The 72,089-nt window shown below is 34.8% G+C and overlaps 1 protein-coding gene and 1 long non-coding RNA gene across 4 annotated transcripts; one reads left to right on the forward strand and one right to left on the reverse strand.

The window, feature by feature from the left end:
• Positions 1–29,273: 29,273 nt before the first annotated feature.
• Positions 29,274–47,439, reverse strand: PCDH20 (protocadherin 20). Of its 2 annotated transcripts, XM_024925330.4 has the most exons (4): positions 45,381–47,416; positions 35,242–35,358; positions 34,501–34,968; positions 29,274–33,440 (listed from the first exon to the last, which is right to left on the reverse strand). In XM_024925330.4, exons 3-4 carry the CDS (start codon positions 34,630–34,632, stop codon positions 30,717–30,719), a joined length of 2,856 nt encoding a protein of 951 aa, XP_024781098.3. In that variant the 5' UTR covers positions 34,633–34,968; positions 35,242–35,358; positions 45,381–47,416; the 3' UTR covers positions 29,274–30,716. The 2 variants fall into 2 exon arrangements, with proteins under 2 accessions (XP_024781098.3, XP_054952807.2); XM_055096832.2 differs by lacking the exon at positions 35,242–35,358 and having other exon boundaries at positions 45,381–47,439.
• LOC117975611 (uncharacterized) lies at positions 33,448–46,921 on the forward strand. 2 transcript variants are annotated; one of them, XR_004665939.2, is made up of 3 exons: positions 33,448–33,808; positions 44,234–44,440; positions 46,788–46,921. It is a non-coding gene; the product is annotated as an uncharacterized LOC117975611 (long non-coding RNA). The 2 variants fall into 2 exon arrangements; XR_004665940.2 differs by having other exon boundaries at positions 44,307–44,440.
• Positions 47,440–72,089: the final 24,650 nt, after the last annotated feature.

A 72,089-nucleotide genomic window follows, 5' to 3' on the forward strand; every position in this document is an offset into this window, starting at 1 on the left:
AGATTCAGTATCACTATTGAAATAGTTTACTGTTTCTATTTATGCAACACGTTGTTGAGAATTTAGGATATGGACTTATTGCCGTATAAAAATCTTATAATTTACACTTATTCTTCCAGTATAGAATTCTTTAATCATTGTTCATGGATTTTGAGGTGATCTATAAATGTATGGGTCTCAGGAACCATAAACACAATTTTCTAGAGTTCATGGCTTTTTGAATCCTCAAACAGATCTTTGACCCCCAAAAGCTGACTAATACTTCTTTGGGAGTGTAGTCCACATATTACTATGTAGCATTTTTTTTTAAAGAAAGAATGTCAAGAGCCATATCTAGGACCACTTATTTTTAACTTATCCATAAAAGGCCTTGTACTATTATTGGAACATTTAAATGAATGTTTTTAAAGTACAGCAAACAGGAAGGAAAGCTTCTAGGTAAATAAAATGCATTGATTTTCTGCTACATGTCAGACATTCTATCATGTCCACCATGCAGATCTGATTTTTGTAGAATGAGTTATATATATGAGTATAACTAAACACAATGACTATCAGGTAAAAAATAGTTTTTAATACCAACACTAAACACAGTATTTTAATGAAAATCAACAGATTTGGCAGAAGCTAACTTCTGCCAAACTTCGCTGCATATTATAATCTTCCTAAAAGATTTTAAAGCACTGCAGAGCATAGATCCCACTCCAAATCAATTGAATAAAAAACTCTTGGGGGGGTGGTTCTGAGCATTGATGTGTTTAAAAATCTCCTCAGGTGATTCTATTGTGCAGAGAGTATTGAGAACTACTCCTCAACTATTTAAACGAACAATACCTAATTATATCATTCAAGCAGTAACTGCATTTGAGTACAATTTTATTTAATTTATTCTGACAAACTCAGAATTCATTCATTCATTATTCATAAAATATGGCTGTATAGAATGCCTGCTGACAGGTGAGTACTTTGTAAGATGTTGACAATTAGTGATAAATGTTTGGCTTATCCTTGAATACATTACAGACAAAACAGTAAAATGATTATTCTATTTGGGCTTGAATTGTCATTCATAGAAAGTTGCTCAAGTAGTTATAAGAGAAAAGCAATTTCTTTGTAATTCTTTGTGGTTTTAATATATTCAGTTTTTTCAAATGGTCTTAAGACTTTTTCATAATTTTATTTTTTATTTCATCCAACTGTCAAACATTTAGCACACTTTTATAAGTTGCTTCCTACAGAGGCAACTGAACTCAAATGGAATAAAACACTTTACCTTGTTCACTGTTTTCTCTCTAAATGCATGACTCTACAATATTATTTGAGCACACAGTAATGTTCAGCAATCCTATTATATTTTCCTGATAAATTAGCTTTTAACATTATCTCACAGATTAGAACTAATAAATGAGTTCAGACATGTTGCAAGGTCCAACATCATATAGAAAAATTAATTTTATTTCTATACACTGGCAATGAAGCATATAAATGCAATTAACAAAATAGTTCCATTTGAAGTTGCGTAAAAAATAAAGCACTGAAGCCTAAATTTAACAAGGAAGTACAAAACTTAAATCTTAAAAACTACAAAGAGTTTATGAAATTAAAGAAGTTTCAAATAAATGAAAAACATTTCTCATTCATGGGTCAGAAGACTTAGTACTGATACATATATTCAATGCTACTCTAATCAACTTCCCAGTGGATTCTTTGCAGAAATTGGCAAACAGATCCTAAAATTAGTATGGAAATTTAAAGTAATCCAGAATAGCCAAATGATCTTGAAAAAAAGAACAAAGTTGGAGGACTCACACTTCCCAATTTAAAACATACTGTAAAGTTACAGTACCCAAGACAATGTGGATCTTGCATAGACTTCTACATATAGATCAATGAAATAAAATTGAGAGCCCAGAAAGAAATTCTCATATTTAAGGTCAATTGATTTTGACAATAGTGCCAAGACAATTCCACAGGGAAAGAACAGTTTTTTCAATAAATGGTGTCAGGGCAACTGGAAAGGCAAATGTAAAAGAATAAAATTAAACTCTTTCTCACACTATATATGAAAATTCACTCAAAATAAATAATACACCAGATATCAGAGCTAAAATTATATAACTCTTGCAATAAAATATAGGAATAAATCTCTGTGACCTTGGGTTATGCAAAGCCTTTTTAGATATGACACCAAAATCACCAATGACAAAAGAAAAATAAATTTGCACTTTTCCAAAGTAAAAACTTGTGTGCTTTAAAGAACTCTATTAAAAAGTAAAAGGATAGCCAACAGAATAGAAAAAAAAATTACATAGCATATATCTGATAAAGGACTTATATGCAGAATATATAAAGGACTCAAAAACAAAAAGACAAGCAACCTATTTTTTTTAATGGAGAAAGGACTTGCATTGACATTTCTCCAAAAATATACAGTTGGTCAATGAGCGCATAAAAAGATGTTCAACATTATTAGTTATTAGGGAAATGAGAATCAAGAAGACAATGAGATTTTTAAAAATCACACCAGAGAATAACAAGTGTTAATGAGGACAGTAGATGAATTGCAACCCTCATGCATTGCTAGTGGGAATGTGCAGCCATTGTGCAAAACAATCTGGCAGTTCCTAAATAGGTTAAACACAGAGTTCCCATGTGATTCAGTCTTCCTCTCCAAGGTATATTTCCAAGGGTACTAAAAACATACACCCATGTAAAAACTTGTATATGAATGTTCATAGCAGCATTATTCACAATGGCCACAAGTGAAAACAAACCAAATGCCCATCAATTGAGAATGAACAAATAAAATGTATACTCAGGCAATGGAATGTAATTTAGCAATTTAAAAAGTGAAATACTAATACATACTACAACATGGATGAAACTTGAAAACCTATGCTAAGTCAAAGAACCCAGTGTTAGGCCACATACTGTGTAATTCCATTATGTGAAGCATCCCAAATAGATAATAGAGACAGAAAGTAGATTAGTGTTTGCCCAAAGCTGGAGGTGAAAGAAGGTGAGACGGGCATGATTTTCCTTGTGAGGTGATGAAAATGTTCCATAATAATTGTGTTGATGGTTGCACAAATCTGTTACTATACTAAAAACTATTGGACACGTAAGAGGGTGGAAGTGAATGGTGTGTGAATTATATTTTAATAATGCTATTAAAAATTCTCTTATAGGACTATTTGCTTATCATCTTTCCTCACAACACCACCTTTCCAGTCATCATTTTCAGCCTGGCCTCTTCTTTCATTGAGGAAAAAAAAACACTCAAAGCAGAGGGGGAGATGCAGCTCTTATTTTCTATCCTCAGTCCCATCTACTATTGCCTCCTCAGTGTCCTTTGTTGCTTTCCTCTTCCTGACTTCTATACAATGGAGTGTCCCAGGTTCAACCCATAGAGCTCTAGCTATGCCAAACTCCTAGGTAATCACAACTTGTTTCATGGATTTTAATAGATCTGTATACTAATGAATTTCATGTACATTTCTAGCTTAGTGCTCCTCTTAAACTCCAGACCTATATGTACACGTGCCAACTCAGGAGCTAAAAGTTCATGTTTAATGCTTGACTCCTTATTTCACATGCTTCAAAAGTCTTTTTCTTCCTATGTGATCTTCCCTATCTTGGCAAATGGCAACTTTATTCTTCTATTTGTTTAGACTAAAAGCCATGAAATCCTTTCTGACTTCTTTCTTTTACTAGATCTAACTGAGCACTTATCATTTCCTCTATTGTTATTTCCTCATGGAAACCATCACTCTCACTTTCATTACTGCAATAGCTGCAGTTCACAGCCTCATTCTGGTGCTCTAGGTGTCAAGTGGGGGAAGGAAGCTTGGGAATTTAGCATTTAGGATGTATCTTTCACTTTATTTGCCCTGTTTCAGTACACCACTTTCATTCTTAGTGTATCATATTCCCCATTTCATAATCCCTCTCGTTCGCTCTTACTGGAAGATGAATCTTAGTTTTCTGTTGTGGAGTAGCAGTCTTCTAGCTGGGTAGGATGGGGGAGGAAATTTGTGGGTCTACTTGCTTTTTATATATCCTTCCAACCAATATTTATGTAGTCAATCCAACCTGTTCCACTTCTTTCAGAAATACCTAGTACTACTTCACACATGCAATGTTCAGAGTTTTCCCAATGGACAGCTGGCTTTTCAGTTTTCACAGATCTGCTTATTTAACTTTATTCTGTATCTAAAATTTGCATCTGTTATTTTCTCTCTTTGTCCTTTGTTTTTTTTTTCCCTTTAAAAAAGATATCCCTTTCTTGTCACTGGAGTGGGGTCTCTCAAGACCCAGCAATAAACAATTTTTCAATCTTAAGTTTACTTACAGTCACAATTATCATTTTAACCTGTTCCAATTTAGCTTTCATCTTTACCATGCTACTTAAATTGCTCTTCTCATAGCTAAAAATATTTCAGTATTGCCAATCCAGTGGCCGATATACTAGCAAAATTGTTTATCCATCTAGTATTATAACAGTTTGAACACTTAATTTTTAGGCTACCACTTACTCCACTTAATTCTGGTTTCTATTCTGGTTTTACTTTACTAGACATTCCATTCACATCAGTCTCCTTTGCTGGCTGTTACTTTTCTTCCAGGCCTTGACAGACTAGTGACACCAAGGGTTCCAGTCTTAGACTTCTCATTTTTTTAAACTCTATTTTCTTTTAATAAGTTTATTTACTCCATAGATTTTAAAATGTGCTAAATGAAATTAGCTGGGCATGGTGACACATGCCTGTAGTCTAGATACTGAAGAGCTGAGTCAGGAGGATCACTTGAGTACAGCAGTTTAAGGTTGCAGTGAGCTATGATTGCACCATTACACTCCAGCCTGGGAGACCGAGTGAGACCCTGTCTCTAAAAAACAATTTTTTAAAAGTTAATAAATAAATAAACCTTAGTTAAATTGTTAACTCCAAGATTTATAAACAGTTCTGAACTTTCCCTTCGAATTCAGACCTGATCATATACTTACTTCTGACAGCTCAGCTTGGTTGTCTGAAAGGCATTCTCATTTCAATATATTTGAAACATAAGCCTTCCTTCAATTCCCCAAACATCCACAGGTTCTCTCTTCCTAGCACAGTTAATGGCATCATATTCTTTAATCCTCTGCTTAAACTCTCCTGTTGCTTGTCACTATACTCTTAATAAAATCTAAACTATTACCATGGCCTGTATGGTCCTTGGTCATCCAGCCACTGCATGCCTTTTTCATTTCATGCCATTCTATTCTCCTTCACCTCACCTTCATTATTTCCTTGGAGACACTGAGTTCAGCATTCAAAGGGTCCCGAGGCCTTAGTGCCTTTCCAGTTTTTTCCTTAAACATAGAACTCAAATAATCTGCTCATTGCCAGCTTGATATTTTAACTCATTTTGAGCACAATAATCACATACTTGGTATCTGTCTTTATTTCCAGTCATCCTTTTTAAGCCCATATCTATTTTCATTCTGCTATGTCTCATTTCCATCCCATTTCATATCTATTCTCTATCCCAATTTAATTTTCTTCATTATCATGTTTATTTGTTTTCTTTTAAAAATCTATCTTTTTTTCTACAAGGTATGACTGAATAAAGGAAATAAATTAATGAATATATCATAGCATGAAGGAGGAGAAACAATGATTAAGAGGATGGGTTTTGACATTGAGTTATTGGGACAAACTGGCATTCACATTCACCTAGTTACTTAACCTATGTATCATTTTTTATCATTTAAAACAGAGCCTATCAAAAAGGAAACATTGGTAAATGTTAGCTAATAAAGAGTGATCAAGGAGTTAGTAGGAAATCTGAAAATGTGGTGTGATAGAAATCAGGAGTAGAGTTTTTCAAAAACAAAGGACATATTTTAAAAGGGTGATGCTAAAATATCAAGTCAGATAAAAAATTAGAAGTGTCCCCTGGAAAATGTTAAGAGAAGAACTGACTTTATTTTATTGGGGCTTTTATTTTTGAAAAAAAATTTTAGAAAAATGGTTATATGTTGGGTGGGAAGCAGTAGTACTCTGGCCAATTTATTTGATACTGGAAGTGCAGTCATCATTTGGCATAGAGAAATAGCTGCCCAGTTTCTTCAACGGGATAAACTTTGGTCTTTGGGTTCAAAGGAAAACATTAAGGAACCACACAATGTCTTCTTACTCAACTTCCACGTAAGCTCCAGGTCCAAGACTGATTTTTCCATAATGCAAATATTTTGTTTTTAAATCCATTTATATCTGCTTTCTATTTTTTGTATTAGATTGTATATTTTATATTTAGTTTTTGATATTATGTATTTTGATCATTCTTCTATACATGTATAGGCACCTGGTAGGAGGGCTGTATAGATGATTATATTCAGAAACCACATTAATGCAGAAGTCTATATAAGGACTCTTTTTTTCAAGTGTCTTGTGTTCTCCATTCCTAAGTTCTTTCTATTTAAGTCAGATTATAACAAAAGTATGTATGTACTTTATTGTCTTTTCTTCTTTCAGAGATGACATTTTATTTTCCATATTTGTAGAGGATTAATGATCTTCATTAAATAAAATTTTCGGTGGTTTCTGCAAAGTATTTAATAAATTCATTGGCAAATATGAGGTAATCTATTGTATAGCAAAGTTTAAGAAATAGATGAGCACCACCTAAGGAAGGCATTGCAGCAGGAGAAAGAGGATATTAAATAGGCCTTCGGGAGTGATCCTTTTCAACTTTGATTTTAAGAAGTTATTTATCCAGTTACTGTGTATTGCCATGCAGAAGAATTCTGATCTATGTAGACATGGTGTAAATTGAAGAAAGACATCATGGCGCTATTTATCTTAGTCATGTTGTGTGACCTATCTCACTTCCTTTCAGGGATAGAAGCGCACATCAGAAACTGCTAAAATATATTTAGCAACATATGTTTCTTAGATAATGCAAATAATCCCCATTCAGCATTCTAGGTTTAATAATTTCTTATTAATACTAATTAGTAGAAATTAATTTCTTATTAATTTCTAATTAACACTATTTTAATATCCCTTTCAGATACTTTTATATTTCTATTAATGGAGTAGGTGAGGAAAATTGTTAATATAATCGGTACCTAGCAGGGACAAAACATGAAAACAGCCCACCTAACAGAATGAAGTCTTTAAACACTTTTTAAATTATTAAAGCTTTATCCAATATTTGTTTAATGACTAATTTATATAAATATCTTCATGAAAATTAATGCACATAATTTATCTCTATTGTCAGAAAAGCTGTGCTTCCTTTTATAAGATGTTTTTAAAAATTTGACATGTGCCATTTTTGTTTTCATTACCAGGAAACTTGGATAAGCCCAGAGCTTAATTGTATTTACCAAATGCCAGATGCCTAGTAACAACAATTTCTCTGTTATTTAATTGTTTTTTTATTACTTGCAATTTCAATTTTCATATTCATATTTACTTAATTTATATGCAACTTCGTACTCTAAAAATTGTCTAGACATATATTTTAAATATACAAAAACATATTTTCATAGAAAAATCATAAACTTTGCTTTTAAGCAGAGAAAAGCAGAATTAATAATTTAAAAAACATTTTGTATGTATTCTCAGTAAATGAGAAAATAAGACTTCAAAGTTGTCATATTAAATACTGTGTGATCTTTTCTGAAATTGACTCAAATTTTTTTATAGCAATCACAAAGATGAGGAAATAAGCTGCAAGTCTATTTAATCACAGTATTAAAGGAAGAAATAAAGCAATAACCAGCTACAAAAATTATTACAAAAATGATACAGCTCAAAGAGTAAAATATAGGAAACTGATTTAGAGGTTTAGGAGACAGATTATTGTAAATAATCTAGGTTATTAACGGGATCCTGACTAAATGCAGCTCCATGATACAAGTACCTGCTAAAAGACCATAAAATGTAAATCCTCAGAGGTAATACAATCAACCCTCCTTATCTACAGATTCCACATCAATAAATTCTACAAACCACACATAGAAAATACTCCCCAAACAAGAAACAATACAATATAAGAAAATAACATTAAAAACAGTATAAATTTAAAAATACAGTATAAAAACTATTTATATAGCATTTACATTGCAGTAGGTATTATGAGTAATCTAGAAATGATTTAAAGTATACTGGAGGATGTGCATAGGTTACTTGCAAATACTATGCCATTTATTATAAGGAAGTTGAGTATTCATAGATTTTAATACCTGAAGGGGTCCTGGAACCTATCCCCCATGGATATCAACGGACAACTGTATTTCAAATATATTTACTCTCACTATCTCCTATTAAGGATCAGCACAAATATGAATAAATAAAAAAGGTTCAGAAAATAAATACATTCTAAATCATCAAGATATTGGAAAATAGCCCATTATTTTATTGTGGGGGCATCTCATACTGAAGAGGCTTCTCAAAGGAGATGGATAATTCCTTAACTTCAACAGAAACTACTGGTTCTTTGAAAATGTTTTGTTTTTTTTTTAAGAAAATATGTTCACACTTTTACATGAAAAGATGTCAGATAGACAGTTATCTGAGACTTGTACTTATTATTTAAATCTTCAACCTCCTACCCCTCTTCCTAAGTACAATATCAAGTCCTGTTAGTAAAAGCTAAAGTAAATGTCCAGTTATCTTGAGTAGTGATGGTGACTGACATTACAATAATTAAAAGCAAGATTTCCAAAGTGTTATTAAGTATTAAGCTTAATTACAATAATAGTTTAATAAAAGGTACCAGTTCTCTTTGATGTAAAATTAGAACAATGATTTATTTTTGATAAAAGGGAAAGAAGGAATGATATTCTAATCTAGACCTCATGTCATTTAATTTATACCAATTTTAATATTATGGAAACATTCCTAGTGATCTTTTTGTAAAAGAAATATTAATGCCCATGAAAAGACAGAAACTCGAATGATCATAGAGTGTGTGCATGATAACGCTATTTAAAAGACAGGTAAGGAAATGACTAATGACCTTAGTCTGTTCTAAATGGAGTTGCAGAGAGTGGCAAGTCTTGCAGACTGTCATGGAGGTAGGGTCTAGCTCAGGGTCGGCCTAGACATCAGTCTCTGGGACCCATTAGTGTCAGAGAAGCATTGGGACTCTCCATAAATATGAGTCAGTCCTGCCTCTGTTCCTCGTTCAAATGGAATGCCAGCTCTCCTAATTGTTCACCTGCCACTGCTGGTACATCTTTTGTGTGTGAGGAAAGTGTGTATATGTGAATCTTCTATATAACAGTCTTTTTAAATCCAGACTGGAAGCCTACTGAGAAAAGTTTGCTAGCAAATCACATCAATCTTTCACAGGATACAGCCTACCTGCAACATTGCTGTAATACCGAACAAGCACAGATATCCTTCAGAAAATGAGCAACAGAAAGCATATTCCTACAAAAACATGCTGCTGTTAAAACACAGGTGGCAGCCAGCTCTCTGGAGAGTCAAGGCACTGCCTTCCTTTCAAAAAAGATTTCAAGTAACAAACAGAAAACACTGTGAATTCTGTTCTCCAAGTGAATGAAGGCATTGTACTTATAACTGGAATATCTAAGGAGTAGTCCTAGGAAGAGTTTGCACAGATTTATTTTATTTTATTTCATTTTAATATAACTTTTATAGCACTTATTTTGTGTCAAGCACCTTTTTTGCGGTCCTGGTAATTATGGTGGTTATGAGATGTGCTGGATGTTCTACTGCTGCCAAGAATGTAATTGAATAAGGGTTCCAGGTGTGCTGTGAAATCCATCACTACATTTGTACCGAGGCTGGACCTCACACAGGCTGGTCTAGGACCATGACTTAGTTGACAAGATGCTAATGTAGATCTGGGAGACACGTGACTCCTCGAATGATTCCCTTTTGCCAAGGACATCCCAACAGCTTTGCAAACTTTTCTTAGACTGTGTTATGAATGGGAGTATAAGATGCATCCACTCATCTTTCACTCAACCTTCCCTAAATTCAATCTTATCTTATTGTTCAAGGCATAAAATATATATATGATCTTTTATTTCATGATTTCAGCATGTCATTATTATGAATGTTTAAGAATACAATAAAGAAAAATGACAAAAAGAAGAAATTAATCTCTATTGTTTTTATTTTCACTTATGAATGTAAGGGGAAAATTCTAATTAATAAGCCTGAAAAATAATTGAACACCACACTGAAGAAAAATCAGAAATGCATATCAATAGATTTTTACAAATATGGTGTCAAACATAATTGTTAATATTCAGAATCTATTCTTTGAAACAGACATTAAATTGAAAATATGAGATTAATTTCCTAACACAACTAAAGAAAATCAGTCATATTTCAAAGATCTTTTAGAAATGACTGCTAAAATTGCCAGGCTTATAAATATAAAATTTGTAAAATTAACATAAAAACTGAAAGAAAAACTTTTTTTAAGTTTCTGATGTACTTGTATTAAACATTAATTCAGTTTTCTAATTTTAGAACAACCCTCTGGTTAATCTTTAGGGTAAAAAAAAATCAATTAAACTATTTCTGGGACAAGTAGTTCAATTGATCCACTATTTTACAGTTTGTATTAGAGCTGGTAATGTCAAATGTGCAAATAACACTTTTTATTATTTTATGCTAATTTTTAAAAGTCTCTAAAATTCTAGAATATTTCAATTGAAATATTGGGCTTATAATAAAAAAACAAGCTTGGGGCATATATTATTCTACTTATTATAAACAAGATTTTAAGTCAAGGTTTTGTACGTAAGTCAGTTAATTCCAACTTACAGTTGCATTCCAAGCCACAGATAGTTTTTGCAAATACATTCTGTACAACTGCACCTTACATACTAGATTATAGATGATTTGAACAAAAAAGCCAAGTCTTATTCACTTTTGTGTTAGAAAGGAAATCACGGCCTGGCACAGTGGCTCATGCCAGTAATCCCAGCACTTTGCGAGGCCGAGGCAGGTGGATCACCTGAGGTCAGGAGTTTGAGACCAGCCTGGCCAACATGGTGAAACCCTGTCTCTACTAAAAATACAAAAATCAGCCGCACATGGTGGCACGCACCTGTAATCCCAGCTACTTGGAAGGCTGAGGCAGGAGAATCGCTTGAACCTGGTAGGTGGAGGTTGTGATGAGCCGAGATTGTGCCACTGCACTCCAGCCTGGGCAACAAGAGCAAAACTCTGCCAAAAAAAAAAAAAAAAAAATCAGATGTAAAACTGTGTTTTTCAGATGAAAATCTGTGTACAGCATATTGTATTTTATTGAAACATAGATGTCATTGATAATGACACTTATCACTAAGACAGCAAAACCAATGCCAATTCCAAGGGATAATCCATCTTTTTTTCAGGGATGGTACATTTGCAGATTTTTTGCATCTTAGAATTGATGACATATGATTGATCCCAGTATCTTCCACGAAGCTTTTAAAAATTAAATGTATGGTCTTGAGCTTTTATCCTCATTCTTAAGTTCCTGAATTCAGCCAAACCATAATTAATACCTTTCAGAGGGACTTGAGCAACATTATTCATAGATTTTAATCCCTAGAGTAACAACCCGCAGATAAACTCTAAGTGTCCTGAGGGTCTCCTCCCCCATTCCCACCTCCTATCCTCTAGGGACCATCAGGAGTTACTCTGTCAAACTTTAATCCCATCATTCCGTGTTTTTCTTAAATATTTCCATATTTAAGATGTACACCTCTTCAGTTATCTCTTTTCCCCATATTGTCCTTTCTCTTGGGCCAGTTTTCCATTATCCATCTCTTTCCTGGTTATTTAACTTGTATGTGACAAAAACTATATTCTGTTTTTAGTAGGTATATATTTTACTGTTCACATACTCAAGTGCAAAAGTGCAGAAACGTACCTTTATTTTCCTACAACTCAATTTAACTTTTAATGTAAGCTTCCTTCCACTCTGTAATAGAATACTTAATCTTGCCAATTTAAAGTAAATTCAGTGAATTTTGTTATTCCTGTTTAATGTGGGTTTATAATTCAATTATGTTAAGATTTAAGTATACTTCTGGGGTTTTCTCTTTGCCCCTAAATAATGAAGCTAATTAAATTATAAGTTATTCTAAGCACACCTGTTGGTAGAGTGTCATTGTGGAGATAGAAATCTCTAGATCCTTCAGAATATAGAAACTTCCGAAGTCTTACGCATAAGCAAAAGAATGAGAGCTAAATGGTATTAAAATATATTATTCCCTTTCCACTGTACCTTCTAGTGCCAATGACCCACTAATACGTGAATTCCGTCTCCATAAGATTTCCAGTGAGGAAGGTCAAGACTGTATTAGGTCAACACTCTCCTGGCAGGCACAATAGCTTTCTCTCAGTTAGCTTCTGTATGTTGTCATTTGGAAACGGCAAGAACTTGCAGAGATCATTCCACTCCACAGACTCAGACATCCTGTAGATGAGTCCTAGGATCACAACCTTCAAATGCCACACATCTTCACAGTGATATTTCTATTCTTCGACATCAAGCTTTTTATTTTTGCCTTAGCTGAACTTAGGTATAGAAGTGCAGGTTATCCCTACTGCTAAACTTTAAACTTAAAGAGGGATTCCAGATGGGAAGGTGGAGGCAGTAAATTTACAACTTCACCCCAGTCCCCTAATACACACAAATTAGTTCTGACACAGAAGCTTTTCTTTCCAAAACTCTCTCTCTCTCCTTACTGATTCTAAGAGTTTTTGAGTTCAGAGGTTGCAGAGAAGAACTTCTTTGGCCAACTAGTACACGTGGACTTTCGATCTCACACCTGAAACCTAGTTTTTTGAGCCTAGAAACAACAGAGAACGTGACTTTTTTCTCTTCTACTCTAATCTGACCATTTTTCTCTCTAGTGAACGGTGGCCCTGGGTTCTGTACTCTGAATTTCGGTGGTCATGAGTAGCAGAAAAAAGATTCTATAATTCATGTTTCAGGTTATTATTCTGCCACACCCAGTTGACACCTTCACGTGCTTCTGTGAGTCTCTAATTTCGTAAACTAACCAGAAACACAGTCATTTCCAGAGAGCATTTCTGCCCTAAGCCAAACTTATAAATAACTTTAATAACTGCCTGTATTTGTGCATATCTCATGTGGCTCAGGATCACAAGATGCAAAAAGTATCCTCTTCTCTCTGTCATGCTGGAAACAGTTATTATTTCTCTACCTTCCTTTGGAAGTTGCTGCTACTTAAGATTCAGAACATTCATATAATACAATTTTAAAGTGACCTCTGGTTAATGAGACACAATTAATATCGCTTTTTAAACTGGGTAACAAAGGTGGACATTTTAAAATTACCTAAAACCAGTTGCATGACTTTAAATACCCACTCAATTTAAGGGTATAGAAAAGTTGAGACTGAAGATGATTAATAAAAAAAGATTTTGATTTGAAGCAGTGTTTTAATATAATATTTAGAGTTGACAATAGGTATTTTTTAAAAAATTAATTAAAAAATTAATTTAAAACTCATCAGAAAAGTTATGAGGCAGGTGTGGTTTTTCATCTGGGGGACCGTGGAATTAGCTTTGTGAGCAAATGTTAAGGAGCAGTGGGGGAATAAAACACAAAGTATTATGTTTTCAAACCCAAGTGATGTTTTGAAATAAAATATTTATATTTTGCTACACTCTTCTTTGTCACAAACTCAAATTTCCTCATTCTTTGACTCATTCACTGATGATCTGGCATAACCCTCAGAGACTTCCTTACCTCCTCAAGTTCTGCCGTCTTTACAGGCTACCTACCCTCCATGCACGTAATCCAGCCAATACTGTAGTACTTCCCTACTTCATCTACAGTGACCCTCTCATCCCCACCATTTAAATCCCTCCCTCGTGGTCACACCTTAGACCCCAGTGGTCACCTAGAACTGCTCCACTTCTAAAATTACCAATAGACTGTCTGATCACAACCTTCTGTCCTTCTCTTTTAATTAAAAAAAACAAATTCGTGCTTTTTATAATATATATATTTTTTAATCTACAGAATCCTCTAATTTTTTCATAGTAGCTCTCTCTGGACATATAACTTTTTTTACTTCCTCCCTAAGTTTTAATGTTTTATCCATTTCAAACACCCTCCTTTGAGTATCTTTCCCTCCTTTGCCTTGTTTTCTTTTCATCAATTTTGTCTAGCAGAATCTCAATCTTGGTTGGAGCTCAACTATCTATTTCTCTGTGCCTGCACCTGTGCATATGAGCAGTGATTTAGAATATCACAAACTAAGGCCTATTTGTTGTTAAAGCATTCATATGCCCTTTCCACAGTTGGCTTCTATCTCTTTACACTAAAGTATTTATTGTAATCATCTTCCACTGTCCACAAATTTCTAAACTCTCCTAACTCCTATTAATTCTCTACAGATGATTTCATCTCCTTATTTCATAGAGAAATTAGGTAATTATCCCCTTAACTTCCTTCATTTAGCTCTACAATTTCACTTCCACCCATCTTGGCCTTCTTCTTCTTTGTAAGACATCTTTCATCCTGTCAATGGTTATTACCTCTACCTTTTCTCTGGAAAACATGCTCTCCTGAAATATCTTGGACTTGAGCTACTGATTCTTCCCTATTTTCTTTCTTTAACTTTACCTCACTATTGATGTTACTGCATTCACATTTTTTTTCTAATGGGAGGAGGAGAAAAAATGTTTCCTCCAACTATACATTTCCCTTCTACTTTGCCCTGTATATTTTCACTTTCTCAAAGCCAAATTTTTGGAAGGGATTTGTTTGTCCTTATTCACTTTCTATTACCTCAAAATTCTACTGCATTCTATTGAAACTTCTCTTGTCTAAGCCACAATGACTTGTTTGCTGCTAGATCAATTGACATTTTAAAATATAGAAATTATATTTACTTACCTTATTTTAATTTAGTGTTTAGTATTTAGTATTATTTCTGCCTTGTAGTATTATTTCTGCCTTGTAGTATTATTCATGTTTTCTGAACATGAAACTGATATTCTGAAAAAAAATTGCTCTTGAATGAAAAACTTCTGTCTCAGGATCCTATACTATGTTAAAGTAAAATAAAATAATCAATTACATTCTCATATTAATTTTTTCATGAATATTTACACTTTATTTTCTACTTGGGATCATGCACTTTCATGGCCTACATTGATAGCAGAGGCCATTGTATCTTCAGTTATTAATAATTAAAAGTCATCTTGGGAACAGGGGAAGCTAATGAGAAAAGTTCGCCTTGTGAATACTCAAGTAGATGTAAGTACACTAAACATGTTAAAGACAGACCACTCCTCCTAAGTCATATAAAGTTACTCAAGCTGAAGTATAAAGGGAAACACTGAGAGAGTAAAATCTTACTTGTTAGGAACTAGCTTCATTGGCTTAAAAACCCAAATATTAAGTGACAGATCTCTGATGTATCTCTGATTTGATTTGGAAACATTTTCAAAGTTTTTCTCCTTTTAGTGACTCTTTTTTCCATTGAAAAACTTAACTTTTGTGATGAGAAAATTATGCAGAAGAATAGTTGTAATTTGTAAAAAATTTTAGTTTATTGCTATAGCCCAGGAATGTATAAAATGCACTGAAAGTAGGAGAAAATAGTTTCTCAAGGGCACGCTTTTCAGAAGAGATAGCACTTGAACTAAGGCTTGATGTATTGTATACAGTTTTCAGGTAGGTGATGGAGGAAAGGCATTTGGGCAGAGGGGCCAGTACCTGCAAAATGCAGAGACATGGATATCATGAGATGTTTGGAGAACTACCAAGACCAGTTGTTCCAACGAAGTACTAGCTGAGATTTTTTAAAGTGTAATTAACAGGGATACAATTCAAAATTATTTGGAGGAATAAAAAGAGCAGAGTGGATTTATTGTTCACACAGTGGAAAATCACTAGAGTGACTAGTTTCAAGCACAGATAGAACTGAGAATTTAAAAGATGCATGAGTTTTCTGTTTTGGTTCTTCTCTCTCTCTGTTTCTCCTTTTCTTTCTCCTCTTTTCTTCTTCTTCCTCATTTTCTTCCTTTCTCTTTTTCTTCTGTGTTAGCCTGATTCTTAGGTAGACTCTTACAACAGAAAAACCAAAACAGCCACCAGCAGCACTACACTAAAATCATCCTCATATTAATGTATCATGAAGTGTGTATGCATCTTATGAGTAATCTTTTTTGCATGGAATGCAAAGTTCTTGATAAGATGTCTCCCATTGTCCTGTATTACCTCATTTTCTGTTTTCTGTTCATGTTTCAGTTACATGCATGTTAGGTTAAGAAACTCTGCTTTAGATGGATGGGGAGCCTTTATTCGGAGTGTAATAAATTAATATGTGAGAAAAATGAGACAACTCTAGGGATGATTGTCGCTGTAAGATAATTATATGGATGATACAATGAGGTGGTAAATTGCTATGAGGTTTATGAGCATTCAGACAGGTTTTGACAAAGGCAGAGAAGGTGCTCTATAGTCTACACTATGTTTGTATGACAATTTATTTCACCAATTACATATTAATGAAGATGTTTTTATTGCTATCAAACTCTGCAGTAAGTATGCTTATACAGAGGAGCTTGAGATTATTTTCTTTGGTTTTAGATTAGAAGGAGAAGTGCAAAATAAAAGAATAATGCACATTTTTAAACATATGCCTATTGACAAATAGCCCTCCAGGAAAATTTTCCTGGTTTTCACTTGCATGAACAATCTACAGGTTTCAATTTTCCAGCATCATGGGCTCCCTTAAATCATGTGTCTTTTTAATTGTCAATGTGATGATAAAATTATACTGGAAGAGAATTTCATTGTGTATGTTTTCACAAAGCAGGATCTATGTATATTTGTCTCCTTTGTCCATTCATGGTTTGGTTAATGAAGGGTGGCAGAGATGGTTGCCTCAGCATGTTTACTATCTTGTGACTTAATTTCTAGTCTTAAAGTGCATCAGTGCATCTACCTGAAGCAGTATGACTGGTATGAAAGAGAATTGACAAATTCTCCATTTTTCCCAAACACAATGGTTTAGCAGTGCAGATAAGGAAGGAAGGAGCCAAATGAAGATGGCGTATATTACTGGCAACATGTCTCAGATGGAATGGCCAGAAAAACAAATGAGAGAACCATTTGGATGTAATTAGAGAGCAGGAGGCAGAGAAAAGAAGAAAAAGTCTGTAAAATAAGGAACAGATGATGCCTCTGTAGTCCAAACACCCCAAAATTTTCAGCTTGCTTTTCCTGCTTGTTCTGCTGTAACAATCTATGTGGACACTCACTGAAATATACTTAGCCCTGAGATTATTAACAATTTTGAAATTGAAACCAGCTGCATACGAAAATATTGTAAACTAAATGTTTGAATTGATTCTTGGCTTTATTCATCCCCTATTAAGACATATATACCATTAAATTGCAGTTTTATTTTCAGTGCCTTATCTAAACTCTGCTCCAAAGAATATTTCCAGTTGCAGTTTTAAAGTAGCTCTTTGTATGCCACATCCTAGGTGCTTAATTTGAATTTTAAATAAATTAGCTTATGACTCACTTTCCACATGTCTTTCATGAGTTTCCCTCCCATCTCCATTCAAAACAATTGAATCCCAAAATGATGGCTACCACTTTACTATTTGTTTATTCAAGAAACATTAAGTGCTAGCCCCTGAGGACACAAAAATTGTCCCTGGAAATTTCTATGCCTATGATACCCTTAAACATGATGTAAAATAGTGTGGGGTGCCCAAAGGGAAGAAGGGAGCTAACGTTTGAATGACTGCCTACTGTGTACAAGGCATTGTGTTGACCACTTCACACGCATTCTCTCCAACCCTGAGAATTGCCCCAGGGTTATTCTTCATGCACATTTTCGGTAAACATAGCACACGTATTAATGAAGTTTCTCCAAGGTTTTAAAGGAAGATCCAGGATGTGAACACCTGTTTTCTTTACCTTGTTGGATATTTCTAGTCCTTTCTTATTTCATTGAGCTAGGTAATATTTTTCCTGTTTTATTCAGTCATAGAAAATAGGAAGATAAGTAGTGAGATCCTCAATCAGCATGTCTTTCATTCCTAAAAAATTGCTAGGACTATCATTCTGTTTTTGTTTACTTCAGGTTTTTCTGCCTAGAATTATTTTTTATAGTTTTGTTCTATATTTTCCTCCTATATTTTATATTTTTTGTCTTTACTAGACAAATCTCAGATGGACAGTTACAACAGGGTTTACAACTCTTAGAAATGAATGTCTCCTGAATAGTTACATCTCTTGCCCCAGTAGCCATACATGAAAGTTCTGCCACCCTATTCCTTCACTTTTGCCTCACCAAGCATGTCGTACTCTCCACCAGAACACTAAGGATAAGCAAAGGGCATGGGGCAGAGCATGCCTGTTCAGGTCCTTCGCAAAGCAAGACTTTCAGACCCAACTCCAAGCCTCTGTTACAGGACCTTCGAAGGTCAAAATAGATAATCCTTTTCTTCTAAAGTAGTGATATGGTTCAGCTGTGTCCCCACCCAAATCTCATCTTGACTTGTAGCTCTCATAATTCCCATGTGTTGTGGGAGGGACCATGGGGAAGATAATTTAATCACGGGGGAGGTTTACCCCATACTGTTCTTGTGGTAGTGAATCAGTCTCATGGGATCTGATGGTTTTATAGGGGGCAATCCCTTTCACTTGGCTTTCATTCTCTATTTCCACTGCCATGTAAGAAGTGCCTTTTGCCTTCTGCCATGATTGTGAGGCCTCCCCAGCCACGTGGAACTGTGAGTCCATTAAATATCTTTTTCTTTATAAATTACCCAGTCTGAGGTATGTCTTTATCAGCAGTGTGATAATGGACTAATATAAGTACATAACTACTGTAATTTATGTTTAGAATTTCCTTCCACTTATACATTTATTAATACATTCTACAGATTTTTTGTTGCTTGTTTTTAACTTTCTTTTTTTGGTAGATACATATATTTATGGGGTACATGTGATGTTTTGATACAGACTGGCAATGTGCAATAATTATATCATGGAAAATAGGATATCCATCTCCTTACACATTTATTCTTTGTATTTCAAACAATCCAATTACATTCCTTTAGTTATTTTTAAATGTACAATTAAATTGCTACTGACAATAGTCACCCTGTTGTGTTATCAAATATTCAGAGTTTTTATTTATTCTTTCTATTTTTTTATGCCCATTAACCATCCCTACCTTCCCCCACACCACTACCTTTCCCAGCCACTGGTAACCATTTTTCTACTCTTTATCTCCATAAGTTCAATTGTTTTTATTGCTTTTAATTGTTTTTATTTTTTATTTTACTTTAATTTCTGGGCTACAAGTGCAAAACGTGTGGTCTGTAACATAGGCATACATGTGCCATGGTGGATTGCTGCACCTATCAACCCATCATCTAGGTTTTGAGCCCCAAATACATTAGCTATTTGTCCTAATGCTCTCCCTTCCCTTGTCCCCCCATCCCCCTGACTGGCCCAGGTGTGTGTTGTTCCCCTCCCTGCATTCCTGTGTTCTCATAGTTCAACTCTCACTTATGAGTGAGAACATGCAGTGTTTGGTTTTTTGTTCCTGTGTTAATTTGCTGAGGATGATGGTTTCCAGCATCATTCATGCCCCTGCAAAGGACATGATCTCATTCCTTTTTATGGTTGCATAGTATTCCATGGCATATAGGTACCACATTTTCTTTATTCAGTCTATTATTGATGGGCGTTTGCATTGATTTCATGTGTTTGCTATTGTAAATGGTGCTACAATAAACATATATGTGTATGTGTCTTTATAGTAGAATGATTTATATTCCTTTGGGTATGTATCCAGTAATGGGATTGCTGGGTCAAATGGTATTTCTAGTTCTAGATTCTTGAGGAATTAACACACTGTCCTTCATACTTTTGTTGGCTTCATAAATGTCTTCTTTTGAGAAGCGTCTGTTCATATCCTTTACCCATTTTTTGATGGGTTTGTTTGTTTTTTTCTTATAAGTTTGTTGAAGTTCCTTGTAGATTCTTGATATTAGACCTTTGTCATATGGGTAGTATGCAAAAATTTTCTCCCATTCTGTAGGTTGCCTACATACCACAGATGTTTTGTGGGTTCTCTCTTATGTACTAGCCATGATTCTAGGTTCTTGGATTACAACTGTAAAATAAGAGAAAGAAAAAAATAAATAAGAAGAGAAAGAGGAAGGGGAAGGAGGAGGAGGAAGAAGAAGACAAAGAAGATAGAGAAGAAGACAAAGAAGACAACAATATTGCTGTGCTCATCAGGTTTACAACTGAGTACTGTCGTAGACTAAAATTTCCAAAAGGTGGAAATAGACGTGTTAGCTACCATTCTAGTTACTTGATTTATCTACTTTTGATAATGATGATGACAACATTTATGTGATGATGATGGGAATGAAAAAAAGATCTGATTTCATGCTCACTTATGAGTTTTATCTTTAGATATTTTTTTAAATGATGTCCTAGTTTATAGAAGATTGTGAGTCGATGCAGATGAAGGAAGAAATCAAAAATAGACTGGATGCTAAAATACCAAGTAAAGATGGCAAATTACAGAAATAATGGGATCTCATACTGGTGATTCTCAAACTTTGCTGCACTTTCAAATCACCTGGGGAGCTTTGTTAGAATCCTGACTCTCATTTTATACCCCATACCAAATAAATAAGACAGTCTGAGGTGAAACATAGGTGTCAAGTGATTTTTGCTTTGTTTTATTTTGTTTGTAACTCCCTTGATTATTTCAACATGCAAACAAACTTGAAAGTCAATGCACCAAACATTTTGTTCTCAAAATTTAATGTATGTTCTAATCACCCAGGGATCTTATAAAATGCAGATTCTGGTTTAATAGATCCAGAGTGGGCCCCAGATTCTCTGCTGCTGCTGCTTTGTAGACCAAACATTAAATAGCAGGGCTCTAAACATTCTTCCCCATGTCAGGACTGTAAGAACTCTGTAGATAGCCACCAGCCCTTTTCTGAGCAGTGGGTACCTGAAACCCCATTCAGTATGAATGAAAGCATGTCAATGTGCTAGGACTAGGAAAAGCTTAGAAATATTTAGAGAAGAGGCTCTCCAACACAGGCTTCTGACATGTTTGAAAACAGCCCACAGTATGGTCTGAATGTTAGTGTCCTCTGCAAAATTATATCTTGAAATCCTATCCCTCAAGGTGATAATATTAGGATGTGGGGCCTTTGGGGAGATGATTGGTCATAAGGGCTGAACTCTCATAAATGCAATTGGTACATCAACAGAAAAGGTCCAAGGGAGCTTGTTTGCCTCTTGCATCACATGAAGACACAGCAAGAAGGTGTCATCTCTGATAAAGCAGGCCCTTCCCAGACACTGAATCTGCTGATGTCTTGATCTTAGAATTTCCAGCCTCCACAACTCTAAGAAATAAATTGCTGATGTCTATTAGATATGCAGTGTATGGTATTTTGGTATAGCAGTGCAAATGGACTAAATGGGATTCCCATCCCAATCTGAGCATGAGAAAGACTCCTGGGACATACACCTGGAGATGCTTATCTTCTTCGAGGCCTTCAGGGAGTATCATCATCACATACTCGGCTCATGTTTAATCAACAACCAAACTTCTGGGAAGAGAAGAAAAAGGTTTTACCATCTCTTTGTAGAACCCCAGTCTTGTAGCTTCATATCCTAAATGTATTTTGTAAGTGAATAACCTGAGTACAGGTTATTGTTCTACCTAGCGGGTGATTACACAAATGATGAATTCTTGGTTATCAAAATACTCATATGGCTTTGGGATTTTGAACTGGTAAATATTCATGATGTGTGAAAAATCAAGACACATATTGTATAATCTCAGTCCCATAAAATTGGATGTTGTTTTATATACAGACAGGACCTAGAAGAACACATAAAACTGTAAACTCTATGTGATTGTGGATTACTTTGTTCTTTGCTTCTTATGTTTTTCAGTTTCCTATAATGCACACATTAACTTTTTTTTAAAAAAAGGGTTATTTTAAAAATTTTTAAAAATGATGAGAAAGACATGATTTTTTTGTGTGAAAACGTAGGCAACATTTAGAAATGAGATATCTAGTCCCAGGAGTGAGCATTCCAATTTCTTCCTAAAACTGTATTCTTAATAATTGCTTAAGATATCTTTTTCCCCACTCCAAATATTTAGTAGCTCTGTGAAAAATTTATTCTTGAAATATGCTTTGCCCATTTGGGTTTTAAATTTATTTGAAACAGTGTCCCCACCTTTTTAAGATAAATGTTAGGACAAATACTCTAAAGTCATCAAAAATGACTGACATGAAATAAAAAAGAAATGTACCAGTTTAAGAATGATACTTGTTTTTTGCAAAATGAAGAAAGAAATGACTATTTTTTAGCCTTTCAGTCAGAAGAGTTCTGATATGAATCCAAAACATTTGAACTGCACTTGCAAAGTGCATTTTACTAGTACAAAACGCAATGTATAATATCATCCTATGTATTATGTATTGGATATGCCAATAGTAAATATCCAATAAAAAGTTGATGCATAGTAAGTCAATTATTCTAATGAACTTCATCTTCTACTGTAAATTTATTGTATAGAGTGAAGCAGCTTTTGAATTGGAAGTAGAATTGATAGAAAAGTAGAATAAGAATCTATTAAAAACATAAAAAACACAACCTCCTGAAAGTGCTTGTTTTCAGAGAAGTTGAGATTATAAACCACTTCAAATAATCCATGGATTCTCATTCATTAGAAAAGATACTTTGTCTGCAATAACATAAAAACCATACATTTTAACAAGTATCTTGTTTTCATGAGGGCAAAATGTTACCTATGCAAAAACACATCTACCCACAGTATCTCAATTACAAATATCATTCAGTTAATCCCATCCCAAATTGGGTTTGAGATGAATTCAACAGTTCAGAGCTATTCATCCTAGCTCTAATCAACTGAGAAAATATTTTATGGAAATAAAAACACCTCTGGTTTTTTCTTTCCTTTTTTTTCCCGTGACTGTTAGTAAAAGTGAAATGAACATAGAGTGGAACTGGCAGTGTTACAGTGCCTGGAACACAGTAGGATCACAATCTGTGATCTTAATTTCCATTTATATTTACATTGATTATTATAAGATTTTTAAACTTAGAAAATGATACATATTTAACACCTTTGAATCATAAAAATTAAAACATGTATTGTAAAATTACCTGAATAAAACAACATTTTGTTAAGCTGAGTCAGTTGAACTCGGCCTTAAATGGATGTGTTATGTGTTTTTCAAGATAGTGTAGTTGTTTTCTATTACTGCTGTAATAAATTGTCACAAATTTAGCAGTTTAAAATAACACTCATTTATTAACCCCCAATCCTGTAGTCAGAAGTTTGGTTACCGACTGGCTCAGCTGGTCCTTTGCTTAGTGCTTTGCAGTGCTGAAGTCAAGGTGTCAGTAGAGTGGTGTTTCTTTCTGGGAGATCTGTGGATGAATCCTCTTCCAAGCTCATTCAGATTGTCAGTGAATTCAGTTCCATGTGGTTACTGGACTGAGGTTTCCATTTCCTACCTGACTGTCATCTGGGAGCCTCTCTTATCTCCTTAAGGCTGGATAATCTCCCTATTTTAAGGTCCATATGTCAATTACATTTGCAAGGTAAATGCAACTTCCCTTTTGCCATGTAACAGTCACAGGTTCTATGAATTAAGGCATGGGTATCTCTGGGGGACTATTATGCCCACTGCAGTTAGATAGATAAATGGTGATTGTGAGAATATTGAGCTTACTTTATGAAAGAGCAGCAGCATAGTGACTGAATATGATCCAGGAAGCTGAAAGGGGAAGAAAACACTGGTTTCTTAGAATTCCTCCTGGCTCCATGAGACAGAGGTTTTGTATATTGTCAGAGATTTTTACCTATCTTTTCCAATACACATACTTTTAATGCTAAGGTATTTTATCTTCAATCGAGTAAAACAGCATTTCCCATCAAATGATTTGATTGCAAATATTGTTGTCACATGGCATCTAAACCAGGGTGTCATGAGTCAAACATGAAGTACAAAAAAAGGAACTAATTGGATTCCCTTAAGTTGTATTAGATGTTTTATTTGAAAGAATTATAGGCCAACATAAATTCAGTTATTCTTATATTCAGTTACTCAGAAATCTGTGCATTCATGGACTGAATACATTTACAAATAAGATTGGGGAAATGGTATGTTCCGTAGTGCTTTTTACAGAATACTAATATTTTGTCGGACTAGTTCAAGAAATTGGACATATGCAGGATAGTTGGCTTTGCTAAATTTAAATGCTTAGATGATTCAGTGGAAGTCTTTTAGGGATAAACTTAAATACATGTTACTGAAATTCTTCTGTTTGCAGTGTATTTTAACTGCTATTTACAAGGAATTCTGTAAATCAAATGGCACTTTTTACTGTTAAAAAATGATTGAAAGCATCATAAATAGGAAGCTGTCTCAACATAAACCAATAGTATTTTTTAGCACCTGGTTCATGGTTAGCATTGCTCACATTCATTTGACTTTGAATATGTTTAGATTTTATAATTGAATTAGAAAAATGTGAAGGAAACTAGTTTCTCAATTTAATAAGGCAGTGGGTAAGTGGGAGAGGAGCTAGGTGGATGATGCTTTTTTAGAGGGGGAAGAAAACTAAAATAATTTTATTTATTTTTAGAATTCAAAAAAATATTTAGTTTATTGTCTTCCTTTGCTCTTTTTATTCTACCTTTAAGGTGTTTTGTTTTGTTCTATGAATTGTTTAGAATTACCTTCTGTAGAGTATTTTTTCTTCATAGTGAATGTATCTGCAGTGATTTTATACATTAATATTAAAATATCCTTTCATCATACATTTCACCAGACATTATAACATTGAAAAATACAGTAATATAGTATTATTTGAAATATTTATGCAACAAATCACGAAGTCCATTTTACATTCCATTAAATCAAAACTTCACGTTGCCAAGAAATTACCTTAAAAAAAGTACACAAAACTATAAAATTGAGGTGACATAATTATATTTGCAAAACAAAAACTAGTGCTATTCTTTTGAAACATAGTGGCAGGGTTACTTGTAAATATGTAAAGTCAATTAATATCATAATTATTTTTAAATTATTGTGCAAGATAAGCATATGATCTTTTTAATGAGAATAATTGGTTCACACCTCAGTACAAACATTTCTTTGATCATTTAAGTGAAAGTTAAACTTTGGAGCTATAAGGAATTTTAATATTTCAAATGCATAAAAGAAATATATAAAAGCAAAAATAAAAAATTAGATTTGCCTGTTCTAGCCATAGAACACACCCAACCCTAATTTTGTAATTCATATGTACTGATATTCTCCTCTATTAGCTTCGAATATATAGGGTATATCTCCAAGTAGTGCTTTTATCTGTCATAATGTTTCTTGTCTCTCTCTGGTAGAGGTGCTTATGGAAGAGCTACAGGTGGGGGGTAGATTGCAGGAGGAACATATTCGTTCCTGTATGTGTGTGGTTCACGTTAGTTCTCCCAAGCTGGAGAATAATTTTGATGGAGAAAAATTTTATCCCTGTGTACAGCACAATGATTTGCTTGTAATACACACAGACTAATAGTAAACATATTTAGTAAACGAATCATTGATGATAATAGTGTTTATCTTTGTTGAAGCTTCAGAGTATTGGACTGGGTTTTAAAATGATGTTAAATGTTTAAAATAGTGATGTTAAACCTCAAGATCTGCATACTTCTTGGCTCTAACTAGCCATTTCACCTGGTCATATTTCCTGGATCTTGTTAAGAGTTGCCTACAACCATCATATCATTCTTTCTTGGTATTCACATAACACTTGAAGTTATATTTACACCTTAAATTATCCACTTGACATTTTATTATCTTGTTTTCAACAGGAAGGACTCCTCTACATGTGTCTATTTTTAGTACAACCACAAGTAAAATACCACAAATGGCTTAGATGAAATGTTCTTGATGATGTCAACCTCATATTGGAATATCTGTCACATGGGCATAGAGTAATGTTTGTTAAATTGAAGACGATTGACAGTCATAAAGATGGAATAAACTGGGTAAATTACTGCCTTTATAATTCCATCTGTGTTGTAAAACCCAACATTGGAGAAGCGGGTTATGGCTCCAATACTTTCATTGCTGACTTAATGTTTAGTAAATGAGTTCTGTATCTTTTTCAAATTTTTACAATAAGCTCAAAAGCAAATTATGAAAACTATTTACTTTCTGGTCATCCCATGCAGATTAACTCCTATGGCATCACAAGTTTCATCAGCTATATATTATTTATATCCTATATTACCTTCTATAATAGATCTCTTTTATATTCTCTGGTTCAAGTCCCCATTTTTCACTTAAATTGTCACTAAACCTTATAACTAGCATCCAGAATTTTCTTCAACACAAGCTGTACAGGTGGCCAAAGTGATCTTTTAAAAACATAAACTCTCTGGTCTAAAGTCTTAAAAGTCCCATTACCTTTCAGATAACATTGTAACCTCCAAGTATGGCATATAAGTTTCTTCATTATTTGCTGTACACTTATGTCTCCCAGCTCATTGTTAATAATCTTTTTTATTCTCTTCATCCCTTTAGCAAAGGAAAACTGCAATATCTGTGGCTCTTCAACCATGACATGCTCACTCCCACATGTGTGCTTTGCCTACTGTTCCCCACTCAAATGTCCTTCCCTCCTGGCTGCCATTTTCTCTCATTTTCTCAACTTTTCCTTTTTTCAAGCTCATAACTTCTTATGAGAAGGGTTCAAAATAGACATCACCTCCTTTAGGGAGTCTTCTCTGACTTTCCAAAATTGGGTTAGGTCCTGCTCACATAGCATCCAAAGAATAGGCATTTATCACATATGTTTTGAAACTGGTTTTCTTATTGGCTTTCCACAGGATGATGTAAGTTCATTAAAAGACTTGTAATATGGGTACTAAAATATGTATGGGATAAATGACTGTATGACTGGTTTTTTAGAAATCACCACGGTATTCTTACTTCTTGACATTAGTGGGTTAAGTTTTAAAGTTCACTCAATTTTGTTTTATATCCTTAAAGGAAGATGTTCCTAGTTTAGGAGTCTATTTTACAAATGCTACTAGATAAGGACAATATATACAAAAAGTGACATTTAAAAATGATTATAGGCTATGTATTTATGTACATATTATCTGAAAAATATATATGATTTGTTATTAGAAATAGAAATAACTAAAAAAAATACTGTGCTGGGACTTTTTAGCTCAGGAATCCAAATTGTTTTAATTGATTTTTTTTCTGTTTTGAGTCTTCTTGTGGACCCATCAATTCTCTTCAATAAATATTTATTGACTACTTGCACATAAAGGCACAGTGCTAGGCAGAGAATGCCTAGATCTGCAATATGGCATTTCGTGGCAATTTTGACTTTTTTCAGTGAGCAAATTTACCATAGAGCGATGAAAATGCTCAGGTATTTATGTCCCTGGCCTCCATGAATTGAGGCTGCCCAATGATTTGAAGAACACCAGCTGGTTGGTGCTGCAGTTTCATTACATTCTCCATTGCCTGCCAGGGATCAGGACCTCACAGAGTCCTCACCTCAGGAGGAGAGATCGGAACCTGAACATCCAGAGGACAGAGGCTTGCTTAATTTCCCCCTTTATAGTTGTCAATTTAGGCATTTTCTGGGAGCACAAATTAGAATCCTGTGAGAGATCTTACTGCAATCAAATCAACTTCATACACCACTCCTAAAAATTGTTTCTAGTGATGTTATTTCACAGTAAAATCATGCCTGGTGTTTTCCTAAAATATATGTAGAACATCTAAAACACTAAAAATTTACATTTTTTAATGCATCAATACTACGAAACTGTTTAAAAAGAATTTATTTTTCTCTTCTTTTCCAACTACCATTGATGAAAGCCTAACTGCCAGGAGAGCTTTTTTTTTTTTTTTTTTTTTTTAATAGGGTCAGGAAATCTACCCTAAGTAGTCAAATAACGTAAATTGTTTTTTTCCCTGTAGCTGAAATTGCTATGTTGGTTTTAAACTTCCCAATTCAAATTAATGAACAATTTTCTCTATAGTGTAACAGTGAATTTGGCAGTGCAAAGATCACAGCAATCTCTTCTTCATTAAATTGGGCAAAGAGAACTCATTGGTTCACAAACTGTTAAATGGATATTAGGGGTTTTAATGAATGGAACATTTATTTTTGTGCCAGCTCAACTAACAACATTGACATGATTAGCATACATTTTGGCAACTATTCTAGCACAAGGTGTCAGTAAAAAGGGGCTTTTATCTTTTAGTTTAATTTACTTTAGCTTTCCTTGTTATTAATGTTTTTAATGTGAATGAGACGTTTTTGTAAAGGAAATCCTGCCACAAGAAGTTATTCAGAAATACATCTTTTTATTAATGTTACAGGCATTTCTCATGCTGGAGATCAAGTCCATTCCCCAAAACACATGAACCTTCTTCAGATTTGGAAATGAATAGAAAATTGTGCTATTTATACTGATGGTAAAATTATTGCACTTATGGAGGATTCTTAAAAATAGTGTTACTTTTATCTCATGAAGTTCCTTTCTTTAAAAAAGAGAAATAAGAAATAAAATATGACTAGTAAGAGATGTTTCCTCCATTGCTACATATCAGTTATAAATGAAAAGTTTTGGGGGTTAAATGATCTTAGTCTCTTAGCTCAGATGCCTCTCGTACAAAAGGAATTTCCAATAAAAATATATTTACTTTTTGTAACAAACATTGCTGCCTCATATACTTATTATTTTATTTATTGAAATTCTCAAATTGAAGAAAAATAAGATAAATGAGTTAATTAATACAAATCTAAAAGAACTTGGCTGTTTGCATTCAATTTCTTTTTTGTATTTTTGTTTTAAAAATTATTGCAAGCTATTGCAACACAGCTAACAGAGGATTTGTTATAAATCTGTAGTAAAATGAAAATTTATAATGATATTAAATCTGTAATAAATTAATATGCATGTGCACATACACGGGTGCAAATTTTCATATGAACTTACATCAAACATTTAGGCATACTCTCTTTCTACTATATATATGTCTATAACTACACACACATTTAATAATTTACCCAATGTTTAATTGAGTAATGAATTCATTTAATATAAACTTTAGTATAGCAGAATACTACAGTTTACCCACATTTAACCCTAAAAACAAACAAATGACAGGCACTTCAGTGAAATAACAAGCCCATGTTCAAATATAAAATGCTAAAAGTGAGAAAGAAATTATGAAAATATATACCTTTAATTTGCAGACATATAAACACTTTTGGTACAGTACAGATGCATGATGCCAAAAAGTAAAATGATCCAGTTTAAGCTAACACATTCCTTGTTTATACAGATTATTTTGCTATAGCTCTCATATAAAATAATATTTCCAGCTCACACAATGAATTGAAAGTGATAAATCACTGATGAAATAGCTTTCTTCATTGCAAGAGATTCAGTAAAAGCTAAATTATCAAAGAAATCTGCTGCAGGGCTTACAAATAAACTGTTGGATTTAATCCAAAACGAAAGAAAGGAAGCCAGAAATGGTAGTCAACAAACCTAAACAACAACAAAAAGATAAGTACAGTATAACTTTCATATAAAAGGCCCAACTAAAACAACCAGTAGTGTACACAAGCCTCTAGAAGAATTCACTTTTAATATGATTTCTATTTTCTTATGTGATGGATGATTTCAAGCCTATAAAAGTCTAATATATAACCCAAGTATAAAGTACGATCAACAAGTTGTAAAAGCACTAAAATGTCATGAATGCCTATGAAGCAACTAAAGATTGAAGCATTTCTTTGCTTCTGGCTGTTTTTCTTGGGCACAATATCTAGTTACATTTCCTGTAATGAAGAATATATATATGTATGTATATATCAATTTCCCTTGTAATAATAGCAAGTGCAGTGGTAAAGCAAACAGAAAGCAATTCAAGTACACAGAAAGTGGAATACTCTTCAGCAGGCCGAATCTGTAACACAAGGCAATGTTTTTATCCTTGCTAAAAAGGAATTGCACTTCTTTTTAATGCCTTCTCTTTCAAACTATATATGCACTTATGAGGTAATAAACATTCTGTTTACAAGTGCATTTCTTTTTTTATTATATGTTTAAATAGGGTGAAATTTAATTTACTTTAATTTCATATTTGTTTAATGTTAAAAACAATATATTTAAAATATACTCTTTCATTAATTTCATGTACAACTGCCAAGTACAATACCTCAGTTTCCTGCAAAGGAGCAGCTGATGCCCTCTTGTGGTGACAGGGATTCTTAGATAAAAATGTGTTCCATTTTCTTACCTTACTCCCAGGTTTTATCAATCATCTGCTTGGTGTATGAAAGCTGCAAACCATGTCCAAGCTTTTTTTTTTTTTTTTTTAAATACAAGTCCTATAGCTGTTAGTACTAATTTTCACTTAAAAATGCTGTACACATTTTATAACCTCTGAATTTAAATTTAAAAACCTGTAAACAGCTATTTACAATATAGAACAAGTTATAAATTAGTTGTCCTTCATTGGAACTGCCATCAACACACTCTTTTTTAGGTGATGAAGATCCAAAGTCAGTTAAAACATTTCTCTGTGTTATTCCACCATGAAATATCAAATATTAGAAATATCCATTGGCTTTCTCTCTCGCATATGCAAGTCAATTTTTCCTTTCAGTGGAATCTGTACTTCCAAATTTTCATCTTCCCTGGGATGCTTTTCCCCTTTCCTTAAACAGATGTATATGCCCATCCCTGTGACCAGTGTAATGGAACCCAAGCTTATTACAGACAGAGCTACTAAGGTGGGCATACAAGACACAGATTCTACCTTCCTATGAGTCGGTTCTATTGAGATTTGTGGTTCTTTCTCCTCTATATTAATCTCTGGTTCTTTTCTTAAAAGACTCTCAATGTAACTCTCATTACTGACAGTGTCATTGACAAATAGGTTCACCATGACTGTGGAGTGGAGAGGCTCGGGATAACCATGATCACTCACTTTCACCAGTAAGCGATGGAGCCCATAATCTGTCTGCAGCAATGCCTCTTCCAAAGTAATGTTGCCAGTTTTAGGGTCAATCCTGAAGGACTCAGGCCTAGGACCTCTTCTCCCTATGATGCTGTAAGCTATGACAGCATTCATGCCTGTGTCTTTGTCGACAGCATAGACTTCTGTAACCGGGGAGCCTGGGAGAGTAGAAGGCAGTACTAACAGATAAGACATATTAGACTGAGGAAACAAAACAAGAGGAGGGTTGTCATTGATATCTAGAAGGAGAATTGTGATTTTTGCTGTAGAGGAGAGGGCAGGCTCACCCCCATCAACAGCTTCAACCCACAAAGTATAGGAGCTTTGCTGCTCTCTGTCCAAAGAGACTTTAGCCCTCAGCATACCCTTTCCTGTATCTATGACAAAAATATCACTCTGGTTCACCACAGAGAGGGCGACCCATCCATTTCGTCCAGCATCAGCATCTGTTACACTAATTACTCCAATCTCACCATAGCCTGGAAAGTTTTCAGGCACAAAAAAGCTGAAGTCCTTGTTGATAAACCGAGGACTGTTGTCATTTTTATCCAACACTGTGAGGGCCACAGTGGCTACTGATTCTCTGGGTGGCTTCCCACAGTCAACAGCTCTGACAGTGTATCTGTACTTTTCTTTCTCTTCTCGGTCCAGCTGAGTAGAAACTGTCAGAATTCCTGTGACACTGTCTAAGGAAAAATATGATGGAGCATCAGGTCCCAGAAAATATGAAACTTGGCCTCTCTCCTCGCTGTCGGCATCTGTAGCATACAGCTTAGTCAAAAAGGCATTGGGTGTGTTGTTCTCTTCGATGGTTAGTTCTATTAAGGGTTGAAGGAAAATTGGAGCATTATCATTGTCATCTAAAAGTTGCACTTTAATGACCCTTTTGACATGAAATCCCTCAGAGTTCCAAGCCACCACAGCTACTTCATAGAACTGCTGTAGCTCATAGTCCATAGGTTTTGCGGTCTCTAGTAAATATTCATTATTGTATGGTTTGTAGGGTGATAACCTAAACGGCCCTTCACCATCCAGGTAGCAGTTAACCTTGTATTTACCTTCTGGATCTCTTATGGTGAAAAACGCAATGGGAGTGTTAACGGGTTCCAGTTCTTTCAGATAAACAACACCATCTATCTCGTTTGCTATGTAACGAGGGACAATTTCAGGGGGTCTGAAAATAACTTTAATAATGGACACAAGAGCAGTGATTACAGCAGGGATGCAGCCTGGTCCATTAGCAAGGATGGTGAGCTTGTGGGACTGCAGAACACTTCCTCCAATCTTACTGAAAAGTTTAATGACGCCAGTGTTTTCATCCAGGTGAAATAAATCCTTAGATGCTTGTGGGACTTTCTGACTGTAAGAATAAGTAATTTGAGCATTGGTCCCCAAGTCTTTATCCACAGCCTGGACAGCTGCAATTGGGGTGCCCACTGTAGCATTCCCATACACAGTGACATTGATTTGTGAGTCTGTGAAGAGAGGGCAATTGTCATTAATGTCACTGATGCCAATGGTGAGAGTGGCACTGCCCAAAAGTGGTGGAGACCCACCATCCTCAGCTATGATGATGCTCACATACTGGTCCTGGGTTTCTCTGTCCAAAGTACCCATGACAATTAGGTAGGGGGTGCGCTCCCCATTCTCATTCTCCTCCACGTCCAGGGTGAACATACCATGGTAGTCCAGTAAGCGATAGGTCTGTACCCCATTAATGCCTATATCTGGGTCCACAGCAGGATGCTCTATGGCCAGTCGGGTGTTTACAGGTGCATTTTCCGGGACCCACACCGAGATCTGGGAAACAGGGAACTGCGGGGCGTTGTCATTGATGTCTCTGATGGCGATCTTCACCTTCACAAACCTGAAGTATTCCTGAGGCAGGACAAGCACATCCAGCAGCAAAAGACAAGAGTCAGAAGGAGAGGAGGAGATGGAAACGCTGCCGCTCCACGCAGTCCCTCCGCCCCCTTCAACACACAGGGCCTCCCTGTCGATCTCCTGAGCTGAAGTGTGCAGCTCCCCAGAGCGGTTGTCTAGGGTCACGTACTGGCCACTCAGTCCCCGGGAGGCCAGGCTGAAGGAGAGAGGGGGGTTCCACTCAGCACCAGTGCGCTCTGGCAGCTGCGACTGCGGGTCCGGCCTCCCTGCAGACCTGGGCAGCAGCCGCAGGTCCTCGGCCAGGCTGCCGATGAGCACCCCCGCGGGCAGTCCCTCGTTTAGGCTGTACAGAAGCTCGGTGGCCCGGCTGTAACTCCCGAGGCAGCTGAAGGGTCCCACGAAGAGGAAAAACAGAAACAGATGCTGGAGTGGGGAGAGGGAAGAAAGCTCATTACACACACGGGGAAATAGGGGTCCGAGAGAGAAACTAGCGCCCCTGTGATCCTTGCTGTCCCCATCCCCATTCCCAGAAGCAAAACCTCTAGTTAGAACGGGGGCGGAGAAGAACCCTGCTGCGAAGGAGAGATCTGTGGGGCAATATCATCTCCAAAACTTAATTTTGCTGTTCACTTTCTATCCCCTCCGCCCCCGCCTTCCCCCCTCGTTTCCCCATCACCACCCTCATCCAGCTAACATTCAGAATCCCAAACCGTAAAACATCCCTGGAAACACACACCGGAGTGGAGAGGATTCCGACTCAGAGACTGCGCAAAGCGACACGGAAACCCAGGGTAGGTGATGGGGAGGGAGGGGGCTGGTAGTAGAGAGCACTGAAAGGTGGGCAATTTATTTCTCCTTGAAGTGATTCTGCCATTAGAGTGCTGGAACACGCAGTGTGTTACATCCCTTACTAAGAGAACCATAAAAACAACCACAATCGCAATAATAATAATAATATAGAAAAAATACCAACACTTCCTCCTCCACCTCCAACACTTTAGGTCTTAGGTCGGAAAGAGTGATTTTTATTTTAGCACACATCTGAAATCAAACCGAAAGGATCTGGATTTCCACCCCTTACCAAGCAGTCACTAATCCCCCTCCCTTAGGGGGAAGCAAAGTAAACGCGGAAAATGGCTATGCAAAAACAATTTGTCAATTGCAGTAGGCATTCATAGCCAGACGCCAGCAGCAGGAAACGATCCCGAACCCCTGTAGCTAAAGCGGATTGAGCGCACCCCCGATCCCCTCGACCTTATCTGGATACATTTCTTGCTTCAGAAACTTCCTCTCATGACCCACGGACTTCCCTATTCCTTGTTAAAAGGAAGACACATTATCCCAAACTCCCTTTCCCTCCCCGCGCCATCCTTCCCGTGAAGTTTAGATAAAGGTAGAAGGTTTGAAAAACCATCCGAGTGGGAATTGCTTCACAATACTGCAACTTGTCGGGGTCGCGGGGTTCCTTGACCCTAACCCTTACCGGCAGGTTCCTGTAGCTGGTGCTGCTCCTGGGACGATGTAGACGCCCCATATCCAGGCGCGGGTGCCAGGTCGCCGGGCACCAGCTCACTCCCAGGGCCCGTGAGCTGCGCGCATTCCCTCGGCCGCGCATTCCCTGGGAGGCTGCAGTCAGAGCGCTTTTGAAGGGAGGGCGGCAGAAGACACTCCCTCTCGGTTCATGCAAATCGCTGGGGGAATTTCAGCCAATAGTCACTGGCTCTTCAATTAAGGACGGGAACTCAAAGAGTGGCAGAAAGGCAAGGGGGCAGAAGGGCACATTCATGGTTTCCTGCCCCGGACGCAGGTAACTCCATACTCTGCCAGAGGAGCTGGAATGGGGGACTTGCTCCTGAAGACTGCGAAGAGGCAGTTCCAGGTTGGGCACACTAGCGCTTACCTACCAGCCTCCTTCCTTGCCGCACCAGTCAGATGCCAAGTCCACAGGTTGCTAGCAAGAGAGGGAGAATTAAAATAAATAAATAAGCTTGCATTTGTATATGGATGTAACAGAGAGAAGAAGTCGGCGCCACAGAGCAATCACAGGCGCGGTCCCAAAACGCCTGCTTTGCCAACAGTTCCTCCTGGAGCCTCGGATCCAGCAGTGTTGGCACAGAGAAAGAAAATGCACTTTTCTCAGCGGAGGGAAGGAATCTCAACTTCTGTGTAACGTAGGGTGAACCGGAAAAGTAAATATATGAATTCAGTGAAGGTTTCGACATACCCCAATTTTGAATCTTTGCTGTGGGCAGTGGTAGAGCTTCTGCTAGTTTCCTAGTTGGAGGCTCAAATGTCTCTGGGTGTTTGCCTTGTGGTCTTATTTTAGAGGCAGTAGTGGCTTCTGGATGCGGGGGAAGAGCCAAGGGGAAAGTAGAAACAATTGTGCTGTAACACAATTAGTTCTGCCTGCAAGTAATCTTAAACATATTTATCTAAGCGGTAAATTGGTGTGGGGAGGGGGAGGTGTTCACTGAAGCCTAGGTAAAACATTGGTTATTTTTCAAATTAGTCCTTCCTTCCTTGTTTCCTTCCTTCCTTCTCTCCCCCTCTTCCCCTCTTTCCCCTTCCCCCTTCTTTCCTCTTCCCTGCTTCCTTCTTTCCTTCCCCCTTCTTTCCCTCCCCCTTTCCTCCTTCCTTCCTTTCCTTCCTTCCCCTTCCCCTCTTCCCCTTCCCCCCTTCCTTCCTTCCTTCCTCCCTCCCTCCCTTACTCCCTAGCTCCCTTGCTCCCTCACTCTCTCCCTCTTTCCCTGCCTCTCTCCCCTTCTCTCTCTCTTTCTTTCTCCTGGATTGCCTACTGGAAAACTGGTCCTTCATAAAGGAATTGTGGAAGAGTATGGTGCCAAATGATTGCCTATCTTCTATGGCTTTGACACTGAATAGCTATGTAACCTGGAGTCACCTAACTCCTGGCCTTCTGTTTCCTCATTTATAAAATCAAGGCTAGTGGGATACTCCAGTGCATTAAGCCTCTGAAACACTTTTTGATCTGCAGGTTGCCATGTAAGTAATGGAAAAGCCCATGATTCAGCCTTTCCTTGAGAAGACATTTCTCTTCATCGCTAGGCTTCCAGATATCCTCTGCAGGGTCCTGAACATAAAACCTCACATGCTGAATGACCAGTGACTGAGCCTAGAGTGAAAAAAGGTCGTTGATACCTGATTTCCATATGCTTTCTGTAGGAACTACTTCAATTTTCCCCTTCCACCAAATGCTAACTAGAATATAAATTGCTTGGCTGAGCTAACTGTTTTGCTTCCTATCCTTCCTATTTTCTCCTCATTTCTAATAATCCTAAACACAGAGTCCTAAATATGGACAACACACTACATCAAAACACCTGGAGGGTAACAGCTTGTTATTGTGCAAATGGGGCTGTACATGGAGTTCACAAGTCTCTCTATAATACAAATTTGGCATATAATTTGAACCTGGCTGGTAAAATCAGTTCCTTCAAACTCTTTACAGTGAAAATGGAGCACTGATGAAGTGGTAAACCTCAGCCCCCAATCACCATCACCCCACCCCTCACCCCCCTGCCCCTCTCCCACTCCACCTCCTCCCCACCCCACACACACACTCATAGGAACATGCACATCTGAGTTGAAGGTTGGTAAACAAGCTGCAGCCAGGGAAGCATGATCTCCCTCCTTGTGCTTTTTAGCTGCTGGTTCTGCCCTACAGCTGAACTTTTGCCATATTAGTAAATATTTACTTTGAGGTCTGTAGTTGAAACATACTTGACTCCCCAAATCAGTACCAAGCTGCTTCTGAAACGTGTTTAACTTACATCTTTATACAATACCCACAGCTTCCCGAAGTTGGAGGCCCACGGCCAGAGTTAGGCAATCTATCAGCAGTCAGAGAACCTGCAGTCTGAAACAATTCTCCCCCAGAGACAGAGCAGCAGAGTGGGCTGTTTATCCGCTCACAGCTGATGCCCTCTGCAACAAGTTAAGATCATCCACCTTTTTGGTGGAAACGTAGGGAGCTATTTTCTTCATTTTTCCTTTGTTATAAGGACATTGTACAGGAGCTGTTGTTTATGATGATAGTCCAGGTGAAGTGACATTTTCTCTTTGTAATTATATCTCAAGTTTTTACTTTTCCCTGGCCCCTTACTCTCCCTTTCCCTACTTTACAGTGGTTGCTTGTAGTACAGTTGCACTTCCTTTTTAAAGTGTTTCCCCCAGCCTACACCAGCAGAATCTTCGTCTTCTGACCCTATCACCCAGCTGGTCTCTGTGGAAAGGGTTATTACCATACCTCCCTTTATTAAGTTGAAAAGAAATTAAATATACCCATTTGGCCATAATTATTCTCTAGAGTGTTTCTAAAAACCATAAACATGAATTATAGCAAAAGTTCTTCATGTAAGTTGAAACACTAGTATTGAACACATCTTGAAAATAATGTTTGGAACAACACTAACAACCACATTTGCTTTAAGTGACTACGGTGATTGCAAAGTCCCTGCATGGAAGTTTGTCATCAAGATTGGGAGATCTTGGCATAATATTGAACAATACCTTCCACGTCGCATTTCAAACCATTCACTGAACTACTTGTTATTATCTTTCCTCTCTGAAAATCCAAAGGTTTTACACAATATTTATACCCTAATTGGGCTTAAATAAAATAAAAAGGAGTAAATAGACATCTTTCTTCCCATGTATCCCTTCTCTGGGCCTTGTGAAAGCATTCCCAAACTCTTATTCCTTATGATGCCAGCCTGCGACCTACCTTCTGGTGTCACATATTTCTAAGGATGACTCAGAAAGCTTCTATGCTATTAGTCCCTTGAAAATAATACTTAGGAACTTCTTAGACGTCTCAATTGCTCTGGGCCTGCTTCCCACATGTTTTGTAAAAATCGATCTAGAAGAATAGTTAGATTATATGCCTCCCAAGCCTATTTTTCCTATAGACAAGGAAAACAGCAGGATACAATAGACGGTGCACTGAGCTGAGCCAGAGGAGTGGATTACATTCTCTGGGTTGTTGCTAAGTTCTGTGTGACTTTAGACAAGTCATCAAACTTCTCTGTTTCAATTTCATAAAAAAAGACCCCTACACACTTCATGCACGTATATGCATGAAATTGCTTACCTCATATCTGGCATTAACAGACACTGCATGCTGATACACGGGTTAACTTGATTATTACTTATTGCATTCTATCACTAAAACATACTATTTTTCATTTACTGCAAGCCTTCTTTTTGTAATTTTATTATCTCCACTACAAAGATGTGAGCAAGATTATAAGTATATATCAAAATACCATCTTTGCCTGGGCGCGGTAGCTCACGCCTGTAATCCTAGCACTTTGGGAGGCTGAGGTGGGCCGATGGTCTGAGCTCAGGAGTTCGAGACCAGCCTGGGCAACATGGTGAAACCCCGTCTCTACTAAAAATACAACAAACAAACAAACAAACTAGCTGGGCGTGGCAGCATGCGCCTGTAGTCCCAGCTACTCTGGAGGCTGAGGCAGGAGAATGGTGTGAACCCAGGAGGCAGAGCTTGCAGTGAGCCGAGATCGCACCACTGCACTCCAGCCTGGGCTACCGAGCAAGCGAGACTCCATCTCAAAAAAAAAAAGATGAGAAAAAAAGATACCATCTGTAAACTTTTTACGTTTTAAATCTTTAAAAAAAATTTTTGAAGCACTATGCTTTACGGGTAGTTTTATTTGTATTTCTCAATTAAATCTACTTCCACTATTTAGATTAGTTTAATAATACTGTGGTATACACAAAGTTTCATGTAATCACTATATACACAAATATTTAAAACTATCTTGAACCATAACTGCGTACATGTTCTGGTTAATTCATAATTGCAAATAAATATAAATTTAGAATATTACCTTATTTTAAGGCAATTTCTCTTTTTTTGTCTTAATAGAATTTTTAAGATTAGAAATCCCTTTTGATGAATTAAAATATATGTACATGTGTACACAAAATATATTATTAATATATAGGTACATATGTAAAAGTGTAAAATATACCACATATAAATAAAACATATAATAAATATATATACAATGAAATATTATATCTGTATTCTTTTTTGATTCAATCATCAAGGTTAAAAGGATGATTACATTTGAAAAACCAATAAAATACCTGAGAAATGATAGATTGGTTATCTAGTGTCAATTGTTTCAAACATGCTACTAGGTGATTGACATATGTAATTTAGTTAATCCTCACAGAAGTTTTATAATATAGTTATTATTATACCAGCTTTATAGCCATACATAACATGCTAGTCCAGAGCCTGATCTGTGACCTTCAAAATATGTGATCTTTCTACTCTGGTATGCCTTTCTCATCAGAATGGGAAAATAAAGGGCCCACACACATTTAAATGTATTTCTATTCAACAAACATTTATCACTCATTTAAAATAGAAACAATTGGAGACATAGATGTGTTATATGATGCCTTTTTGAAGGAAAGGATTCTTTAGTCCATTACTACTTCGTAAATAGATACATACACATGGATATAACTTGTCTAAGCTGTGTGGCTAACTTAAATCTCCCAATGTATACATGTAAAATATATAATGTGTGTATAGCTGTGTGTATACTTGAAAGTACTGAAAAGCTTTGGATAATTTTAGGGATCACCTAGTTAGCCCTCATTTTACATGCTAGGTGACAGTAAGAAAGATGACTTATAGCTGACTCAAATTATGAAAATACTCCCATTTCTTATAATAGTACTAGATTTTAACCTCACAATTGCTCTGATATTAGAGGATAACCTGTAAAAACAGTATATTTTTTAAACCATCTATGGTTAAGATCAAAAGCCTTGATTTTAAGAGTTACTCTAAACTTTATTTTATTTTATTCATTGTTCAAATTTACAAATATTTACAAATATTTTTAAGTAACTACTGAAGTACTAATTATTTTTTAAGTATATCACACAAACTGAAAAAATCCTACTTCATTTCCCTGCACGATTCAGAAATTAATAGTGAGACTAACAGGGAATCAGCAGTGAGGCCTTTTGCTAAAAAAGCTGGACAGTTAATTTAGTAAATAAACATACATTTACACACTTGCAAGAAGAAGGTCCAAATGAGCTAATTTACTATAAAACTTGTATTCTAAAACATTTACTGCTGTACTGTGCAACTTATACATGGGACCTTTGTAAGCATTATTCCGTCCTGATGACTGCTTTTTTATGTTTTAGAAAACTTTGTGTAAATAGATTGTACATTTCTCCTCTTTCCCTATATATTCCAATAGGAAAGAATATGATAGGGTGGAAGGGTCCTTTCATTTCAGAACTCAATTAGCATCACTTTAACAGGGATAAAAATAACTGTGTGAAGTCATTAGAAAACCCCAGGCCTAATTTTAGCTAACATTTTCAACTTTTCCTCCTTATCCTGAAAATAAATTTTAAAAGTCATTTTCAACTCATTTTAATTTCACATTCTTTCTTCTCACCTCTGGTAGAGGTGATAATGAGCAGCAAAATCATCAAAAGAAAGGTGGTGGGATTGAGGAGGGAAAGAAATGAAGGGCATAGAAAATTCCACGAAGTGGATCAGGAGTTGCCGAATAAAGAACAGTTAACTAAATGTGGTTTATTGATGATGCATATGCCTTACTTCCTGGAGTCCATCCCTGGGAGATTTGAAAGAAGGAAAAAATACAGGCTGTGCAAAGAATAAAGCAATCGTAAACCCTCTGAATTAGCATAGAAATTAGGTCAGGGCCAAAACAAATCTATTGAAGGAGAGAAAGAATTTTAAATTATGTTTTAGGAGACCGATCGTCTATTTCTTCAGATACCTATTTTTCATTCTCACAAATTTAAGTGTTACATATGGGAAAATTTAATGAAAATTTATGCTCAAGTAATGTTTTTATACAGATCAACAGATCTTTTTACTGGCTTGATAAAATCTCTTTTTATCTGACTCTGTGAGCCTAAAGTGCGATTGTTAAAAACTGCATGACTGTTCTAATCTCAGCATGTGTGGCATATATAAAGGCATTGAGTGAGTATCATAGGGTCAGTAAAAGACTTTGTCAGTGATGTACGTAGTCAATATTTTCATGGCGAAAATATGAAACGCTATGATCACTAGCTACTTCTTTCTTGATATCTCTTTAGAAGGAGAGTAGAGTTTGCTGATCTCAATTTCATTTACTGCTAACAGCCAGCAATATTCAGCACCTGACTTTCACCAAGTGCGTGGTGGACATTACATTGAATATTCACAAAGTCTCTGCAAGTTAATGATGACCCCATTTTACAGATGAGGAATAGAAGGCTTTTAGAGGTTAAGTAGGTTCTTGTGGTCACACAGCTTTGGAAGTGGCTAAGTTAGGAGGAACAAGGAAAATTTGAGTTAGTTTATTATAATGTTGGTGAGCCTTTTAAAAACAAATATGGGCGATATTCTAATATTAACTGAAGCAAGCACATATGTTGAGTAATGAATAAGTACACATTATAAATAATGCATATAATCTGATAGTAAGAGAACCATTTCAAAAATACCAAACATCTGGAAAAATTAAACAATTATAAGCTTCCATAAAAATGTACATGAGCTATATTTCTGAAACAATGAGTGCTCTGTTTTTTCTAAATTATTTGAATTATCAAGAAAAGAATGTGGGTTTTGTAACAGAATTTTTATAAACAATTTAGAATTATATGGCAATAAAACATTTACTTGGCAAAAAGAATGTGCTTCTTGATAATGAAATTGTAAATATCCTAAAGGCCCACCATTTCTTAATTGTAGATAATATTAAAATTTGGCCCAGTTGATATCAACTTTATTTAGAATATAATAACAGTTTTTTTGTGGATTCCTTCTCTTTATGAATAAATATATTCTGCATTAACTAGATTTAAATGAAATGTGAATAATTGGTTTTTAATGAAAAATTTTATTAAAGCTTATTTTAAATATTCATATGTTCTTTTAGAATTCAAAATGTCAGACAAATGTAGATAAGAATTTAGATTTTGTGCAATTTAACAGTCACGTAGACAAAGGTCAAAAAAAGCTAGAAGGGAAAAAGAGATTTGGAGATTTCCATGGGAAACAATATTTTTTATGGTATTTTTCTTTAAATAAAAAGAATTAAAACTTTTTAAAATGTGCCATAAGCATGGCATATATTCTCTTGAACGTCTAACCTCAAATGATTCTCCTGCCTCGGCCTCCCAAAGTGGCAGGATTTCAGGCATGAGCCACCACGTCTGGCCAGGATGGCATATATTCTATATAGGAGCAACTACTCTTATTCTAAATGTGGATGTACATGGTGTGCTTTCTTAAAAAAAAAAAAACCACAATTACTGCCACTTTGTATTTCAATACTTCTCCAAAAAAATCCAAATCTATTAGAGTCCTGCCAGAGCTTGTTAAACTATTCAAGAATGATTATAAAAGGTGTTTTACACATAATGTACACCAGTCATAAAGCTGAGAGACCTCAGGTATCCTTACTAGCTGTGACTGTGACTATTTAAGCATTTCTGTAGGATTTCTGGATCCAGGTTGATTCAAGATGCCATCTCCACACAGCCATACAATATTTAAGAAAACCTCAATTAGGCTAGCCATGGATCTATCAAATCTGCATCATTGTCACAGGCTCTCTGAGGTGTTACATGCAGCCTAAAATAGACCTCCTTAATATCATAATCAAAGTAGTAGTGAGCTTTTCAGCAAAAAAGACAGGTTTTCACTTATCACTTAAAACCATTTATCACAAAATACTAGAAATCTTGATTCAATGTTATATTCTCCCTCCAGCAGATTTTGGCAAATGAATGCCATATTTCTCAGAAGTTATCAGACACTAAAGAAGGGTCGTAACAACAGAGAAAGTGTCACGCTCTTCTTGTTATTGCTTTTCTTACAAGTCCTTTTCACATTCATAGTCCACTTTCCCTGACTTCAGTGGCACTACACTTATTTGTTTTGTACCTTACATCTCTGTCCTATTTTTGTCTTTGCTCCTTTTATCACCTTTTAACTATAGGTTTCTCCAAAGGTCGTTTCTGTTTCTTTCTATAATCACTCACTGGGGAGTCCTTTTATTGTAATTCTAGTCATCCACTTCTATATTTAGGCCTTCCAATTGCACTCCCAATGCCTTCAAACTTTATGCATCCTCAAATTTTCCTGTAATTAGGAAACATCATCTAGAGTTGAAAAGTCATTTTTCCCTAGGTGAAATCTCATCCCTAAGGATTTTTATTCCCTCTTCCACAAATGGCCTGTTCCCAGTCAGACAATCTACATATGACAATGCTTCTAGCATAAAACAGAAACATCCATACTTACAAACTTTTTAGCTACTTAAAGGTAGTTTGCAAGTATATTTATTTGTACATCCAAATTATTATGAAACCAACTACTATTGCCAACTCTTGGTGGAAGGCAGAACTGAGGTACATGGCTTTGTTCTCACCATATTAGTACATAGAGGACTGACTATTCTTGGAACATAGCAGATGTAGAAGTTTGAAAAAAGCACACAGTGGAATAGAGCACTGTTGCCTAAGAAAAGTCAACTGCCTGACTCACAAGAGGCCTCAGAGAGTGGCATTAGAGTCATGAGACATAATAACAGCTACCAGTTTTTGAGTATTCACTGGACTAACATATTTATGTGTATGTGTATGTATACATATGTAAATATGTGTTTGGGGCATGTGTGTGTTGTATATAAATTCTCACAGATATCATTATTTGCAATTGAAAACTGGGGAAATTATAGCTTAAAGCATTATGTACCTTATCCAAGATCACACAGACATCATTTAAATCATATCAAGCATTACCTTAATTCAAGCACAATTACCCTGAGAGTATTAGGCTATGCAGTCTATAGGCTGAAAAATTGAATTTGGGGAAGGAGAGAGGATGGAGAGAATATTTTAAAATCTCAGGCATTAAGTCATATTGACCTAGCCCGATGATAAGCCCCAAATTTCCCATGAGAGTTGGTTTACAGCCTGGTTTCCCATGGCATTGATTGGGCTCTTTTTTACTCTTAAAGTACTGTGGTTTAAACAATAAAATATGCGGTCAACTTAAATTATTCATATTAACAAGATTGGTTCAGAAAATCAATGTGCATGAAAATATAATGAAAATGTGTTACAAAGACTTCCATATTCATGCGGCATTGTCACTGCGCTTTTTTCTGAAGATAGATCGCAGTGAGAAGCCAAAGAAGAACCAAGTGAATCAAACTGTAGAATGAATGAAATGTTTCTTCACAGCAGGCTGAAGCCTCGAAGTATTCAGCCAATGGAGATGGGATACCTACAGCCATTTGGCTTTGATTCCCTCCATGCTTCTTGGTGCTTCCATGCATACTTCCTCTGGGATGCTCTTCTTTTGGTTTCAAAAGCTGGTAAGTCTCTGCCGATCAACACATGATTTCTTTACAAACACAGAACCTAACTCAGGGTGTGGGAAGCCTGAGGTCTACCATTCTCTTTTTCAAAGAGCTCTTTTGTGCTTCTGTTCTGATTGTGTATCAAATCAGAGGAAAATATATTTTCCCTTATTTCCAAGGTATGAGAAGGCATTTCACTGTAGCCTATGGGTATGAACCAAGGAGACAGCATGGTACTTATGAGCCCAGGCTTTGTGACCACACGGACCTGGCTTCAAGTCCCCATTCTGCAAGTTACTTACTAGTGGTGTTACCTTGAGCATTACTTAGAATTTTTAAGAATCAATTTATAGCCCAATTACCCTGATTTGATTATTACACATTGTATGCCTGTGTAAAACATCACATGTACTCCATAAATATATGCAACTATTATGTACTTGTAATAATTATATACAATTAAAAAAATAAAATTAAAATTTTAGAGCATTTACCATTTGCTAGACAGTATCATAACATTATATGTGTTAAGTTATCTAATTTTTATAGCAATAATTGAGCTAGGTACTGTTATTGTCATTATTTTAATATGAGTCATAAAGCAGCTATGTAACTTGACGAGCTTTCACAGCCAATAGTAGAGGAGCTGAGATGGGAAAGAAGGCAAGTTGCCTCCAGAACTCTCAGTCAACCATTTCTCTGCACTTTGTCCTGTTAAACAGGATTGGGAGTACTTACCTACCTCAATGAATAGTGGTAGATATTTAAATAAGTAAGTGTATTTAAAATGTTTATCACAATTCTTGTTACAGAGTAAGTTTCAATAAATACTAGCTGTAATAATCTTAATTATATTCTCCCCTTTCCGTCTCCTTCCAATCATTCATTTTCATTCAAAGTAAACCATGGTTCTTTTGATTTCCTGTACACTATATAATTATTGCTATTTCTGTACCTTTGCCAGTGAATTTTTCTTCGATTCAAAATTCTTGTATTGTGTGGACAGCTTTTCCAAAACATGATTTTTCTTCACGGTCCGATGTACATGACTTTATTCATTCCACTTTTTGGTGCCTTTATCCACATTCAGTTTGATTTCTCTGGATTTTTACTGAACTTAGAGATTTTAAAAATCATCTAATTTATGTTTTATTATGTTATAATCATTTTGCATGTCTTTACGTATTCTGTATCATTTTTGGACAGAATAGAATTTCCTCATATCGGTTTGTAATGTGGATATGAACATTTTACTTGTTTAATATTTTATATAAATATATTTTCAGTGAGGCTTATTTTATCGACATCTTTGGAAATATTTATGATAATTTAGCATGAATTACTAAATATTGAATATATGTTTTAACTGGAATGTAAAATTTTAAGACTTTCTGGTATATGTAAAACAAATACCTCCAGAAATTTTAGTTATTTATAATAGCACTGTAACTATATGAGGGTACTCATTTCTTCAATGATATCATTATTGGATTAAAGGTATTTTATTTATTTCCAATATGATAGTTCCAAATAGCATTTATTGGATGAGAATATTAATAATTTTTGAAAATGGGAAATTTCTTCCATGTGTTTTTGGAGGGGGATATTAATAGTTTTTCTTATTTTTTCAGGAACAATACTATAAATACACCATAAAATATGGGTGCCATTATTTTTATTCAAATATTTGATAAGTTTCTTGCGTATTTACTGTATCTTGACTTGGATTTCCCCAATTAAATAACAAGCTCTTAATGGATAATGGTAAACACAGACCAAGCAGGTAGTCAATGTTCAATTAATAATTTTTAAATGGCTGAAAGCAGTAATCTCTTAAATTTTAGTTAATTAAATACTATTAAAATATCCTTAACTCTCTCTAGCAGTATAAATGATAAATTTCCAGATATAGGAGACTCTGCCTGCTTAAGTAGTATCTGCCAACACTATTTATTTCTTTTTAATGCTTGTAAGAATGAATATAAACATAAACGTTATTTGACTATGATATGTTATATTGTTCTCTAGTGTGAGCATAATAAATTTAATTAATATTCTTTTACCAAAGGTAAAATGTAATGTGATTAACTTTGCTTATTGAAAAAATGTGAAAATGTTTTTCTCCAAATTAAATACATTAGAAACATCGTATTCTCATTTGTATTTCTGCTGAATGGACCTCCTACCATCTGGAGACTCTCAGTCCATGAGATCTGCTAATCCACTTTTTCTTCTTTCTTTGGTCAAATTGTTCCCTAAAGTTTAGCAAAATGAAAATAATGTAAAAATTCTTTGCTCCTCCAGAGAAAATGTTTTCTTTTTGTCTGCTTTGAAAAACTGCTCTTTTCATATTTTTCTCTAGCTTACAACGTGAGAGTTAGCAATAAATGAACAACTGAATGGAAATGAAGACCTCAGAGTTGTTTTCCCCATGGAGTCAATGCCTTTGGGTAACCAGTGACTCTCTATTCTTCCTGTGGCTTATGGTATGATGGTATATTTTCATTATCTGCAAAGTACAGAAAATAATACCTTTCTCTGATGTCATGCAGATTAAGTAAAAAGTGTTTCTGTATAGAGCTTAAAATTTCAGAAGCAAAAAAGAAAGTTCTTATTTCACTCCCAGGGTTGGAGATGAATTCACATGGTCTTCAATGCCAAAGCTTGATAAGATAAAGCTGTAATCAGCATCATAGAAGAATCCTGCAGTAATCTTTTGTAGTCCAATGTCCACCAGTCTTCACTATTGTCTCTCTCTACCTTTTCTCATTTCTTCCTGTTACCTAGTTTGTATTTCCTTATTTATAATAGAAAAAAAATTCAAATGGTCAAAGATATTATCAATAAATCAGCCACTGGGATATTGCTGTCAATATGCAATATTTTGTATGACAAAAATATTATATATCTTATTAGAGCCATTTTACATTAAGGCAAAATTTGAGACTTTTTTTAACTTGAGATGGTAGGCATTGCAGAAAGTGTGAACTCAGTGTATATTGTTTGGACTTTATGACGCGAAATGTTCTAGAATTTAAAATCAATTAAATAAAGGATGTATAAACTATTTTTATTTATAGGAATTACAAAGCTGTATTAATTCCTAAGTTCAATAAAATTTTGCTGACAACCATCCAAATAACTAGGTACTGTTATTCTGGTTATAGATGCAAAAATCAAGGCACAGATCTTATATTATTTTTATTACCTTAAAGGAATACCCAAGACTGGATAATTTATAAAGAAAAGAGGTTTATTTGGCCCATGTTTCTGCAGGCTGTACAAGAAGCATGGCACCAGTATCCACTTCTAGTGAGGGTTTCAGGCTGCTTCCACCTATGGTGGAAGGTGAAGGGGAGCCAGTGTGTGCCGCGATCACATGGCGAAAGAAGCAAGAGAAAGCGAAGAGGTGCCAAGGTCTTTGAAACAATCAGCTCTAGTGAGCAAGAGCAAGAACTCACTCATTACCCTGATAAGTCATTCATGAGGAATCTTCCCTCGGGACCTAAACATCTCCCGTTAGGCTCCACCTCCAACATGGGGATCAATTGCAACAGGCAATTTGGGCGACAAACACCCAAACTATAGTACACAGTGAGTATGTTAGGCAAAGTTATAAATTAGTTCCAAACTCTCAGCAGCTTAACACAATCAAGGTTTATTTCTTACTCATATTACATGTCTATTGTTATTCTCCATATATTTTCACTCAAGGACCAGGCAGCTCTCTTTCGCCATGTAATCTCTGTATGTACTGGCACCCCTTCACCTTCCACCAGGAGTGGAAGTAACCTGAAACCCTCAAGAATTGGATGCTGGTGCCATGTTTTTTATACAGCCTGCAGAACAATAAGCCATATAAGCCTCTTTTCTTCATAAGTTAAGGAAGACCGTTGCTTGTGACTCCTCGTGTCCAATTCTTCGCTTTCAGTGTCACTGTGGAAGGAAGGAGTAAACATGGAGCACTCATAGCAGCTGTGAAATGGCTTACCCAAACTGGGCACACATTGCTTCCACTCATAGCTCACTGGCCAGAACTCATCACATCCCTCCCATTCCTACTGTCTGTAAGAGATTAAAACATGTAGACCTCTCTTATACCCAGAAAGAAAAACCGAATCAGATCTGAACAATTAGAATAATTTTAGAAGAAAGTTTAAGTAGCTCATCCAAAACCCAACAGCTGGTAAATGGTGGAACTGAGATTTAAATCCAGATAAACTGGCTGCAGAGGCAGCATTGCAAACCACCTTTTTATCATTAATATTCATTTAGAAAACATCTGATGTCATTTTATGGCCTCCATTTCTTGTTTCAAATTGTAAGCTTATGATCTGATTTTAGAATCATTTATTCCAAATATCTATTGCTCTAAAATCCAATAAACACATGGCTTCTTAAGAAACAGTTTTACCCTTATCTAATACACATCTATAAGTGAGTGCAGCTATTGAACATGTTCTCAGTAAATATATATTTGTGTGCAAATATAGACACACATATTATAAATTGCATACATATGTATTATATGATATGTATTACACATATATCATATTATATACGTATATACACAAACATATAGACATGGTATTTACAAGAAACAGCACTGACAGTACTGTTTTTAAAAGAATCATTTTAATAGCTCATTCTCTTTAGATTTTTAAATGTCATACTACATCTGTTACCTTATAAGGCTACTAGCCAAAAAAAGGACAAAGCATTTTGGATATTTTACCCATATTCTGAGATGATAAAAATTCTATTTCCTCAGCCTGCCAAGCAAACTTAATATTTTAGTAGCTCTAAACGTTAAAGAACTCTTTGTATAGTGTCTTAAATAAATAGCAGATGGATTTCAGGTTGTCTACATTAAAATGTACATCTGCTCTGAAAAAGATATAAATGTAGAATTTTGAGCTTTCTGTTTATACCTTCAGCCTAGTGAGGAAAAACAAACAAACAAACAAAACTTAAAGCACACATTAGATTTCAGAATAGCTTCTTGTTATTGTCTGCTCAATAGCAAATAATATGAAGATCATAAAGTCTTGAAGAAGATGTTGAATTTCTTCTGGGAATGGATAGAAGTGCTCTCTGGTGTGTTAAACTCATTTCAAAGGGTGCTTTCTGGAAAGAAAAACATTTTGTTGCCAAAGAAATTTTAGGTATATGTGGGTTCACAAACTTCTATGGACCTGCTAGAAATAGTAGATGCAGCAATGAAGTAAATAAATCAAGATATTGAAGGTCTTGTGTTTTGTGCTTAGATACTGGTGTCTGTCTCTTGATTTGGATTAAATTTTAGCTCATTTCAACAATTATTACACTATCAGCAAAATGTTGAAATATGTAATAACATATTACCTTTAATCTGTTATTGAATTACCATTCTGATAAATTTTCAATTTAAGATATTTTGAGGTTTTTATAATTAAATATGAACATATATGTTACACATGCTTTAAATTTTACTGAATAAGCAACAACAGAATTGAAGCAATGCAAAAATAAGTTAACAAAGGCATTTATTAATTCGCTATTATGACAAATTTAGTTGTGACTTTAGAAAGCTTAATTTGCTTCTCACTGTGTTATTCCACAGGTTACAATATCATTTAGTCATCTCAAAAAAGAAATACTTTTTTCTTGTGGAATCTATGAGACTATGACACTTGGACAATTACATACAATAGCTTTTTATTGCAAAAATACATTGTAATTACAATGTTGTACTTTTTTTGTGAAAAAGCATTTTTTAAGAGATTTAGAACTCTGCAATCTTGATATTATTCCAGTATCTGCTACTACTGTATTTCTTCAGAGAAATAATTAGTAAAATATTGTTATAAAACAATGTACTACAGTAGAGAGCCTTTCTACTTATAAGTCAACAATTAATATATCACAATAGCTAAAAATAGATCTAAAATATTAATTTCATATTGAAATATACCTCTTCCTGATCACACATTTCTAATCTTTTTTTGAGTCTGTAATAAGCTACTCTCCTGTTCTGTAGAATAATATCAGATTCTGAACTAATAGGAACAAGATAACAACAGAGAAGAAAACCAAGTTGTGAGGAGTGTGTTTCCTCTTGGTATGTTTGCATGATAGTTGGTAAGGAGCTGGAAAATTTTTGGATGATTATGGTTCCTATTTTGTCTATTTTTTTGAAAATTGGGAGAATATTTTTTAATGGGGGAAAGGTGACAAGTAATATATTACTTGTAGAATTTCATATGTCTTATTTGAGAAATAATTGTAAAAGGGCTTAGAGAAACCCTGGAGAGAGGTTATAGTTAAAGATGTGATAATTCTATACATACAGAAGTGGCAGATGAAACTGTGGACTTAGTAAAATCATCTAAGGAAAATGGCCAGAGGGATGAAAGAAAAAGTCAAAGGCAAAATATGGATTATAATAACAAAGAAGAATCAGCCACAAAGGGCTAAGAGGCTGAGAAAGAGTAATCAGAGAGTTAGAATTTTAAAACCAAACTAGACAAGAAGACAAATGAAGTAAACATGTCAGTAGGGAGTAAAGTATAAATTAATAGTTCTTATATGTTAAAAACTGTACCGAACTCTTTTCATACTTTATCTCGTGTCAAGTTCCCAATAATCTTTTGAAGTAATGTTATGTTCCTAATTTACAAATGAGGTGAATAAAGCAGAGAACAGCTATATTTGCTTCCTGCTGCACGTCTCATAAGTACTAGAGATGAAGTTCAAACTCCGGTATGTCCGACTGCAGCTCACACTCTTAAATTCCCCTCTCTACCAGAACAGGATAAGAGCTGATGATTTCGAATTGATTTTTATTTGACTACTTTTGACTTTGGACATTATCATTGAAAAAAAGATTAGATTTAGCAGCTAGTAAAAATACATTTGGTATATTAGAACAAGGAATCCATTGAGTCTTGGGGAATTTATGAAAAAAATATTTTATAAAATGTAATGTGAAGGAAAGAAGGTTACAAAGAAATTTATAAGCAATAATGATACACAGCAATGATCTGTATAATTATACAAACTGTGAACAATAATGAATATACTACTTAATATTTCAACATCAGTTTTTCCTTTGATAAACTGAACATAATGCTTGAATTATTTTAGGTGAATAAATTAAGTAATATACACAAAATATCCTGTGACTATGAGTAGTACATAAATAAAAGCTCTAATAAAAATAATATTTACTATCTCTCAATATGTGATTTTGCTGAGTTCTACTTTTGAAGAGTTGAGACTAATAGAAACCAGACTGCAATATGCTGATGAATAGATGAGATATGTGCTAGTGGAAACAATGAATGTAGATTTTTTTTTAATGTTTGACAATGAAAAGAATTGCATTAGGGATCCAGTTGAATGGGATGATGACAGTTAAAGAACAAAAATGTTTACAGACTAGAGAGAGAAAAAAACTAAAGATGAATAAGTTGATAGAACAATTCCTTCAAGGAGGCCTGATAAAATAAAATTGAAATCCGTTAAAATCATTGAATTTGCAGGATTCCCATGATAATTTGTTTCTTTCCCCCTTCTTTTCAACCCTTTTTAATAACAGGTACTGGAGATCTTGACATAAAAGATCAGGTTAACTTTCAGAATATCTGAAACCAGGTCCACTCTCTCTGCTGTGGACTAACGATGCGACTATGGGCAAGTCATTTGGTGTCCCAGGGTTTAGTTTATTCATTTGTATAATAGGGCAGTTGGATTAGAGAATTCCTGAAATCCTTTGCTGTTGTTCAGACTAGTTTTGACTGACTAAAACAGGTTGTTTTTGAATTTGATACTTGTCATCTTTTTCTTTGTTCTTAACAAACACTAGTCTCCAAATGTCTGGAGGAAAAAAACACAGAAAACAACACAAGAAAACCTTTACACATCCTAAGGGTGGGTGAAATTGGATAGGGAGGAAAACTTTCAGTCTTTTGCCTAGGTGATCTCAGATGTTTATGGCCTAATTATGTATATATATAATTATTTATAATGTATATGCAGAAATAGATATAAATATACTATAAATATAAATGTCAAAGCCTTTTCCTCCCTCCCTCTTTTTCTCCCCTTTTCTCTCTTTCTCCTTCCTTGGCTGACTCCCTCTCTCTCTTTTCTCATTCTCTTTTCTTCTTTTTCTCTCACTTCCTTCCTTTCTTCCATCCTTCCTTCATTTTTTTCTTCATTCTTTCCTTTTCTTCCAAACCAGCAAGGCAAGGTATTTCCTTTACAGTGGTCTTGCTATTTGTATTACTCACTGCCTAAGTGAGAAGTTCATTTAGATTAAAATAACAGAAAATTTTTCATATAGGAAATAATGAAAATATGCAATGTAAACAATATTAAACAAAGTTTGTTTAATAAATGCAAAGCATTAAACACTACGGAATCATCTACTTTTATGTTTTGATAATTTACAGACCTAAGATTTCCTTCTGCAGAAGATAGGAAAGTGAGTATAAATTATCTTACTATTTCACCTTTTAAAATCAAATATTTATCCTTTAAAACCCAACATTAAACTCAGAATTATTTTATTTTAAAATCTACTAAACATCTTACCAATCTATGTGTATAATAATTTCCAGGAAAACTGGGTAAAATTTAAACTTATTTAGGTTTCAGTTTCAGGAGACTATCATTCAGTTCAGTTTTTGATGATCAGCCACTGATTAATGCATCAAACATTTCATGTGTCCACTATGTCTGCTACTAGCAAGGTTGCAAGATTTAAACTAAAAAAATACAAAAATGATGTCAAAATATGACCTAAATCTAGCCAGGAAGTAGACAAAACCTAACGGAGACCACTAACTTCTATAATCTTTACTAAGGCAGTCATTAAGCAATTAAATGAAGTCGGTGTCTTCCATAATGTCTTCTTCATACAGAAGACATTATCTAAAATTTCACCTACATCTCTAAATTCTGAGTAAATAAAATTTATTTTCTTCCAAACTGAAATAAGTAAATAGATAAATTACTTTTATTCTGTATGTTCAAATGAGGTAGCTGAAGTGTTTTATGGATGAAACACTTTAGGCAATTTCGCATATAGATATTAAATATCAATTTAATAATTTTTACTTTAAAATTTGTCCATCTTTTTTAAAGAACAGAATAGGTATTCTACACTAAATATATTGAAATATGTATTTCTTCCCAAATCATTCAGCAAATTTGAAGATCAACATCTTAGATGATTTTACAGATCATTCCAGATCTAATTCTATGATTACTGCCTGCTGTATAAGGACATGTAATTATACCTCCATACTCACAGTCTGTACACACCTTTACACATATACACAGTAATGTACATATACATACACACACGAAAAAAAACCAAATGCATCCACATGCACATATACCCACATTTCTGGTTTACATTGTGAAAGGAAAATAAACGTCGGGACCTCAAATTCTCTAAGGCAAAGGTAGAAGTCAATATGGGAACTACATCATGCAAACCTGCCTCCCTCACAATTCGTGCACTAGGAAATTCTTTGTGGGCCCCAAGATATCTACCTTGATACAGTCTGTTGAATTTCACCCTGACAATGTAAATTGATAGCTTTTCTTCACAGGTATGGGACAAAGGAGAGAACTTACATCATCCCTCTGCTCACCTGAGACAAATGCATATCTGATTGCTTCTTCTGCCTTATGTTTATTTTATCTTTTGTAAAAATGCAGATTCACTGAGCTAGATGAATGCATAAGTGACTATTCCTCTATGCCACTCTCACATGTTACAACTGATCAAAGACTCAAAATAATGCAACCAATGGCTTGCCTCTTATCTACCCACACCTTTGTAAAATTTCTTCCTCTTTCCCCAATATCTGAAATTTCCCCTTTAAATAATGAAGCCTACAAAATCATCTTTGGAGAAAGGTACAGACCTGTCTCCTGAGTATGCATCCTCATCCTGGGCAAAATAAAATTCTAAATTGATTGAGATTTGTCTCAGATACTTTTTGGTTTACGAGGTAATCATTTGTGGAGGAATAAGAAACAATACAAATTTTCCACAAAATTACTTTAGTGCATTTGCAGCAGACATTGTAAACCAAATGTTTTCAGACATATGCTGATTTGGGAAAGAGTTTTAAAGATACATTGTTTTTTAAATAAAAAAGTGGAAATCACAATGCATTTTAGATCTCCTATCCCATTAGTTCTTTTTTCAATTATTCCTTAGGAGAAATGTCTTAACATAATAGTGATTTCTGTATTGTGCTGAGGAAAAGTAAGGTCTGTGGTATGGTGCTAATATGATACAGCTGAAATGTTTAATACCATAAATCTTTCATATCATTTCTTATCACATTAACACAGGGACAGCATTCCTCTCTTGGCCAGCTTAGTTTTCCCATTGCCTGCAACTACAGGGCATTCATGAATACTTAAAAGTTGTGAAAATAAGCTCTTGTTGACTCTGCGTTATGGTTCAAGAGCTGAGGTTGAGGTTTCCTTTTTTTTTTTTTCCTTGCAGAAGTTAGATCTCTCAAGGAAGGTTCTATCACTTGCAATGGAGCACAGTACCTGAGAGAAAATGGTTAGGCCTTGCCAGGTACTTCTCAGAACACTGGAGCAGGGATCTATGATATTGTTTTGTTTCCTCCAGTTGACTACAGAGGGCCCACGAGCTGCAGGCAGAAACTTCACCATGTTAACGGCAAAAGAAGAAGTATGTATATTCGGAGAGTTTTCTGTTTCTTCATTGCCAAGCTTCCTGCTGATTTTCTTGCAATTGAGGATGTAGCAATTTAACAGTTTACTATTGATCCCTCTGAAGCTGACAGATTTGCATAAATACTGTGCATAGTCACTAGTTCATTTCATGTGTTTGTCTATGTGATTTTGTGTTATTTCTTGATTCCTTTTTGCTGAAGAAAAAAATAGCAGTAAATGAGTCTGGATTCCATTATGACTTCTAATTTGTAATTTTTTTCTTTTTGTGAAGCAGACAGAAAACATAACCATTCAATACATAAAGGATGGGGCTGATAGTCCTCTAAAAGCGGAGATATAATATCTTACAAAGATACATTTTAGTTTTGAATGGTTTGTTTAATTTAATTTAAATATGGCTTAGGTAAAATTATTATATATCATGTGGATTCAGCATAGCAATGGTTATTCAATCAACTTTCATTTGTTCAATGATCACAAGCTTTTCACATTGTCCTAAACACACTAAGCACAATAAAATCAAGCTATTTGAACTTTATTAATTTACATCCTTTCATCTTGGATAAATGTAAAGACTCATATATGTTACTTTTACTATGAAAACATTTAAAATGTTAATATATTTTTTCCCTGTAACTTATAGAGATTTAATCTTTTTTGTTTGTTTGTTTTTGAGATGGAGTCTTGCTCTGTCCCCTAGGCTGGAGTGCAGTGGCGCGATCTCAGCTCACTCCAAGCTCTGTCTCCTGGGTTCATGCTATTCTCCTGCCTCAGCCTCCCGAGTAGCTGGGACTACAGGCACCTGCCACCACACCTGGCTAATTTTTTGTATTTTTAGTAAAGATGGGGTTTCACTGTGTTAGCCAGGATGGTCTCGATCTCCTGACCTCATTAGCAGCCCATCTCAGCTTCCCAAAGTGCTGAGATTACAGGCATAAGCCACCACACCCAGCCACTTAGATATTTAATCTTTAGCCAATTTGAATTTAATATTTAAGAAGTAAGAACTACTTCAACTTCTAGTTATAGTCATTATATATCATGGGTCAGTGGTAATTTAGTACGTATAATCTTAAAATACAAGATTATCATGAATTAATATGCTGTATCCCTAACAAAACCTTCAATCAAGCTGACTTAAACATTTATGATACTTATCCCAAATAAAAGAAAACCTAGAGATCAGGTGGATTCTAGACATGACATGATTCGGGCCTCTGGTTCAACTTCTCCTTGATTTTCTTATCTGTACGCTCCTCCTTACATCAGCATTTTTAACTCCATCCTGATAGTCCTTCTGGTTAAGTCAAAGCAAAAAACCTAAACTAGACAAAGTTAAGCAGGCAAGAAAGAGTTTATTTAAAGCTATTGCAGTCGGAAAGAGAGAACAGATCTGAGTTCAAACTTAACTGTGGTAAAACACAAGGCAGGAGGATTTTCAAGGACTAGGTTAAGGTATATCACAGGTCATCGGTGTTTGCTAACTGACTTTGTCCAAACTACAAGTTTCTTGTATCTTCATGACAGAAGATAGTTTTGCAACTCAGAGCAAGGGAACAACAGGCGTTAGCCTCCTCCTCTCCCATGGATATTGCGAGAGAGGGACACTGTCTCCCTTGATGACTATATTTCCAAGAGATGGTTCATAGTCCTTTAGAAAGACAGTCCTGGTAGCAAAACTGGCAAAAGTCTTTTAAAAAGGTTTACATCTCAGAAGGGCTGAGAAAGGATTTATAATGACAAGTTTTCTAAAATAAGTGTTCTAAGAAAAGGGAGGTCAGGGCCTAGAGTCAGGCAGGAGCATGTCTGAAGTTAGGTCCAGCTGAGGGGAACACTAAGGCTATCTTAATCAGTTTTACCATGATTTCCAGTAGCAATTAGGCAGCTTGCTTTATTCTTTAAGTCTCATGGGAGGGAGGAAAAAAACCTATCTTTCATCTATAGATTATAAATTCTTCCTTATAGTCTATTTAGCAGACTCAGTCCACATGCTCACTTGTCAATGTCAATAAAGATTAACAGGACAATGTCATGTGATGACTGGCTTATGCCTGGGTTCCTGAGTCAATTGTTGGAAATAGGAATTTCATTATTGGTTTGTATTTACTCTGGATTTGACAATGGAAAGAGTATTTGAATTACATTTGGGGTCCCTTTTGAAAAACAGAAGAGAGAAATGGATTCTGGGTAGGCAAGAATCATTGTCACTACATCTTACTTAAAGATGTTTTTCATTTATCTATCAATTTTATTAGATCATGTGCTTTATTTTAAAGCTCTAGGATAGCATTTTAAAAAATATCTATTGCTAGTCACAAAAATCCACGTACCGCATGATTCCAATTCCACTTATAGGCAGTATTTAGAGTAACCCAATTCACAGAAACAGAAAGTAGGGGCTGTGGGAGGGAGAAATGGGTAGTTGTTTAGTGATTAGTAAGTTTCAGTTTCGCAAATGGAAAAGTTGTGAAATTCGTTGCACACCGCAATGTAAATATACTTAAGAATAATGAACTGTATACTTAGAAATTGTTAAGATGATAAATTTGTTATGCAGTTTTCCTCAGTAAAAAAATTAAAATCTATATAAAAATACTGAGGTAATTTGCAATGAATTAGTTTAACAGTTTCTATTATTGTCATCGTTCTATTTGTGAGGTTGTCTTTTAAATTCGTATGTTTACATTTTGCTCATAAGGAGATTTTAATTTTAATTTTTTATCATAATAATATAAATTATTGTAAACACTGCTACATTGAATATGTTTTACACTTCTCTGGAAATATTTATTATGTTAATTTTTTAAAAATATTGGAGTTAATTAGTTTATCTTCATTCCAAAATGCATAAAATAGTTGTAGGAATTTAAGGCGCTACAGTGACACACTTTAAACACACAAATTAGAAAGCGGAAAACTTATTCCCTTTACAATTCTAAAACACATTTCTACACCTCTTACCCCACAATCATACACATATATCTTTCTGATATAAAGAGAGATACAATTTTACTATACAATATTTTATGTACATATAATACCACAAGACAAAGTTTCAGAGGTTAATGTCCATGAGAAACCTATTTTAGAACAAAGTATGCAACTTTTCTAATCATAATACATCTTCCAAAATAAATGTGAAATATTTCTCCATTAAGATAAAATTTATGAGTTCTGGTTTATGAGTCATTAACACATTAATTTACTTCTTGAATTAAGAAGGACATATACCAGCTGGTTAAGAATTAATAAAATTAGATAATTATCATAATTTTTAACTTTTATTTTCTTTTTCTAGGATACAAACTTTTAAGTTACTTCAAGACTACTCAGCATACTCAGACATAGCCTATATAACCTCATTCAAATATGAAAAGCATAATTTTACCAGTAACAAATTAGTGCTTGACAATATAATTGGATTGTTTATTTCACATACTTAATATTTGTCTAAATATTAAATTAAAATTTTAAAAAGTGAAAGTTTAGCTAGATGTAATTAATCCCACTTAACTACTAACAACACTCGAATAGTTATATACTTTTGAATATCTGAAACTCCAGGAATAGACAAGGTGGGGGCCACAGAGAGAACTCAAAGCTGCTAGAATGTAATATTTTAACTTCATTTAGTATATTGATCAAGTTTTCTAGGTCTTAATCCTTTTTATTATTTCTTTTTTCAGGGAAAACAATTACTGATTTTAAGAAAGATGTTATACATCTATGGATATTACCATTTTTTACAAGGGTGGGGACAAGATGGCCAACTAGAAGCAATGACAATGAGAATCAAAGACAAAAACCACATGATTATCTCAATAGATGCAGAAAACGCCTTTGATAAAATTCAGCATCCCTCCATGTTAAAAACTCTCACTAAACTAGGTATTGATGGAACATATCTCAAAATAGTAAGAGCTATTTATGACAGAGCCACAGCCAATATCATACTGAATGGGCAAAAGCTGGAAGCATTCCCTTTGAGAACCGGTACAAGACAAGGATGCCCTCTCTCGCCACTCCTATTCAACATAATACTGGAAGTTCTGGCCAGGGAAATCAGGTAAGAGAAAGAAATAAAGGGCATTCAAATAGGAAGATAGAAGTCAAATTGTCTCTGTTTGCAGACGACATGATTCTATATTTAGAAAACCCCATCATCTCAGCCCCAAAACTCCTTAAGCTAATAAGCAACTTCAGCAAAGTGTCAGCATAAAAATCAATGTGTAAAAATCACAAGCACTCCTTTAAAGCAATAATAGATAAGCAGAGAGCCAAATAATGAATGAACTCCCATTCAGAATTCCTACAAAGAGAATAAAGTACTAGGAATAAAGCTAATAAGGGATATGAAATACCTCTTCAAGGAGAACTACAAACCATTGCTTAAGGAAATAAGAGAGGACACAGACAAATTGAAAAACATTCCATCCTCATGGATAGGGAGAATCAATATCGTGCAAATGGCTATACTGCCCAAAGTAATTTATAGATTCACTGCCTTCTCATCCAACTACCATTGATATTCTTCACAAAATTAGAAAAAACTACTTTGAATTTCATATGGAATCAAAGAAGAACTCATATAGCCAAGACAATCCTAAGCAAAAACAACAAAGCTGGAGGCATCACATTACCTGACTTCAAATTATACTGCAAGGTTGCAGTAACCAGAACAGCATGGAACTTGTACCAAAACAGACCTATAGACCAATGGAACAGAACAGAGACCTCAGAAATAACAGCACATATCTACAACCATGGGAAAACTTGTTAGCCATATGCAGAAGACTGAAACTGGACCCCTACCTTACACGTTATACAAAAATTAACTCAAGATGGATTAAAGACTAAAATGTAAAACCCAAAACCATAAAAATCCTAGAAGAAAACCTAGGCAATACCATTCAGGACATATGCATGGGCAAAAACTTCATGATGAAAATGCCAAAAAAAATTGCAACAAAAGCCAAAATTGACAAATGGGATCTAATTAAACTAAAGAGTTTCTGCACAGCAAAAGAAACTATCATCAGAGTGAACGGACAATCTACAGAATGGGGGAAAATCTTTGCAATCTACCCATCTGACAAAGGTCTAATATCTAGAATTTACAAGGAACTTAAACAAATTTACAATAAAAAACCAAACAACCCCATCAAAAAGTGGGCAAAGGATATGAACAGACACTTTTTAAAAGATAAAATTTACTTGGCCAGCAAACATATGAAAAAAAGTTCAACATCCCTGATCATTAGAGAAATGCAAATCAAAACCACAATGAGATACTATCTCATGCCAGTCAGAATGATGATCATTAAAAATTCAAGAAACAATAGATACTGGTGAGGTTGCAGAGAAATAGGAACTCTTTTACACTGTTGGTAGGAGTGTAAATTAGTTCAACAATTGTGGAAGACAATATGGGATTTAGAACCAGAAGTACCATTTGACCCAGCAATCCCATTACTGGGTATATACCCAAAGGAATATAAATCATTCTACTATAAAGACACATGCACTCTGATGCTTATTGCAGTACTATTTACAATAGCAAAGACATGGAACCAACCCAAATTCCCATCAATAATGGACTGGATAAAGAAAATGTGGTACATATACACCATGGAATACTATGCAGCCATAAAAATGAATGAGATCATGTCCTTTGCAGGGACAGAAATGAAGTTGGGAACCATTATCCTCAGCAAACTAGCACAGGAACAGAAAAATAAACACTGCATATTCTCAATCATTAGTGAGAGTTGAACAAAGAGAACACATGGACACAGGGAGGGGAACAACACAAATGAGACCATGTCCTTTGCAGGGACATGAATGAAGCTGGAAACCATCACCCTCAGCAAACCAACACAGGAACAGAAAACCAAACACAGCATGTTGTCACTCATTAGTGGGAGCTGAAGAAGGAGAACACATGGACACAGGGAGGGGAACATCACACACCAGAGCCTGTTGGAGGGTGCGGGGTTGAGGAGAGGGAACTTAGATGATGGGTCAATAGGTGAATCAAACCACCATGACACACGTGTGCCTATGTAACAAACATGCACTTTCTGCACATGTATCCTGAAACATAAAGTAAAATCTTTAAAAAATTGCAAAAATATTGTTTGCTATGTAAAAAAAGTTTAGGTATGATTTTATTATATAGTCTCAGATAGAATTATTAGCAATCAAGTTGTGAATTAGTTTCCTTTCATGATTTGTAGAACTTAATAGAATTAGACTAATAGTAACTGTCCTTTAGGGATTATTTGTCTTTTCTATGTATAAAATGATAAGTGAATAATTTTATAAATATTTCTTGCCATTGGCATATTCTTGTTTTACTTTAATAAAGCAACAGCAATATAGTTTCATCCAACAAGAACTACCAAGAGAAATATTATATTTTTAAAAAGTTACATAAAATCAGTTTTTTATGTCTTTTTATATAAAAATTCTGTATGCTATATAACCATTATTAAAAAAAAACTTAAAAGCAACAGAAATGCTAAAAAATTTTTAGATTTAATCTGTCCAAGTTTTAGGAAAGACGAAAACCCAAATATTCAAAACCAACACTACAAATGCCTTTGCCCTGTGGGAATTTGCCTATCTAAAGCAAACAGCTGTGAAACTGAGCTATGTTTTTGGCAGCTTCGAGCTAAAAAGAAGTAAGAGCCAAAACCCAGGATTTGCATAAGGTAAAGAGTTTGATAACTTTCCCCACTTTAATCTGGAACCCTGATCAGCTACAACTTCATGGTAAAGGTAAACTGGAATTATCAGGACCTCATCAATAAGATAAGTCCTGGTTTCTGGCACCTGAGTGGTCCAGCTACCTTAATGTGTTATAATTGGACTAAAATGTTTCCTGGAATTGTAGTGCCCATTAGATCTCAAATAAAGCTGACAAAATTCCTCTCTGGGAAAATTTTCTGCTAGCCTAGACCTCAAATTATCCCATAAGTAAATTTTCACTCAATGTCCAAGTATCCAAGCTATAGCCCCCAATAACTAGGAATACAAGAAAATAAAACACAATGAATGAAAACCAATAAAACAATAGGTAAAAGAAACAGCAGTGTAGAAATGTGAGATGCTGAAATTATCAGACATGGATTATGAAATTAGCAGACTTAATATTTTCAAAGAGATAGGGAAAATCATGAAAATGTTTTTGGGCAGCAAGAAACTGTAAAAAGTGAAATTCCAATTTGGAAACCAATCAAACTGATATCCTAGAAGTGGAAAATACAATAACTAAAATGGCCAACTGCAGATCAGATACAACTAAATAAAATTCATTCAGAAGCATTATTGAAGAATGCAAGCAGAAAACTGAGGAAAATATAGAAGAGAAAATGAAGAAAGATATTATGAAAACTCATATCTATTACAGAAGACAGTATAATTAGGGCTTCAATTAAAAAAATAACCTGGAATACTTTGTCCAGTGAAGTATATATTTTAAATCAGAGCAAAAAATACCTTTTTAAACAAACAGAAACATAGAGTTTACCATCCAGAGAACTACGCTAAAGGGAGCTATAAAGGATGTATGTCAGGCTAAAGCAAAATGATCCCTATTAGAAGGCTTGAGGGGTAAGAAGTAACGAAGAGCAAAAACAACAGGATAAGTATACATGAAGAAACACAACAAATTAACATTAACTACATGAAACTACTCAACAAACAAAGAAACACTCTTTTTTTATTATAAACGAGACATTTTAGTGCAGAAATAGTGACTAAATTGACAGAAAATAAACTTTCAGTAGTTAAGTAATTATTTTGATGAGTAGGAGACCAAAGATTTTTATTAGATTTTGTGAAGTAGTGGATGCATGATGAGATCCAGAAGAGCAAATCCAAAAGATCTGATTTTTAAATCAAGCGCATGCATCTTATTCAAGACGATTTGACAATGCAGGGAGACGTCTGGGCAGAGAGGTCGCTACACAAGTATTTTCTTCTCTTATGGCCCAGCCTCTGGCTCAGAGTGGAAGAGTTCTCTAATTGTGGTGTATTAATTGTTACCTCACACAGCTGGGAGTATTCATTCTATTAAAAATATCCATTCATTTTCTTTACTTATGTTTTCTTAGAGGACAATTCTTTATAAATCTATAGATTCTAAAAGTTTATTATTATAAGTAATCCTTTAGCCTGGGATTCCTGTTTAACATTACATCAATGAAAACTTACTCCTTGGAAATATCATTCTTACTTAGAGCTTCAGTTACCATGTTAATCACGAAGTTAGACTAGTCACCTGCTTTGTTTTCTTTCCCCCAAGAGCATCCTTTTAGTAATCTGGAAGAGAATGAATTAAAGGTTAGCTGTTTAACTCCTTCCTTTTCATTATGGTAATCAAGGAAAAAATAAAAGCAAGATAAATAAATTTGATATTGGTAGAAAGGACAAAATGACATAATAAAAAATATTCACTCAATCCTACAGAAGGCAAGAACAGGGAAAGGCACAGAGGGGACAAAATATACAAAATAATACGATAGAGTTAAATAGTTGTATTAAATATGCTGTAATTATATTTAATGTTAATGTATAGCACACTCCAATTAAAAGATAATAGTTATTTGGTTCAAAAATAAAATCCAATCATGTGCTGTTTGAGAAATCTTTAATATACTAATGGAAAAACCTTTAATTTAGTATTTACAATCAGAGAAACGTAAATATTAACAAAAGGCAGTTTTAATTACATTGATGACATTCAAAATACTCTTTATTACAAAAAGCATTACTAAAAATAAAAAGATTTCATCATGATGAAAAGATTTAATTCACCAGGAAAGTGTAGTATTTAATATCAATAATGTTCTTAAATTACATTAAGAAACAAAAATAATTAAATCCACAATCATAGTAGTTGATTTTAACTCATCTCTATTAATAATTAGTGAAGAGTTAAAAAAATGTATAGAAGATCTGAGAAACATTTTAACAATTTTGACTTAATGGCCTATGTGGAACATTTCACCCAACACCTGTACAATATCCATTATCTGGAAGATAGAACACAATTACAAATATCAACCACGTATTAGTCTGTAAATGAAGTCTCAATAAACTTTAAACAATTCAAATCATACAGAGTGCATTCTTTGACCATAGCACATTAGTGCAGAAATGAATAACAAAAGATAACATCTTTGTGTGTGGGAGCCAAGATATTGTAAACCAAAAAATGACTGAGGCAGACCTCAAGGGATTAGAGATTTATTTTGGCAAGTGATTACATTCTTGTGAGGCTCTGATTAGCGCTCAATGAATCTACATTTTACCTGTGAAAAGAAGGGAGTAGGAGAAAGTCGATTATGCATTCGTCTCACACCGATTTACACACAGTAAATCTACATTTTACATAGGATAAATTGAACATGTGAAATTACAGCTGTTTGGGAAAAAAAGGAAGGCAGTTTTGCGTAATCCAGCTCCCAAGCTTAACTTTCCTTTTGGCATAGTGAGTTTGGGGTCCTGAGATTCTATTTTTCTTTCACAATATGTAAATCTAAATGATCCATCTAAAATCTAGCCACTAAATTCTAAACGATCCTTCTGGGTAGAGGGTTGGAGGTAAGTTGGGTTGAAAAAAAAGAAAAAAGAAAATAAAGAAGATTCAGTTTCATATAAAGAAAAATGAGAGCCAAGAAAGCATAGATTGATCTTCAACTCATAAATTTATTTCCAGCAAGACTCTGAAGGGAATGTAAAGGTAGAGGAAAGCATTTTTAACCATGAAAAAGTTCTTAAAATTTACCTTCCATGCACTCTTTCTTACTAAGGTACTGAAGAATGTACTACACAAAAATATGATAAGAAACCAGTTAAGGTACAAAGCAGAGGTTCAAGAAAAGATATAGTTAGCTGAATAGAGTAGCAACAAAGAGTCCTAGAAATGAGAATGAATTGGAGCTAGAAGACTCCAGGAAAAATCCAAGAAAACAAAGTAAGTGAATAAATAAATGAATAAATGTGTGAATTAAGAATAAATTACAATTTAGAAAATAACCATACTATACCAGATCAATGGTTATCAACCATGACCTCCTACCATATTACTACAGCCTGGGGAGCTCAATGCTGGCGCATAACTAAAGAGCATTTGATTTAATGAATCTGAGTGGCTTTGGTGGTGGACATGGTAGGTTTGAAGAGAGGGTGTGCTTCAGGGGCAGAGGGCTGAGTTCACCATACTCCTCATTTTAGGGCCATCATTGTCATTCTTCCTTGCAAGATCCGGCTCATAATTTTTAAATTTCCTTTGACCTTTATGCCACACTTCCTATCCTACCACAGGAAACCAATTAATATATTTGTTATGTATTGTTTGTGTCTGCAATGATTATGCAAAAATAGATATTATTTTGTATACGTGTATTTTATTAATGGTAATGCCAACAGATGATATATCTTATTCTGATTCTTATTTCTTTTCCATGGAGAACTATGTTATAAGGTCACTCTATGTCCCTCTGTGTACACAATTTACATGAAGCAGCAATGACTTATTATTTCTCATGTTTCTGGGGCACTTCTGTTGATTTTCTGCAATCACTTATATCTTTGCTTTTGGACATAAAAAGCAAAGGGTGTCTGGGCCTCTCTCCTTGTGATCTTCATCCGGGTTCTTCACATCAAGTCATCACATGGTTCCCAGAGAACAAAAGCAAAATCTGTAATGACTCTGAAGGAGTTAGCTAGGAAGTAAAACAATATAGTTTCTTTTCATGTTCTATTGGTCAAAACAAGTCGAAATCCAGCCCAGATTAATGAGGCAGGGAAACTGAGCTTTTTTAATGGGAGAAATAGTAAAGTAAGTCACATTGCAAAGGGGATGGACAAAGAGAGGCATGCTGCCATTGGGACCATCATTGTAACCATCAGCCACAAAAGTAAAACAAACAAAAACCAAAACAGTGAATGGTGGAAAAATAAGAAAGTATTAAAGTAGAGAATAATCATAGACCACTACATGGCTCTAAATGATATTTACATCATCATAATAATGTAAATACTATTTATCAATATGCATTAAGAGAGTGTGGTAACTCTAGGAAGGTTACATACTCGACAGATAAATTACCAACAGATAATTTAATAAAATCATCTTTTTTCCCCTCAATACAATAAGGAAAAGTAACATATATATATTATATCCTAAAAAGTAAGATAAATATTCAAAGAATATCTTGAAGAGTTGAAAGTTGTTGCCTGTGGGCAATGGTTTGTTGGCTTGAAAAGACGTGAGTCAGGAACTCCTGCTTTTCATTATGTGTCTTTTGCCATTTTTTTAAGTGACCACAAGAGTTATTATATTTGTAAGAGGACTATGAACCAAATGAAACCCAACTGAATAAACAAACAAAAAATAACTGATTGTTTTCTCCTTAAAATATCTCTGAATTGGTCTCACTAGAACAAATTCTTCCAACATCTAACTAAAATATTTAAGGAGATACAGAATAAGACTAAACCTCTCAACATTCCACAAACTAGGATTTGAAATGAGTCTATTATCAAACTCCAGGAAGAAATTCTAATTACAAGGATGAGAAGTCTGCTCTTCTAAAAAAGCACAGTTTAAATAACTTCTCTTTGTGAATATCTGCTCCCTGGTTCAGAATTTGAGAGCACTCAGAAATTCAGTCTGAAAGCTCGGCAGTTATATCTTCTGAGACGATGGCTACATTTGATAGCAGAACAGCCAGAGACTAACAATCTTCCTGAATCTATTCCTAGACTGCACGCACAACAATTTGACAGGAAATCTTTGTGGTTGTGGGTGAAGCGTGGCCTGGGGAAAGTGCGGATTATCAGTGGTGCTTTGCATGTTGCCAGAGTCCCAATAGACAAAGTGCTTTAGGACGCTTCAAGCCAGCAAAAAGCCCTAGTAACAGTCTATATTGTTTTGCATTTGTTTATTTAGTATTTTGCATTTAGTTTGTATAAACCTGTGTATTATAATCTTGTCTTTAATGGATCATTTCTCTTTTGAATTTCAGAGAACTAAGCATGCAGAAAAGAAATATCCTATTTCAATTCAGGAAAGCAATAGTAAAAGAGAGCCTTCATAATGCAGGGGTTTGAGATGGAAGTTACACATATGAGCATGTTTTCAAGCCCTAAAATAAAGAGGTAATTTGTGAAGAAGCTATTTTTGCATAGAATGAAGTCAACAAAAGATATATTCAATTGTACGTACTAGTTTTATCACATTTCTAACAAATATACATAGGAAAAAATAATGTAAGAATATGCTGTATCATGTTAACTTATGATTGTATCTTGGCTGTGGAGTTCTGGATTTCCTTCCCTTCCCCTCTATTTATATTTTCCATAGTGATCAAACTAACTTTTAGGACAAGAAAGATCTATATTAATTTTTTTAAAAAGATTAAATAGAATAGTGAATATTCTGAAAAAATAGGGAAAAATTCTCTAAGAAAAAAATTTTGTGCACAACTAGCTTATTAGAAAGATTCCATTTGGTAGCAAAAATAACAAAAGAAAGCTCAGTATCTGCACAAAGTAGGCAACTAGCAAATTATTCTTTTTTCACCTCCCTCCTCTTTTCATCCTCATGGCATTCTTGAGTACTATGATTATAACTCTATTTTTCTTGTTTTTATTTCTGGCTTACATAGTTGGGTGTCTCCTTCTTTCTTTTTTTTTTTTTTTTTTCTGTGTACAAGTGTTTTTATTTCCATGAACCAAAATTTTAGAAATAGAATTTGCTGGGTCAAAGAATACACACACACAGTTTTTACTGAATAATAAACAGATATAAATAATATTCATCACACTTAGGATAGACAAAATAACAAAACAAATATCTATCCACTTACTTCATCTAGTTTAAGAAATAAAACTTTACCTGTGCGTTGAGGCCTCCTGGGTGTCCCTTATATAATCCCTTTTCCCGTTTAGAAAGGAAACTTCTAAGTTGTTAAATTTGTAAATTTTTTTGTAGGCCCTTTACTTACTAATAGTATTCTGACTAAACAAAACCTTGAATGCTGGGTGGCTTAACCTCTTTGGAGAGTGTGAAATTATTTGTTTAATATAACTTAAATATCATAGGTACCAAATACAGTGTAACTCATAATAATAAGGAATACTTTAAAAGTAAGCAATAATAAGTTATTGCCATTTTAAGCCACTAAGTTTGGAGATGCATTACTATATCGATATAGATATTAGGTTAAGTGGGATACTACTAATAATTATATATAAAATATGTATGATACTATATATTATAGGATGAGCTGATCACTCTACAAAATTTTTAAAAAAATTAAATTTTGGGGAAAGTTGTTGCCTGCAATGACATGCAATATAGTAAATGTACCTAAAGATTTTTGTCCCACTTGTTCTTTAAAAGGATGGACAGGGCCCAGAGTGGTGGCTCACGCCTGTAATTCCAGCACTTTGGAAGGCCGAGGCGAGTGGATCACCTGGGATCAGGAGGTCGAGACCAGCCTGACCAACATAGAGAAACTCCATCTCTACTAAAAATACAAAAATTACCCTGGCATGGTGGCACATGCCTGTAATCCCAGCTACTCGGGAGGCTGAGACAGGAGAATCACTTGAACCTAGGAGGCGGAGGTTGCGGTGAGCCGAGATTGCGCCACGGCACCCCAGCCTGGGCAACAAGAGCGAAACTCTGTCTCAAAAAAAAAAAAAAAAAGAAAAAGCAAAAAAGAAAGGAAAAAGAAAAAAAAGGATGGATAGTCAGGTGGATATTGAAATAATGAACTTTACGCTGGCTGCATATAAGGTTCTGCAGCACAAGAAAGAAGAGCTTAGGAAAGAATTAGCCAGTTTGTCAGGAGGATTGTTGGATTGGAAATAAATCTTTTTTTCTCATCTTTAGTCAAGCCAGTCAAATTTCAAAACCAGAGTGCTGACAATAGCATAACTTCAAGGTAAAGAAGAAGTCAAGGATATGGCTCTAACAACCCTTTTGTTAAGTTCTTTAGAAGTAATAAGGTAATTTCTAGTGGAGACTGTTGGTAAGGCAATAGGTCTCCTTGGAAAAAATTAAGTCTGAACTAAAAGGTATTGATGCTGTTTTAAATAGTAAAAACAAACAAACAAATGATTTCTGGGTCCCTAAATTTCTACACACAGAAAGCAGGTCAGGAAGGCTTCCCTGTTGCTAAAGGTGTTCATTATACAGTGCCCTGTTCAGACATGACCAAGGAGGATGAGAAAAATGTGGAGCAGCCCTGGACCCATTGAGCTCTAGCTTGAAGCAAAGCTCTCCCTGCCTATTCATAGATTCTTGAGAATAAATATTTGTTGTTCTCAGCCACTTAAAATTGAGTGGTTTGTTTAGTCAGTAATAGCTGACTGACACAAAGGCCGTTGCATATGCTCAGAAATTGATGTAAGGCTCCATCATTACTTTGAAGGAGATTTAAAGTTAATGAAAGTTTCAGATGCTGGCTTCCAGGCATTGCGTATTTTCCTCTTCTAATTGCAAAATGAATACTTAATAATATCATTGACTTAATATACAGCCTACAGCTGGCAGAATTTTGGAATGTGTAGTAAATATGCCCCCAAGTTTTAGTGTCATTGAAACATTTAGAGAGCATGGTCCATTCTTTGTACGGCCTATGCTAAAAAGTAAAGGGGGAATTTGGAAATACAAAAGCACGTGTGATGTAAATAAAAATATTTGCTATGGCTTATCACATAACAATAGCTCTCAGAATCTTGATAGATATTAAGCTTTATTTCTACAGTGGAAGGAATGTCTTAAAAATGTATGAAGCTCTACATATTATGAAAAATGTCAATGTTAGAAATAAACTTAAAATACAAAATATAGAAAAACTAGGTTATTAATTGAAAAGCTATTTATAAAAATAAATAGATAATTGAACAAAATAACTTTACTGTACTTTGAAAAATCAGTGATACATGAGAGTCTGGTAGAACAATGCTAATTATTAATAGTATATGAATTATTAACTATTGAAGGTAAGTTGGTATCAATTAGAAGTAGATTGTTATAAATTTAGTATGTTAAATGTGACCTCCATGGTAATCATGAAGAAAATATCTAAAAAGTATACACAAAAGAAAATGAGAAGGAATACAAAATGGTTCATTGTAAAAAATCAACTAAACAATATCAAAGGCTGTAGTAGAGGATATAAAGGACAAAAGGGCTTAAGACAACAAAAAACAAATAGAAAAATGGCAAGAGTAAGTCGTTCCTTGTTAGTCATTACTGTAAATGCAAATGGATTAAATTCTCACATTGAAAGAAAGGGATTGGCATAATGCATACAAAAACCAAGATCCAACTGTGGGTGGTTTACAATAGACCAAGTTAAGGTTGAAACACAGAAATAAATTGAAAGTGAAAGGATGAAAAAAAATTCTATGCATATAGTAACCAAAAGAGAGCATAGGTGGCTATATTATTCTTAGACAAAATAGACTTGAAGTAAAAAACTATTATGAGGTAAAAGATTAATTAATTATTATATTAATGAATAATACACAATATTTGTGGTTTATATTATTTTAGTATATTTATAATAAACTTTGTTTTATGTATCAAAAATTGTATCTCTTCAGTTTTCATAGAAAAGTTATTGAACTAAGAATAAGAGACAAAACTTAGTTTATATCCCAAAAATGAATGAAATTCAATTTTTCTCTTCAGCAAGAAAACAAATTCCCACATTTTTACTATTATAATAAACACTGGACAGTCAAACTGTTGGGTGTTCATTTAGGGCAAAGTATTGTGGGAATATATGAATGTTTTCATATCTTTTTAAATGTCATTTAAAAGAAGCTGAGAAAAAAGCAAGTAAATATTGAAATACCAAATATTATAAATATATTCTACAAATATAAATTCTGTTTGTAAAGCTCACTAAAAGATTAAATGGAGTGAATAGAATTCATGGAAACTTCTTGGGGTTCTCAGAAAATAGCTTTGATTTATCAAAAGTAAACATATTGCTGATTTATGCTATTCATGTTTTTTTCCTAAATGCCTAACAATCACTTTTATTTCTAGGAGGTTAAGTTTTAACTTCAGTCTCCAAAATCAGAATTATATATTCATTGTGCAGTTGTGTTCCAATTAAAAAAAACTACTTTCTTACCAACTTTCTTATCAATTCACTTCTGTTTCACAATCTGAGAAGCCATCACTTCTCCAGAGTTCATCCTTGTCTCAGAATAGTGAGAAATTTATTGTGAGAAACGAAGGCATGATGTTCCACAGCAGATTTCTACAAACTTACTCACCTTGCATAAGTGAAACTTTATACCCATTGAGTATCTACTCTCAATTTCCCACATCCTCAGCCCCTGGCAACCACCATTCTACTCTCTGCTTCTCTGAGTTTTACTATTTTAGATACCTCATATACGAAGAATCATACAGTATTTGTTCTTTTTGATTGGTTTATTTCACTTAGTATAATGTCCTCCAGGTTCATCTATGTAATCACATATGGCAGAATTTCTTTATTTTTAAAATAATATTCTATTATTAATGTACCATATTTAATTATTTATTCATTCGGCCAACAATGGACATTTATATTGTTTCCATATATTGGCTATTGTGAAGGATGCTGCACTCAATGTGAGACTGATATCCTGATTTCATCCCTTCTGGATATATAACCAGAAGTGGATTTGCTGGATTATATGGTATTGCTCTATTTTAGTTTTTTTGAGTACTCTTTTTCTTAGCAGCGTCAACATTTTACATTCCCACAAACAGTGTACGAGAGTTTCAATTTCTCCACATCTTTGCCAACCCTGATCTTTTATAATAGCCATCCTAGCAAGTTTGAGGTGATATTCCATTGTAGTTTTAACTTGCATTTTCCGGATAAGTGATATTGAACATCTTTTTGTATATCTGTTGGCC

Source organism: Pan paniscus, chromosome 14, assembly GCF_029289425.2.
Source record: "Pan paniscus chromosome 14, NHGRI_mPanPan1-v2.0_pri, whole genome shotgun sequence".
Classification (NCBI taxonomy): Eukaryota; Metazoa; Chordata; class Mammalia; order Primates; family Hominidae; genus Pan; species Pan paniscus.

Bases quoted from the DNA above. Each gene is read 5' to 3' on its own strand.
- PCDH20 (XM_055096832.2), bottom strand. From the start codon at position 34,632: ATGCGCGGCCGAGGGAATGCGCGCAGCTCACGGGCCCTGGGAGTGAGC. The intron at 33,441-34,500 runs GTAAGGGTTAGG...TCCCCACTCCAG, and splicing joins CCAGCTACAGGAACCTGCCG to CATCTGTTTCTGTTTTTCCT.